At 43.8% G+C, this 65,662-nt stretch overlaps 4 protein-coding genes across 4 annotated transcripts in view; 1 reads left to right on the top strand and 3 right to left on the bottom strand.

Annotated features, from left to right (window-relative positions):
• Positions 1 to 1,793, top strand: part of lrrc40 (leucine rich repeat containing 40) — a 23,976-nt gene extending 22,183 nt beyond the window's left edge. Inside the window, exons 13-15 of the mRNA XM_061737412.1 lie at positions 1,131 to 1,208; positions 1,280 to 1,465; positions 1,547 to 1,793. Coding sequence (XP_061593396.1) covers positions 1,131 to 1,208; positions 1,280 to 1,465; positions 1,547 to 1,652 — 370 coding nt within the window. The 3' untranslated portion in view covers positions 1,653 to 1,793. The remainder of the gene's footprint in view (positions 1 to 1,130; positions 1,209 to 1,279; positions 1,466 to 1,546) is intronic.
• A 7,329-nt stretch (positions 1,794 to 9,122) lies between these two features.
• LOC133457671 (prohibitin-2-like) lies at positions 9,123 to 27,894 on the bottom strand. Its single transcript, XM_061736972.1, has 10 exons — positions 27,827 to 27,894; positions 25,460 to 25,592; positions 23,758 to 23,842; positions 23,406 to 23,485; positions 21,533 to 21,717; positions 21,329 to 21,458; positions 19,132 to 19,235; positions 11,208 to 11,285; positions 11,006 to 11,085; positions 9,123 to 9,511 (listed from the first exon to the last, which is right to left on the bottom strand). The coding sequence occupies exons 1-10, from the start codon at positions 27,845 to 27,847 to the stop codon at positions 9,487 to 9,489; spliced, it is 921 nt and encodes a 306-aa protein (XP_061592956.1). The 5' UTR covers positions 27,848 to 27,894; the 3' UTR covers positions 9,123 to 9,486.
• A 4,234-nt stretch (positions 27,895 to 32,128) lies between these two features.
• Positions 32,129 to 54,312, bottom strand: pde6d (phosphodiesterase 6D, cGMP-specific, rod, delta). The gene is made up of 5 exons (XM_061737419.1): positions 54,057 to 54,312; positions 43,607 to 43,695; positions 40,530 to 40,655; positions 40,025 to 40,130; positions 32,129 to 35,313 (listed from the first exon to the last, which is right to left on the bottom strand). The coding sequence occupies exons 1-5, from the start codon at positions 54,104 to 54,106 to the stop codon at positions 35,232 to 35,234; spliced, it is 453 nt and encodes a 150-aa protein (XP_061593403.1). The 5' UTR covers positions 54,107 to 54,312; the 3' UTR covers positions 32,129 to 35,231.
• A 4,879-nt stretch (positions 54,313 to 59,191) lies between these two features.
• Positions 59,192 to 61,822, bottom strand: rpl36 (ribosomal protein L36). The gene is made up of 4 exons (XM_061736971.1): positions 61,709 to 61,822; positions 60,351 to 60,445; positions 60,120 to 60,254; positions 59,192 to 59,316 (listed from the first exon to the last, which is right to left on the bottom strand). The coding sequence occupies exons 2-4, from the start codon at positions 60,441 to 60,443 to the stop codon at positions 59,227 to 59,229; spliced, it is 318 nt and encodes a 105-aa protein (XP_061592955.1). The 5' UTR covers positions 60,444 to 60,445; positions 61,709 to 61,822; the 3' UTR covers positions 59,192 to 59,226.
• Positions 61,823 to 65,662: the final 3,840 nt, after the last annotated feature.

Here is a 65,662-nt window from a genome sequence, read left to right as displayed (position 1 = left end):
CAGCTCTACTTCTGATTGGCTAGTGTTGGTTTGGTTAAGCGCCAGAGCTGCTTTCCTCTCATTCCATTGGTAGACGAACTCAGTTGACTCAAACTGACAATATCCCGTAGCCTATCAACACATATTTAAATGTAAATGATAAAGTTACTCATATTTTTTTCTTTTTTTTTTTAATCAGTCCAACTCTGCACGCCGAGAAAAAATAACAAAGCTCCCTACGCCGGAGATCCGGCAGGGTGGTGGAATACTTTAAAGGGGACCTATTATGGCATCTAATGTCTATTTTAAACAGGCCTTGAATGTCTTAAAAACAAGATTTTGATAGTTTTTTCTAAATAAATTAGAAATTCAGCCTCTGATCCATGTCTTTATCATCCCGTTCTCTAACCTCATTATCTATGAGGGATTCTGAGTGGGCGGGGCTATGATAATGAGGCTCTGTGCTGATTGGCTGCCTGAATGACGCGATACACCGCTACGAAAAAATGGCGGGAGCTCCGGCCGGCGGAGTTATTTACATGTGTCCTAATAACTGCATGCGATGCGAGCGTCAGCGACAAAATGAATTCCATTGCTTTATTTTCTATTGGACTGTCCTAACTGGCTGCAGCGACACGCCGTTTTGAGCTGAACATTTGTCGGACGCCCAGCTTCTATTTTCTTCCTGGAGCTCGTGTTGAAAGCCGGTTGAAAGCGCTGTAGGAAACAGTTATGATGAGGAACGGCTGATCCAGTTAGTTGAAATGAGAAGTTATCTCTATGATTCCTCCTCATTTCACTACAAAAACCTCAATAAAGTGGCAGCTGCTGGAGGGAGATGGACAGAGAGACGATGTCACGCAGTGCTACGATAGTGGGACGCTCTCATGCAGTTACACGCTTTTATAGTTGTGGGCGTGGTTTGTATTTTGCAACGACAGGAGCAGAATCTTATTGGCTCGTAGATCCACATCACACTGGACGGCTCATCCGGGCGGCTGTACAGACTCTACAGAATTTTGTCTCTTTCCTCCTTCTCTGAGTTGGCAGGCTGAGGGGAGACCACTTTATATATGTTAAAGCAAGAAAAACCTGTTTTTCATAATAGGTCTCCTTTAAGCCTGTGTTTTCTTCTCTGTTTTCTTCTCCAGAAACAACCAGCTGAGTGATTTACCTGCCGAGATGAAGAACTTGAGCAAACTGAGCTCCATCATCCTCAACTACAACAGGTAGCTGATCACTGCAGACGTGAGTGTTGTGGATGTCTGAGACGGTCACTAACGCCTCCTGCCGGTCACAGGTTCAAGTCCTTCCCCGAGGTCCTGTACGAGGTGGTCTCCCTGGAGACGGTGTTGCTGGGCAACAACCAGGTGGGCGGGGTGGATCCGGGTCGTCTGCTCAAGCTGGTCCGTCTGTACACGCTGGACCTGTCCAACAACGACCTGCTGAGCGTCCCGCCGGAGCTGGGCCTGTGCAGCAGCCTCAGGTAACTAACACCTCCCACCGGGCTCCCCCCAGAGCTCCACCCACAGCTCCAGGCCCTGACTCTGCCTCTGTCGGCCCCCAGGAGCCTCAGTCTGGAGGGGAACCCCTTCCGGGCCCCCAGGGCCGCCATCGTTGCCAAAGGAACTGACGCCGTGATGGAGTACCTGCGCAGCCGCATCCCGGCCTGACCCGCTCCATCATGTGAACGCAGGGATCTGATCGTTTTTCTAGTTGTGTCAAATGTTTTCTGGACAATCTATGATCTTTGATTGGTCGTTTCAGACCGAATGATGCCAAAAGCACTTAATAAACTTCTTAATAAAGATGTTGCACAGTGATGTGAATGTTGTCATGGCGATGTGAGCTGAAGTACTGCATTGGCCTGAATATAAGACGGTGTTTTTTGCATTGAAATAAGACTGAAAAAGTGGGGGTCGTCTTACACTCGGGGTCTAGACATCATACCCATTCACAACGCTAGATGGCGCCAGATATCTTTAAAGCCAATGCTGAACTTAAAGGTATAGTCAGTAATGTTGGAGAGCTAGCAAGATTTGAAAGTGGCACCTCCTCTAAGCCCCGCCCCCTCCTCCCCCTCCCGTCAGCGCTCCGTCCAAAGCCACGCCCCCACAAACTTTGGGGAACGCGCATTTGCAGGAGTCGAGTTTTCCAGGACATTTTGGACAGCACATTTTCAACAAAACTACCCCATGTCTCATTCACCTTTAAGCGAGGCCGGTTTTAGGGGGGGGGGCTGTGCCCACCCAAACGTGCGTCCTGCCCACCCAATCAAAGTTATGTCCTTTATTTTTTTATAATTTTATTTTTTTATAAATATAATAAAATATCACAGAATATCTGTACAGTTTCTGATTGGGTGGGCACTGCGCATCATTTTTAGACACAACAATGAACACATACCGCACAAGTTGTGTCTCGGCGGAGGGACTGACGTCCCAGCAAAATGAGACAACAGAGAAGAGTTCAGAACAGCAGACAGAGCACACACTGAAGGCTGATTTATGGTTCCGCGTTACACCAACGCAGAATGGTGCGCGTCGCCACGTACCCTACGCCGTACCCTACGGCGTAGCCGCGGCAACAGAGCCTGTACAGCACCGCAGCGCACCGCCACCTGCACCGGCGCTCTCAGCCCTCGCCGGGATGGAGACGCCTCCATCCCCACGGACCCCATGGTCCGTGTCAGACCCCCAGTAGCGGACAACCTGCGCCGCAGAATCACACTTTGGCTTTCTTTTTTTTAGCCTTTTTAGCAGGGCGAGCCGTTACATTCGACGTGACGAGTGTGCGCATGGGACAGAGGGGGGCGTGGGCGGGACTTAAAATGAAGGCATCTGATTGGTTCTATCCCCCCTGCCAATCCTCTGGTCCTCTGACCAATCCATGCCACTCGGTGCACAAAAAACTGATTGGTCAGGAGTTTTTTTCAATTCAATTCAATTCAATTTTATTTATATAGCGTCTAATACAACAGAGTTGTCTCTAGACGCTTTACAGAGACCCATACCCAGAACATGACCCCCGAGCAGTTATTACATAAACAATGGCAGGTAAAAACTCCCCTAGTGGGAGAAAAACCTTAAGCCAAACAGTGGCAAGGAAAAACTCCCCTTTAGGAGGGAAGAAACCTTGAGCAGGACCAGGCTCATAAGGGGGGACCCTCCTGCCGAGGGCCAGACTGGTGGGTCAGGGACGTCAGCAGCACAGCAGGCAGGTGGAAGCAGCAACGGGATGACCGGGGGTGGGGACCGCAGGCCAGCACGCAGCTCCCGAAGCTCCGGCCCAATCAGCAAGTCCCAGGTTGGGGTGCAGGGTCAGGAAAAGACTTGTGCTCCGTAATGCAAGCTACAAGCCACCCACGGCCACCTGCAGGACAAAAGAGAGAAAAGGGAGGAGAAGGGGGGGCCAGCAACGGGATGACTAGGGGTGGGGACCGCAGGCCAGCACGCAGCTCCCGAAGCTCCGGCCCAATCAGCAAGTCCCAGGTTGGGGTGCAGGGTCGGGGAAAGACTTGTTTTTACAGGATTAAAGCTGTCAGAGAGGTCGGATGTTTTTCTTTCCTTTTTCTGAACACATTATTCACTGGCTACTCTCAGGATGGAAGGACCATTTCACCCAGTATAACAATAAATGTTTTTGAATACGATTACAGACTATACCTTTAACTCCCCAGGCCAAAGCGAACCCCTGTCACGAAGAATGAAAAATAAAAAATAGCGGTAAGAAAGAAAAGAGATGGAGAAACGTAGCGACAATCTGGAGAAAAGTGGGTGGAAGATCGGCAGGTTAACCGGCAGCTGAGAAGTTATGATGCAAACTTCAAGATGATGATTTGAATGAGGCAAAATAACACGCTTTTTCTCTCAAATGTTATAATCATTTGTTTCAGATTTACTGTAATTATTTTCTGTCTAAAAATTGTATTTGTTGTTCAAAAAGTCTTTGTTCAAACTTGAGTCTTGAAAAAGGGGGTTGTCTTATATTCAGGCCAATGCGGTATGTGTGGAGTCATATGAACAGTCCTGCATCCTTCCATCGGTCTCCAGCTTCTCCAAATCTGTCCTCGATGGCAGGAAAAGCTTGTTTTTCTGCCTTCATTTGTTGTAAAAAGTGATGTCATCATCTTCGAGTGTTTAAGGTGTGAACAGGTCTGACAGAGCCGTGAAACCTCCCAGGCTGCTTTAGGTGCTGGTTCTGGAGCAGGTGACCTGCTCTTTGGTGGTCTGGCCTGGACCAGACTGGGACCGGGCGGAGCTCACCGGCGAGGTTCCAGCTCAGAAACGGGTCTGCAGGGGAGTCTGGGGGACCAGTTCCCCGTCCAGCTCAAATACTCCCCATAGAACTGGTCAACTTTGATAAACTAGATTTAGCTAAAGTGAAGTTCATCCTCCTTCAACTGACCGGTTTTACAGATCAGGACATAAAAAACTAAAACATCAGATTCTAACGAGGTCTGAATGTAGAAGTGGAGGGAAAAAGCAGGTCCAGTCAGGGTCCAGCAGCCACCCGGGTCATGGTACCGTTCAGACCATCACACCGTCAGAGACTGAACCGATGAATCTACAGCAGCGGTCTGCAACCCAAAATGTTGAAAGAAAAGAGCCATATTGGACCAAAAACACATGTCTGGAGCTGCAAAAAATGAAAAGTCTTATACAAGCCTTAGAATGAAGGCAACGCATGCTGCATGTTTCTATATTAGTTATAACTGGGTGAAGATTTTTTTTTCATTATGCACTTCGAGAAAAAAGTCAAAATGTCAAGGAAATAGTCAAAATTTCGTGAAAAAAGTTGAAATTTCGAGAAAAAGTCAAAATTTCGTGAAAAAAGTTGAAATTTCGAGAAAAAGTCAAAATGTTGAGATTAATGTTGAAGTACAATCTCGAGAAAAAAGTTGAAATGTCGAGAAAAAAGTCAAAAGGAAGAAAAAAAGAAAAAATGAAAAGAAAAAAAAAGTCAAACATTTTTGAAAAAGCTCCAGGGAGCAGGGCGGCGCTAAAGAGCCGCATGCGGCTCTGGAGACACTTCGGAGAAGCCAGAACCATCATCCCTCCACCACCGTGCCCAGCACTGGGTCTGATGGTCCTGCTGAGGAACTGAGAACCCGGTCCTGGGGCCTTATGTACTAAGAGTGCGGCGCACAAAAAACGTGCGTACGCCACTTTCAACGCTCACGGTCGGATGTACAAAGAATGACGTGAACGTAGAAATCTGCGGTCCGTCACTCACACATTAAGGCTTTTGTACGCACTTTTCTGAGGTTTGTCCGTTGGCGACACTCACTGGTGATGCAGTGAAGTGCAGAATATGAGGAAACGTAACGTCAACAATCAGTTCACGACCACGTGAAGGACACGACAGTCCCGACATCATCAGATAAATTACACAAGAGTGGAGCTGCAACAATCTCACAATCAACCACATGATCTGAACAAACAACTAGAGGAGCTCAACGATGGAACCTGCAAATCCTGATGGAGCTTTGGCTCCGTTAGAGGAACCTGCTGATGCAGGATCAGGAGCGAGTCCTCAGGCACCACACCGATCTGCTGGTCCAGAGACTGAACCATCAGCTGGTTTAGTCTGGACCTGCTGGTCCAGGACTAAGACTGGACCATCAGCTGGTTCAGGTACCAAGAGGATCTTCTGGATCTCTGCCCTGAACTGGACCAGCTGCTCCGGTTCAGACCAACATGATGCTTCAGCTGGAGCTGCAGGTCGGACATCTGTCTGTCGTCATGACGACCGTATGGGAGGACAACTGATAAAAGACAGATCCTAAACATCCCATAACTGTGTCTGGACAGAAATATATTAAAATTATTTTTCAAGCAAAAGCCGGTGTTGTGCCAAAAAGTGATTGCCTGCCAGAATCTGATTTCTTCTGATTTGTGGCCGCGGGAGCGCGCACAGCAGCCCGTTGAGCGAGAGCGCTAAACCGTCAGATTTTCAGATTATGAAACTCAAGAATGAGATCAAGTCATATTTAGGCAGAAACAACCTTTCATTAACTGTATTTGGCCTTCAATCACTTTTTGGCACGACACCTGTCTCTCCTCCTGCGGATGAAACACTCGAGTTACAGCAATTTTGCTCTTTATTTCTCACGTTTGCACCTCGATAATCCCGTCGGCACAAATTGTCTTTATTTCTGCAGAGGAATCAGATCGTAATGCTCCATGTTTTAAATATAAATGTATTTTGTTCACATTGTTATACTTATGAGAGGGGTGATCGCGGACATCCATAATGTGTAAGACTCAATAAACGTGTACATTGGTTTTAATCCGTTAGTATATAATATGCATGACAATAAAGCGGAACGAGGAGCCGTTTTTCATCCACCAAACATTCTGGTGTCGGTTCTTAAAATACAAACAAGAAAAGCAGAGTGTAATGATACACTAACGCTGCCCACAAACATTCACAAACCCGTACGATCATAATAAAACCACAACTCTTCACCGAACGCAACGCAAAGCAAAGAACACCATAATGTAGTTGTTAAACTGAATCCCAGAAGGGCCGGTGTCCTGCATGTTTTAGATGTTTCCCTGCTTTAACACACCTGATTCTAATTAATCATCATCCCCAACTTGTCATCAAAGTCTGGATAGTTCTGTTGATGACACAGTCACTTGTATCATGGTGCAATGAACCAGAGAAACATCTAAAACCTGCAGGGACACCGGCCCTCGAGGACTGGAGTCCGACACCCCTAAATGCCCCAAAATGAATTATTTATTCCAGCTCAGAGCATTTTCTTGTTAGGATGAGCGGTTTTTAATGGATAATTATCTTCATATCATATTCAAACATATATTTGAGGGAGGAGACAAGGCGGAGTGTTGTGCTCCCGCATGTGCGCTCAAATCCACGCTGATTGTGATGTACAGAGAAACCTGCGTGGATTTGGGCGTACGCACAGCTTTGTACATATGAAATTTTGCGGTTTTGTTAATTCCACGCACGAATTCACGTTGAAATCCACGCACTCTTAGTACATGAGGCCCCTGGACTCTGGTACCGTAGGCTCTGAGATGGGCAGGTTTACTAAGCCCATGTAGTGCACGTGCATGTGCACGTGTGAACTGTGGTTCATATTCTGAATCAGACCAGTGAGCATCAACCTCTGCTTCACCAGGATCCCTGCTGATGTCTTTCCCTCGTGGTGTTGTGTCAACACCCCCGTCCACTTCCATAGAGCTGCTGCTGATCTGCAGGACCGGGACCATGCTGGCCGTCCCAGGTCCTGCAGGACCAGGCCCGGTACCAGAGATGTCAGGTCACCTGATGAGGCGTCACCTCCAGCTCAGATGATCTTCATGTTTCTGCTAAATTAAACTCGGTTTTTCATCCTGGTGATAAAAGGTTTCAGTAATGGCGCTTTTCCACTAGAACCTACTTGGCTCGGCTCAACTCGGCCTGGTTTCTTCTCCATAACGAGGTTGGAGTGAAGCTGCTGTGACATATTTGATTGTGTATCTAAACGAAAACAACACTAAAGATGTAGAACCTGGAGGAGATGATAGATGTGCTGCTGGATCTGTAGTTTGTGTTTGATATCAAGTTAAAAAATGAGAGTGAGAGAAACTTCAAGCGGCGACGCTTTTTTTTTAGTTTGTCTCTGTGCTGCTGAAAAGTCAGCTGGAGCCGTGAGCAGCTATGAAGAGACAGAGCTCCTGGTAGATCTGGTCGTTCCTCATCTCCGTCTAGATCTTTTTAATTCTCTCCTCAGCACCAGGTTTATGAACATCTGACCCTCAGAGTTGGATCATGAAACAGACTTTTACTGCCATTGCTGGTTGAATAAAATGAACAAGAATCCGTCAGTCTCTTTCTCTGATTTCCTCCTCCTGACTCAGACGTCTGACTCCAACCCCCCGACCAATCGGTGGTCTGTAGTGTGATGATGTCAGATACAGCCGACTCAGCAGCTTAGAACCTCAGCAGAATAGATACAGAAAAGTATCTACTCGGCACGTTAGACCCCTGGTGGAAAAGAACCAAACCGAGGAGAGTCGTGCTGAGTAGGTTCTAGTGGAAAAGCACCAGAATAGAACGTTCCCCTGACAGTAAAGTTTCTTTATTTGATGAGATCCACCAGAAAGGTGAAGGAACCGGACCACACGTGTTGCTGTTAGTGACCCACGAATGATTCAATTTTCAATTCAAATTAATTTTATTTATATAGCGTCTAATACAAAAAAAGTTGTCTCTAGACGCTTTCCAGAGATCCAGAACATAAACCCCCGAGCAATTAGTACATAAACAATGGCAGGTAAAAACTCCCCTAGTGGGAGAAAAACCTTAAGCCAAACAGTGGCAAGAAAAACTCCCCTTTAGGAGGGAAGAAACCTGGACCAGGACCTGGATCATAAGGGGGGACCCTCCTGCCGAGGGCCAGACTGGTGGGTCAGGGACGTCAGCAGCACAGCAGGCAGGTGAAAGCAGCAGCGGGATGACCCGGGGTGGGGACCGCAGGCCAGCACGCAGCTCCCGAAGCTTCGGCCCAATCAGCAAGCCCCAGGTTAGGTTCAGGGTCGGGGAAAGGTTGAGCATGGCCAGGGCCAGGGAGAGGAGTCTTGACGGACAAATCTCTCCCCCCGCCTGACCGGGCCGTTACCCTGCCCTTCTCACTCCCACGCTGCAGGATCCGGTGTTTTGCATCCAGAGATGCTCTTCTCCACCGGCAGAGGATGCTGCACCATGTACAAAAGAGAAAAAGAGAAGAGAAGGGGGGGCCAGCACAAGAAACTACAGGAGCGACTCTAACACACTAGAGTTTACACTACCTAGAGATTTACCAACACCAGCTAGAGGTTTACTAAACACTAACTATAGGCTTTACTAAACAGAAAAGTTTTAAGTTTAGTTTTAAAGGTGGAGGTGGTGTCAGCCTCCTTAACCCAGATTGGAAGTTGGTTCCAAAGTAGTGGTGCCTGATAGCAGAACGCCCGCCCTCCAAATCTACATTTAGATACTCTAGGAACTACGAGTAAACCTGCACTCCGAGAACGGAGAGCTCTGCCAGGAACATAAGGCACTATCAGGTCTTGCAAATAATGCGAAGCTGAGCCGTTTTGGGCTTTATACGTATGTTATACAATTTTAAATTTTAAATGAGACGCCAGTCGCTCCTCCAGATGCTTTTATTTAATGAACAGAGAAACAAACATCCGTCACGTCGGCTGCAGCTGGACGGCCGAGTCCCGGCACACATTCAACCGCCGTCGCGACTCAGAACAGAACCAGAACAGAACCAGCAGACGGGTCAGAAGCAGTGACGTCCATCGCGGGGTTAGTTCTGTGTGGAGTCTTCCAGGCCGGCCGGGGGGGGTCAGGAGAACTGGTTTATTCTTTAACGACGGGGTCAAAGCCAAAACAATAACAAATAAAGTTAAAACGCTCTCTGGTTGACTGGACGTCTGGAAAGTTCCCTGGTGACGAGCAGTCAGTGGACCCGGTGGACCCGGTGGACGGGCAGCGGGCGTGTCTTCATCACTTCTTCTGGACCTTTGCTAAGCTGGAAAACAGAAGGGTGTCGTCAGCACGGAGGCAGAACCGCTTCTACACTCAGAACAACCTCCAGATCTAGATGTCTGTCTAGTCCAGGGGTCAGCAACCCAAAATGTTGAAAGAGCCATATTGGACCAAAAATGCTAAAACCAAATATGTCTGGAGCCGCAAAAAATGAAAAGTCTTGTATCAGAATTAGAATGAAGACAACACATGCTGCATGTTTCTATATTAGTTAGAACTGGGGGAAGATTTATTTTTTCATTATGCACTTCGAGAAAAAAGTCGAAATGTCGAGAAAAAAGTCAAAATGTCGAGTAATGTTGAAGTACAATCTCGAGAAAAAAGTCAAAATGTTGAGGAAAAAAAAACGAAATGTTGAGAAAAAAGTCAAAATGTCAAGATTAAAAAGGAAAGGAAAAAAAAGAGAGGAAAAAAAGGAAAAAAGAAGAAGAGAAAAAAGGACAAAAAAGAGAAAAAAAAGGAAAAAAAAGGTCAAACATATTTTTGAAAAAGCTCCAGGAGCCACTAGGGCGGCTCTAGAGCCGCAGGTTGCCGACCCCTGCTCTACAACGTCTCCATTTACTGGATTCTGTGGTGGAAAAGACTTTAGAAACAAACAAAAAACTCTGTAAAACTGGTTTATGTGAAGTGTAGTAAATGTAGTGTATTTTATGGACCATCAGGTTCAATATCAATGAAGTGGTCCATTTTCAAACATAAAGTGTCTGATAAAACAGATCAAAACAGTCTGGTAAGTCCAACTTTATTCAACTAAATCACAATAAGTGAAATCATTCATCTTCCATGAATCCACCAATAAAAAGTGGAGCTAAGCGTGGTACTGCGTCCTGTTCTCTGATTGGTTCATGGTTGCCAGCGTTAAGACACCTGAAGTTACTGTGAGGTTGGAACAACGTTGGATTCCAACATTTGATTATAATTGATTATGTGGGCTCCTGATTCTGGGGTCCAGAGTATTTTAATTTGTGTACTTGCCGATACCGAGTACCGATACGATACTTCTACCACAAAAATAACTAGGCTAAAAATGCAATGAAAAATGGAATGAATTGGAAAACAGGTTTTATTTGCAACAGATACATTCAATAAAAATAAAGTAGAATAACTATTTTAAACAAAAAATAATCTTTCTGTGTAAATAAAAAGTCTCCACACTGGCACTGTCTTCACATTTAAGAAAATATCAAACATATAACATATCAATGAAACATCGTATCGTGGCTCGAGTGCGTGGAGAAGACGGTGAAATCCTTCATCTTCTCCAAATGACGACTGACAATGAGGTATCGGTGCGCGGTATCGGAGAATTTTTGCGAGTACGAGTCTATGAGAGCAGTATCGGTATCGGGGCATCCCTACTTTATTTATACATGTGTCACGTAACTATCTTCTGCAGAGGTTTCAGCTGTGTAAGTGTGTGTGTGTGTGTGTGTGTGTGTGTGTGTGTGTGTGTGTGTGTGTGTGTGTGTGTACTAACTTGGCGAAGAACGTGTCCTCCTGCATGTTCAGCACCAGGCTGTCAGCGTTCAGGTACACCCTGTTCTGAGACGTAGCCACCTGGAAGAGAAGATGAGGGGGGGTTAGAGCTCAGAGTTCAACCAGCAGAGTGGGGGTGGGGGTTAGATCCTGGAGGTCACTGAGAAGGAGGTTCAACCAGCAGGGGGGGGGGGGGCACTGACCGTCTTGGCGATGTTCTGCGCCGCTCTGATCTTCCTCAGCTTCAGGTACCCGGGGTTCTTGGTGCAGGCCTGGCCCAGCTGGAACAAACAGAACAGGCTCAGTCACCAGGCTCACCCACACTCACGCTGGGCCAGAACCAGCCTTTACTTCAGAGGAGAAGCAGAGTAGCTGCCGTCTCAGTGGTATGCTGGATTCACACTGAAACCTCCACACAGGTGTCCGGCTGCCATTCATTTTCTAAGAAAGCGCTCTGAGAGGCGTCAGAGGCCACGGAGGAGTTGGAGGCAACAGAGCATCAATTTGAAGTTGAGAGAATCTCAACTTTATGCAAATGAGCAGCGGTGACGCAGAGGCAGCGTCCAATCACAGACCGGGATTCCTGAAGCAAGAACCTCAATGCAGGTTGTAATTTCATGTTCACACAAACGTTCACTCATTCACATGCACACATGAGCAGAGCTGTCACTAACACACTTATTTATCAGGAATTCATCTATTTCATCCAGTAAACTGACATTTCTGCTGATTTGACTGCCGTTTTTACCTGAACTAAATGTTTCTACCTGAACTAAACGTTTTTATATATAGATATATGTAGACTATATGCACTTTGTTCCTCCAGTTCTGCAGCTTTAGCCCCGCCCACTGTAAGCTCCGCCCACTGCAGGTGGACAGACTTTAGCAGCAGAGATGCAGGAATCCTGAGAAACAGGAGATTTCTGACACTTTCAGCCTGAGATCAAGAGCAACGCCACACTTTCTCAGCTTCCTCCCTTAGCTTTCCTCCTTTCATCCAGACCACATGTTTCGTCTGCAAAGTACAATTCCTTCCCAAGTGTCCACTGGCCGCGGTTGAGCGGAAACACCCGTCTCCACAGCTCAGTTCTGGCTTATACGTAGTTATAAAAGTTGCTGCTTGTATTTTTCTGACACAAAAGCACCGTCGTTCTAACCAGCAGCGTCTTATATGTCTGCAAACGAGCCTGGTGCTCAGCTGTGTGTGAGATAAGACTGTTCCAGCTTCGGGGTCGACCCCCCGCTTCATTTACCGGGACAGTAGGGGTGTAAGGATACACTAATCTCATGGTACGGTACGATACACCATATTATAGCAGTATTTTTTTTAACAACCTTGAATAAGGAACATGTGACTGGAAAAATTGGTCTTTTATTTGAAAGACACAAAATACAAAACAATACTGTGCGTTTGCCCTATTGTTACAGTTTGTAATTCTTTATAACTGTTTAAGTTTTTTTTTAATTCAAGATCTTTTTATTAAAATTTTCACAAAATAAAAAAGGTGAAATGCTGCATGTCAATTACAAACATTTTGATTAGGCATGGGCATGTTAATCATAGCATACACCAGTGTACAGAATATAAAAAACAATTAAACAGTATGAAAAAATATAAAATAGTAACAAAAACAAACTACAGACCAAACTAATCCCTCCCCTGTCACTGCCAGATTACTAATCACAATATGAGGTCACTCTAACATCAAAAGCCTGCACTAGGAATACAGAAGAAATATGAAGTATAGTTCACAGGGTCTGGAATGCTTCTAGAAAAGGTCCCCACACTTTCTGGAACTTATTTGATTGCTGAAGCGAGTATCTAATTTTCTCCAGTTTTAAGCAGGACATGATGTCTTCCAGCCATTGTGCACGAGTAGGAGGGAAGGGATCCTTCCACCTGAACAGAATTGCCCGACGAGCCAAAAGGGAGGCAAAAGACAAAGTGTGCCCCTGTGCAGTGGTTAACTTCCTTCCTCCCTCCATGACCCCAAACAGGGCAGTCAGTGGGTTTGGTTCTAATCTGATTTTAAGCACCAGAGAGAGAGTATGAAAGACTTCCATCCAGTATTTGTTTAGACATGGGCAGGACCAGTACATGTGGATGAGAGAGGCTTCTGCTACCTTACATCTTACACAGTATGGACTAATATCTGGGTACATGGAGGATAACTTTGCTTTTGAAATATGAGCCCTGTGTACCACTTTAAACTGAATTAAGCAGTGACGTGCGCACAGGGAGGTTGTATTAACCAGTTTGAGTATGGACTCCCAGGTATCCTCTGATAAGGGAAGCCCTAAGTCCTGCTCCCATGCTGCTTTGAGTTTATCTGTAGGGGCACTCCTAAGATCCAGCAACATGTCATAGAAAGACGAAATGAGCCCCTTTTTGAATGGGTCTGTGGCAAGAACTTTGTCAACTGTGGTCGAGCCTATCGATGCACCAGGGCTGGGTGTCTGGGAAAGAACAAAATGTCTAGCCTGAAGATACCTAAAGAAATGTGATTTTGGAAGGCTGAATTTACTACTTAACTGCTCAAAAGATGCCACGGTGCCGTCTATGAACATATCGCTAAAACGAATCATACCCCTCCTGTGCCATTCCTGGAAGGTGGGGTCCTGAAGGGATGGTTTGAAAGAGTGATTTGATGCAATGGGGCTAAGAAGAGAGAAGCTGTGAAAACCAAAAAACTTCCTAAATTGGGCCCAAATTCTAAGAGAATGTTTAACCACTGGGTTTTTGATTGATTTAAGTGAAGGAAGTGGAAGTGAGGAGCCGAGTAGGGCAGGAATTGACAGGTCATCAGTTGGATGTAACTCCATCGCCACCCAGTCAGGGCGGTCAGCGCCGTCGCAGTAGAAGGACCAGAATGCAAGGCAGCGCAGGTTAGCAGCCCAATAATAATAACGAAAGTTTGGGAGGGCCAGACCACCTGCAGACTTAATTTTTTGAAGGTGAGTTTTGTTCAAACGTGGCCGTTTACCCCGCCATAGGTATGTAGATATAACTGAGTCAAGGGACTGAAAAAAAGAACCAGGAATAAAGAGTGGTAAGGTCTGGAAAAGGTACAAAAATTTAGGTAAAATGGTCATTTTAACTGAATTGATGCGACCCACAAGAGACATTGACAGGGGTGACCATTGTGTAAGGGTTTGTTTGGTCTCATTTAACAATGAGATAAGATTCTCTTGGAGCAGGTCTTTGTGTTTCCTTGTCACAGATATGCCTAAATAGGAGAATTTGTCATTTGCGATTTTAAAGGGAAAATTGGAAAGGTCTAAAGCATGCGATTCGAGATTGGTAGGGAAGAGCTCACTTTTGCTGAGATTCAGTTTATAGCCTGAGAGTTTCCCAAACTGACTGAGAAGTGACAGCGCAGGGGGTAATGAGGCCAGAGGGTGAGAGATGAAAAGCAAGAGGTCATCGGCATAAAGCGAGACCTTATGTTCCCTGCCACCTCTCCAGATACCGGACACATCCTCACAAGATCGGAGCGCTGTGGCAAGCGGTTCGATAGCCATGTCAAAAAGCATGGGACTAAGGGGGCACCCCTGACGGGTTCCACGATGCAGATTAAATGGTTTTGACCGTTGAGAGTTAGTACGAATTGAGGCTGTTGGGTGTAAATAGAGAAGTTTAATCCACAGAGCAAAGTTCGGACCAAAACCAAACCTGTCCAGCACAGCAAAGAGATAATCCCATTGAACGCGATCAAATGCTTTCTCCGCATCCAGAGAGACAACGCATTCAGGGATAGCCTCAGAGGCAGAGTAGATAATATTGAACAGTCGCCTTGTGTTGAAGTAAGACTGCCTACCTTTAATGAAGCCAGTTTGGTCTTCAGATATAATTGTGGGGAGGGCATTCTCCAGCCTATGGGCTAGGACTTTAGCTAGGATTTTAGCATCTGTGTTTAATAGGGAGATGGGCCTGTAGGAGGCGCATTCAGTAGGATCCTTCCCTTTTTTAGCTATGAGGGTGATGCAGGCCTCTGAAAAAGAAGGAGGGAGGGAACCGTGGCTGAAGGATTCTGAAAGAACTGTAGATAGCAGTGGGGAAAGCAGAGTAGAAAATTTCTTTAGAAATTCCGCCGGGAAGCCATCAGGGCCAGGACATTTACCCGACTGCAGTGAAGAAATGGCTCGAGTAATTTCCATCAGGGATATCGGTTCTTCTAATGTCTTCCTTAGATCTGGTGAAAGACTGGGAATACTAAGACTATTTAAAAAGTCCGCAATCTCATCTCGATCAGTCTGAGATTCCGAGGTGTATAGCTGGGTATAAAAGTCCCTGAATGCTTCATTTATGAGTAAGTGGTCTGTAGTTACATGGCCATTTGGTAATCGAATCTTAGAAATATTTTGTTTAGCCTTAGAGCCTTTAAGTTGGTTGGCTAATAATTTGTCAGATTTGTCTCCATAAACATAAAACCTGGTTTTACTTTTCAGAAGTGACTGTTCAATTGGGTGAGTGGTAAGCAGGTCAAATTTAGTTTTAAGTTCTAGCCGCTTTTTGTAAAGATCTGGGGATTTAGTCCGAGAATATTCTTCATCGACCTCTTTGATTTGGCGGGCAAGGTCTGATCGCTCCCTATAAGATTTTTGCCTCACCCTAGCAGTGTAGGATATAATCTGTCCCCGGAGATAAGCCTTGAGGGAGTCCCAGACAGTTAGACTAGACATTCCTGGAGTCATATTCGTGGATAGGAAAAAGGCTATTTCCGTTTCCATAGATTTAACAAAATTTGTGTCCGACAGCAGAGTTGAATTGAATCGCCACTGTCTGTCTCTCTGAGGTAGGTCAGGAAGGGACATGGTTAGAACCACAGGAGCGTGGTCGGAAATGACAATGCTCTGATAAGCACAGGAATGAACCAGGGGAATCAGTTGATTATCAATAAAAAAATAATCAATCCTCGAGTATGTGTGGTGCACTTGTGAGAAAAAGGAGTATTCTCTGTCACATGGATGTAAAGAACGCCACACATCACAAACACCGTAGTCAGAAAGGAACGCATGAATAAGACGGGCTGACTTACTTGCTGTGCCGGGGTTGGTAGAGGATCGGTCTAGGACTGGGTCGAGCCAGCAATTAAAATCACCACCCAGTATGAGAGAATATGTATTAAGGTCAGGGAGCAGTGAAAACAGTCGTTCAAAAAAGACTGCATCATCTGAATTAGGGGCATAAACGTTCACAAGTACGACCAATGTATTGAATAATTTCCCAGAAACGATCACGTAGCGACCAAACTTGTCAGAAATCACATTGTGCTGCTCAAATGAAACATCCTGACTGATCAGAACTGAAACTCCTCGGGCCTTAGCTTGAAAGGAGGAGTGAAATCTCTGCCCTGACCACCTCGGGAACAGGCGGCTATTATCAGAACTGCGAATATGAGTTTCTTGTAGAAAGGCTATTTCTGTTTTAAGGTGTTTTAGATGTGAGAAGATCCTCTTCCTTTTAACAGGGTGATTCAGACCCTTAACATTCCAGCTCACCAACTTCAAGTATCTACTCATAATATCTAAGAAGAAAAATTAGGTGTGAACAATGACCTAGGCAGAAAAAAAGAAAACGGAAAGGAGGTTGAATGTGACCCACATTAAGTAATGAGTTGAAAAGAGTTAATGCAAAGTTTCTGGCAGTGACATATCCCCCCAACCCACCCACCCCAACTAAGACAGCTGCTATAGAAAAATAAAAAAAAAGCAGCAAGCTCTTTAAAACAAACAAAGTGCAATAACGCATCTTCCAATCCTACACACTAATAGCTTTTGCTCCCGTATCATGGGTGTATACATATTAGCACCTTAAAACGTGTAGATATAAATAAAAAAAAGAAATACCCTCTCAAATCTTGACCTGGAAGTCCCGATATGAGCCCAGAAATATTTGTACAAAAATATAAAATATAAAACGTCCGACTTAAGCAGCGTAAAAGTAAGGTTAACAGCTTACAATTATTACAAAACTTATAGGTAAATCGGAAAAGTTTTTTTTTTTTTTTCTCTCCCTCTTCACCACTTATTTTCCCCCTTCCCTCAAATAGCCAAAAAGAACTGCAAATTAATAATATTTGCAAAAGGGCAGTCAAACTAACAACAGAGAAAATACTGGTTGTCGCGGGGTTACTCACCCTCCCCTCAGGAATAATGTGGCTCACGTAAAAAAAAAAAAAAAAAAGAGAGAGAGAGAAAAAAAAAAGTCAGTCCGTGAGCGTCAGTGAGCCGCACCGGGCTGCAGGCGTAGCCGTGACAGCCTCCAACGGTCCCGTTACGGTGGGTTTGAAGTTTTGCTGCGACTCGTGATGAATTCGCGCGCCTCATCCACGGAGCCGATCCACTTCCTGGCCCCCCCGGACAGCGTGAGCCGGAGCCGGGCGGGGAAGAGCAGAGCCGGCCTCAGACCCAGCTGGTAGAGCTCCGACATGACTCCGCTGTATTCCGCTCGTTGGCTGGCAACTTCGGGGCTGTAATCCTCCACTATCCGGATGGGGTGGCCGCGATATTCCACCTTTCCTCTCCGGCGCGCCTCCCTGATGAGGATATCTTTCGTCTGGTACCGGTGAAGGCGGAGGATGACCGGACGCGGTCTCTGTCCCGGGGCCGGCTTGGCGGCGAGCGAGCGGTGCGCTCTGTCTATCTCTGGCGGTGACGGCAGCGTATCGTTCCCGAACACCTCACACAGCAGCTTGGAGAAGAAAGCCGTTGGAGACCCGCCCTCGGTCGACTCCGGTAAGCCCAGGATACGGATGTTCTGCCTTCTGCTTCGGCTCTCCAAATCCACCACCTTAGCCTTCAGCCGAGCATTATCATCCCGTAAAGTCGAGCAGATGCCTTCAAGGTCCGTAACTCGCTGGCTGAGGTCTTCTGTGGCGAGTTCAAGGGACGAAACCCGTTGGCCATGGTCCTCGACCGCGAGCCGCGTTTGGTCGAGTTTGGAGTCGAGCTGACTGAAAGTATTTTTGAACTCGGCGGCCAGGGCAGCGCGGTGTTCTTCCAGCAACGTGGTAATGGCCGCCAGGGTTAAGACAGCGCCAGCCTCGTCCTTTTTTCCCGACTTGCCGCTCTTCGAAGCCATCTCGGAGGTAAGTGGGCTCGTTCGAGACAAAAAAAAAGAAAAACAGCAACAGGGAATCCCTTTTAAAGGAAAAAGTTTGAAAGTTTGAGGGCTTGGTGGTTTAAAAAGTTTGGCATTTACGGGAGCACTCACGAAACACGTCTACTCCATCTGCTCACCAACCGGAAGCCCCCAACTGTTTAAGTTTTAAAGAGAAAGCCAGGCCAACCATTTTCCACAAACTGAACTAAAAGTAAATGTCAGGTTTGCATTATGATCTTCACTTTCATACAAGTACAAATATTTAGCCACAAACTGAATAGTTTCTCTCATGTATGATTTGACTTTTTTCTTTTCCAGAAATTTAACAACTAAAATTAAATTAATAAATAAAAGTAAATAAATACATACAATTTTACATCATGAAAAAGATTGATTCATTCTCACCTTATAAGTGTAAGAGGAGATTTATTTTTGTTAAGAAGGTTATTTTGGTAATTCAGGGTTCATTATTTTATAAATATATTCTTTATATTCTGATGTAAATCAGGGACTATAATGACACTAGTCAGTTTATCTGTAGTGATTAGTCTGTTTTAGATTGGGCGGAGTGATACGCCACAGTACGGCACTAGGTGCTGTGTTGATGTTCTAAAATCCTACACTGTTGAGGGACATTAAAGTACACTGGAGCTCAGCAGAAGTTTCCCCGTGTTTATCCTACTCACCACCCCAAAAAGGTTTAATTTAATAAGGTAAGGCTTAACTCTACACCAGACTTACAAGTAAAAGTTCAGAGCTCAAAACCCTGCAAGAGTCCCGTGATCGGGACCAAAACGGGACTAGTTTCTTCTGAGCGGAGGAAGATTTTGGTCCGCGGGTCGAGGCGCGGTCGTTACTAGTCAACACAATAGATTAATATTAATAACCCAATATCGCGATACAGTTTGTCACCTCCACAACACGTATTGTGATGTTTTTGTATCGCGACATTTCGTGGCACGATATATTGTTCCCCCCTACGGGACGGTAACAGTAAGGACGGCTCAGTCACAGCTCATTACCATCTTAGCAGCCTCCGCCTCTCCCTCAGCCTGGATGATCTTCTGCCTCTGGTCCTGCTTGGCCTTCTCCACGTAGAACTGAGCCCTCTGGGCCTCCTGCTGAGCTGCAACACACACACACACATCTGTTCAGGGGACACGCCGCGCACAGAGGAACATCTAACACTCTTCCCACACTGTTCATCTTGTCTACAAGCTTTAGTTCTTAATCATCTGAGCCGTTTGTGTCATGAACCCAGAAATATCAAACTCTACACGTCGTGGGTCTACACTGGCCACGGTTACATGATGATTTTTAATTCGGAATTAAGTATTCCGAATTAAATAATTCAGAATTAAACTATTTTCCTTCGAGTTTACATGGAAATAGTAATTCTGAATTGAGGTTTACATGGAAAACACATTTGATGGTCTTTCTCCAATTCCTCTCCAGGTCTGGGGGTTGGGAAGGTTCTGATTGGATAGGGGGGGGCCGGAAGTTAAACTACCGGAAGAAAAACTAACTTAGCCGCTACAACTTTGAAAACCTACAATTTTGATGTTTCCTGTTTCCATGTGTTCTTTTAATGATTTCTATTTATTAAATAAATGGTCTCTGCTCTTGACCAGCGTTTACTGCTGCTGCATCTTGAAACTTTGTTAGGAAAACCAGCCCAGCAGGAATATAAGATCATGGAGACAGACGGGCGAGGGAACGAGCAGAAAGAAAGACCAGAATTAATTTAAAGAGGAATGAGTGTATACATGATCATGGAATTATTCTATTCAGATTTAAAATCGGAATAAACCAGGAATTAAGTTTAATTCGGAATGGCAATTTTCATTGGGAATTAGATGTTTACATGGTCATTTTTACTCATTTTAAATGGGATTTAATTTTAATTCTGAATTAAAGAAGAATTAAACGCATGTAAACGCACTGAGTGCCTGCAGAGGCTGATGGTCCAACGTGGCCGTTGCCACGGCGACTGTCAAACGTGGTGGATGCACGTAAACAAACGTCTCACCTGGCTGAGTAACTGGGTTATTTGCTATAATCAACGGGGTTAGAAGTATAAACACTCATTTTGGGGGTAAATATGAGACAGATGAAGCAGATCTGGTCCTGGAACAGGTGTGTGAGGACACGTTCATGTACGTTTCCGGAGAGTTCCTGGGTTTCCTGCTGCACGCTGCTGCTGGAACAGAAACCTCTGAAGAACTCGTTCGTCTCAGAGACTCAGGACTAGGTCTGTGTTGAAAACAAATCCATTTTCCGATTCTAAATCGATTCTCATTAATTCCTAAAAATCGATTTGTATGTTTAAAGATCTTCTTTTTTTTTTCATCATTACAACTTTTGGCTTTTTGTTTATGCCCAAAAAAGGAATGTTTTGTTGGACACGAGAATAACTGGTTTTTGCCTTTGAATATGTTTAAAGGTATGAAAACATTAAAGTTTTCAGTTATAATTGCATAAATTGTCTATATTTCATTACTTTATAAACTGTATTGGGGTTACATTTGCATAAAATGCTAAAAAACTAATTCTCAAAAATTAAAAACCGAAATAGTACGAAAATGGAAGAAATTAAAACGGAATGTGGGAAAAAATAAAACTGATTTCATCCGTCTCTGTTTCCTCCCTGGATCTGTTTGGTAATTCTGACCCACGATGTTTCTGTTTCAGTTCTATCAGCATTCTGGGAGCTGATTGGTCCTTACAGCATCATTAGCTGCAATACTTGCTGTTGAATCTCAATATAATACTAGTATTAATATGTTGCAGAACTCCAGTCATATCATTCATGCAACAGCTCAAAAACTGTTTTAATAACACCTTACCTAAATCAAAATCAGAATTGAATCACATCGTGATAATCGATTCTGAATCTTAAGAATCGTAATGGAATCTTGACATCTGAATGGATCCCCAGCTACTTGGGACCACATGGATATGGGGATCTTTTTCCCCTGAATCTGATTCCTGGCGGTGAAACATCGTCTCGTTGTTACCAGCTATGTAGTTTGAGCTCTAAACCAATAGCAGGCCGGTGTTGCTGGTATTTGCTGGTATTTTGTCGTGCGGCTGCTCGTGCTGTTGGACCTGGGGTTCGTTTCAGGGGAGACGCTCTTTACATATCTATGTGTAGTGCTGTACGTGCACGTACGTGCACACCGTCTCATGTTTAGTGTGGTGTGGGGCCGGCAGCCTTACCGACTTGCTTGGCCTCCACGGCGGCGGTGTACTGGCTGCTGAAGCTCAGCTCCGTGATGGACACGTCGTCCAGGATGATGTTGAAGTCTTTGGCTCTGTCGTAGAGTTCCCTCCGCACCAGCAGGGACACCTGGACACGGCAGAGACACGTCAGCCGGAGCTGCAGCTGCACGCTGAGGGCGGTACCGGGGGGCGGGCCCTGACCTGGGCTCTCTGCGTGATCAGCTGCGAGGCGTTGAACTTGGCCACCACGGACTTCAGCACCTCGTTGACGATGGACGGCAGCACCCGCTCGTCGTAGTCCTTCCCCAGCTGCTGGTACATGACCGGCAGGTTGGACGCCATGGGCCGGGACAGCACCCGCACCGCGATGTTCACCATCTGCAGATCTGCACACAGTAGGAATGGGAGATATTTTACCGTTCACGATAAACCGTCAAAAAAAATCCCCACGGTAAGAATTTGTCATCTTGCAGTAAAAATGATAAATTCCTGTTGATGACGTTTTTGTGTAAAGATGATTTATGGAAGGAAGGAAGGAAGGAAGGAAGGAAGGAAGGAAGGAAGGAAGGAAGATATGAGCCAGAAAGAAAGAAAGAAAGAAAGAAAGAAAGAAAGAAAGAAAGAAAGAAAGAAAGAAAGAAAGAAAGAAAGAAAGAAAGAAAGAAAGAAAGAAAGAAAGAAAGAAAGAAAGAAAGAAAGAAAGAAAGAAAGAAAGGTGTTTGTGTAACAAACATGGAGGATCTGAGTCATTCCAGTTTTCCAGTACAGGTGTAACTCATTTAATTGGTTTTTATTAATTCAATTTCATTGGTGTAGTTTAGTAACATTTAGTATCTTTTAGAGCAGGGTTTTGGGGGCTCCAAAGACTGAATGTGGTGATAGATTTATAGTTACAAAGGTGGAGTTGAATTTGTATTTTTTTTTTTTTTTTTTAAATCGTCATTTTTATCGTTATCCGGATAAATGCCAGAAATTATCGTGATACATTTTTTAGTCCATACCGCCCAGCCCTAGCACACACACATTCATACTGGGGAATCCAGCTGGTGGAGAAGGCCGGCTCTGTGGTGGGGGAAGAACTGACGGCCATGTTGGCCAATCCCTCCCCTCCACCGCACATGGAGCTGACGGGGATGAGGAGCAGATTCAGACACAGATTTGTCCTCCCCGTCAGAGCACAGAGAGATTTGGACAGTGTTTTATTCCAGCTGCACTCCGACTCTCCAACCAGGCCCTGCAGGCCGGGGAGACCTGGAGCTGGAGCTGGACCTGGACCTGGTCGGTAACTGACTTGGACTTTTATCTGCACATGTTGCACTTTGGAAAACAACTAGCAGCACTCTCAGGTCCAGACTTATGCAACCCGTCCAGCGTTAGATCTGCATCCTCCAATGTGTAACAACCAGGGGTAAATATGCAATACGGTACAGGGGGGTCAAACTATGGAATACATATTCCCATTTAGCAAAAAAATGCTTCTCTGTACAAGGTTTTAAAGGATGTCTGAAACCCCACTTCATTTTTGTTTTGTAAATGGAACTGCTCTGGCAGAAGTAATGGATGTTCTGACACAAATTGAAATTATTTTTTGTTTGTGTTTATTTGGTTTTTTATTTAGTTGTTTATTTTTTGTTTGTTTCTTAATTATTAAATTGTACTCTTTATCGTTATTCATATCCGATCATTTTTCTTTTGTGTAAATTCTTTGTCATTTTCATTTATTTCTATCATCTATAGATTTCTAACTGCTCATTTGTATATTTTGATCTTATAAGTATGATATTAAATTTTATGTTAACTATAGGTGGAGGCACCTGATAAGCTCTTTGAGTTTTCGCCTATTCCTGCACTTTAATTTGTAAAGTTGTTAATTTTTAACTGTGCAAATAAATAAATCTAAAAATCACTGTGTTTGTTGGACCAGCAGGGTGTTTATAGGTATTGTTGCATTGTCCACTCTGTTTCTGTTTGTCTTCCTCTTTTGAATATCATGAGCTGTTCGTTGGAGCAGGTGTGTGTGTGTGTGTGTGTGTGTGTGTGTGTGTGTGTGTGTGTGTGTGTGTGTGTGTGTTACCTTTGCTGCCAGTCAGAGAGGAGATCTTCCTGGGCCTGGCTCTGATGTCGTAGATGATGGGGTACTGGAACCAGGGGATCCTGCAACACACCCACGTCAGCACATCTTTAACTAAAACCTCACAAAAACCAGAAAGTGAAACCAGAAAGGCGTCTCAGTCGGCCGTCCGTGATCTCGGCTGCCCAGCAGGAGATCCCTCTACTCTTCTACTCCTTTCATCTGCGCTTAAACTCACTTCAACTTAGATTTCCAGAAACATTCCTGTGGTGGACGTCGGATCACAGATGACAAGACAACAATCTGCTGCTGTCAAACTTAGGAAAGGAGCAGGATGAAGGAAAAGGGGCCGTACCTGAAGTGAAGCCCCTCGGCCAGGATGGTGTCCATCTGCATCCCTCCCACCCTGTTGAAGATGATGGCTCGGTGCCCCCCCTCCACTGCACACACACAAAAACACATTCTTATTTCTGTAAAAGATGACTGTTGTATCCAGGGGGGGGGGCTGTCTGGTCTGTTGGTTTCATCAGGCCAACACCGTCACCTCTCGCTGGTTCGTAGCCGAGTGTGAAGTGGGCAGGATGAGAATCAGCGCCTCTAAATCAGAGACCCTGGTCCCCGGTTGGAACATATATACAGTATATATAATATATATATATATATATATATATATATATATATATATATATATATATCCAGGGCTGCACATAAGTGGGCCGCCAGAGCGCATGCGCCGTCAAAATCCACAGTGCGCTGTCAATCTTGTGCTGCGAAGCGCTTTTGCGTACCAACAGCTGGGGCTCATATTATTGGTTGTGGCCAGACCAGAATACTAATATTAAAAAATCTATTGGGAGAGCTTTTCCCCAGAACTGCCACTCAAAGTTTGTACTGGCCAATCACAGCGCGTCCTTACTCCCCCTCCATGCTCGTTGCGGCGGTGGGTTGGGTACAAAGAGAGGTAAGGATCAGCTTTACTGAACAAACCCCGACACGTCTCGTCAAAATGTCCAAGAAGCAAGCGCCATTAAGTAATTATTTTGGCGTTCCACCACCACCAACTACAAAGAGACGCCAAACTGAACCACTACCCGAATCGAACAGAAAACGTGTGTTCGCCGAGAAGTGGCTGCATGATGTTATGCGGCGACGCGTACCGTACGTTCGCATTCCCGCGTATCCTACCCCGTAAGCTCTGCGTTGGTGCAACGCGGAACCATAAATCAGCCAGTGTCCGTCACTGCATGCAGCAGTTTCTGCACCAGCAAGCCGCTGCTCTCTGATTATGGCTCACAGTTTATGAAAACCCCAAATAAAAAATAAATTAGAGAATATTTTATGAAATCAATAAACAATTCCATCATCAAAATTATAACAAATAAAGGTTCAACATATCTTGCTTTGCATGTAATAAGACTAGGTAATATATTAGTTTCACCTTTTAAGTTGAATTATTGAAATAGATTAACTTTTACACCATATTATAGTTGAATTATTGAAATAAATTAACTTTTACACCATATTCTAGTTGAATTATTGAAATAAATTAACTTTGTAAAGGACCATATTGAGCCATTCATCTTTATAAGTGAATAAATATCGTTTTGCCTATAACTTATTCCTGCATCCCTCTTTTATCGATCCGGCGAGACGGGTCACCGCGTTTTTGGAGCCCCAAGTCACATATCCAGGGGCTCCTCTGAGCACCAGACCAAAATGATTATGTGCAGCCCTGTATATATATATATATATATATATATTTTTTATTTTTTTTTCAACGTTTTACAAAACAACCCCAACTTTTTTGAGGTTTTAGTTGTAAATCAAAGGTTTCTCTAAAGTTAAAGGCCGTGCAGCAGCAGAGCTGCGGTCTAGTCCAGAGGGAAGAGCGGGAGCACTGAGCATGCTCAGTGGAGACGTTTCTGAGCTGTTTTCTCGTCATTCAGAAATGACGTTGCTCTAAATGCAGCCGGGACGTCCTGCAGGATTGTGCTACAGCTTCTGTAAGGCCAGATGTTAAAGCGCTGTGATGCGTGGCGTCACTGAAGTGCGTTTACCTGTGTAAGCAGCTTCTTTGACGCCATAGGCCAGAGCTCCAGCTCCCAGCAGCAGCTTCAGACCGATCCCTGCTCCTCTTCCTCCTCCGGAGGACAGACGACCGCTCAGGTCCCGCAGGTGCTGGATAAAGCGCTGGAGGAACACGTGGAGATATGACAACTAAAATAACCTTATATAATAACCTTCTGCTCTTATAGAAAACAGTTTCAAAATTGATCTTTTATCAAATTAATGCATCAATTCTGATTATAAAATAAAACGGTTCCCTATTCTCTGAAGACTGAAATTAAATGTTCTGCTTCCCCAACTTCGATATGAATTTTGCTTTTAAATGATGAAACCAAGATATGCAGAGAATGTATTTAACATGATAACAAATATGAATGTAACCTAAAACTAGAGTTGTGGATGTTTTAATGCACCTCCTGTTCTTTAAATACAGACATGTAACAGTTTCTTTTGCTGCCAGTAATACACGCTATCACATTGCACCTGCTGCACACACACTGTGATTTTTGTACCTTAAATTAGAGCTACTATATGACTCACAGTGCACAACAGTGTGTGATATGACCTACGACTCAGTGCAGTATTTTTACCTTTTTATATTCAACATTGCTTTTATCCTATCCTAGTAATTGTTCTATAAAGGAATTTAGAACTGAATTCTGTCAAAGTTCTGTATTACTGTATATCATTGCACCTAAATGTTTCTATATGATCATTTTTATCTTTTATTTTTATTTGCTATTATTGTTTATTTCTCATTGTTCTTAACATGTTCCTACTGTGAAGCACTTTGAGCTGCAATTCTTGTATGAAAGGTGCTATAGAAATAAAGTTTATTAGTATTATTTTGCACATTAAATTGTGTTTTAGTTCAACATACATTAAAAACAAAACAAATACAAACACAGGAAACGCTCCGCGTGCATCAACAACACAGGTCCGTGTTGCAACATCGTCTCATCGCGAAGCTCACGACAACGAGCCGAAACAGCTGCTTTAACGGGACTTATCGCTCAGAAATATGTGCTAATATGTGTTAAGATTAACCAGAAAAAACAATCCTAATATTTCAGGGTGATAACTGGGGAGTAAGACGCTTTAATAGCTTCACAATTTTCAAAACATTAAAATATAATCGTAACCAGGTCCGTTGCTGTTTATGGTCCCCTGGAATCATTTCCGGATCATCTTTCTCTTTTACATGTTTCTGCTCTGGCCCTGATACCGGATCAGAGCCCTGGCACCAGGACCCGGGTCTTCAGGGCCGGTACCAGGTACCAGGGTCCCGGTTCCGACCCAGCACCACACCTGTTGTCCTGTTTCCAGCTCGCCACGGACACAGTGTGTTAAGGCTGATTTATGGTTCCGCGTTACACCAACGCAGAGCTTACGGCGTAGGGTACGCGAGGACGCACACCGCCGCGTACCTTACGCCGATGGCTACGCCGTCGATTTAACGCAGAACCATAAATCCGGCTTTAGACTTCCCTGTTGTCTACACGTGATCCACAGTCAGACCTTCAACCCCAATATTATGAAAAAAGGGGAGTGTTCTAGTGGTTGCAGAGGTGGGCTGCGATCTGGAGGACCCGGGTTCCAGCCCCAGAATAAACCACCTTGGACCCCTGAGCAAGGCCCTTCAGAATAAAGGCAGCCCCCCCACTGCTAGTGATGGTTAAAAGCAGAGGACACATTTCAGTGTGTTTCCATGTAAACTGACGAATAAACTGGTTATTATTATTATTATTAATCCAAGTCAGAGCTGGAGATTTGAGGTGGATGAGGTGTAGGTGACAGAGACCTCTGGTCCCTACTTTCAGATTCAGATTGCTTTTATTTGCCATTTGTGTAAAACACATAGGAAATTGTCACGTTGGTAACAGTATGCGCACTCGGAATATTATTTTCACGTATAAATAAATAAATCACAGACACAACACCACAGTAAAAGGAATAAACAAAATAAAGTGCAGGCATATACAATAAATTGTAGTCCAGTTTTTGATTATTTTTGTCACTTGATCCGCTAGTCCTCACCGCAGTACGGTGAACAGGATTGATTCTTCAATGCCTTAAGGCTGATTTATGGTTCCGCGTTGCACCAACGCAGAGCCTACGAGGTATGGCACGCGGCCACGGGTACCGTACGCCGAAGGCTCTGCGTCGATATAACGCAGACCATAAATCAGGCGCCACCGGCAGCGGTCTGGGCAGCGCGAACAGAACCACGTTAGGACCTAAACGCGACCAGCACCGGGTCCGGGTCCAGCACCGGGTCGGTCTCAGACTCGTCCACAACCCTCCTCCAACACGAACACCTCCTGCTAAACGAAACACATGAGACTGAAGGCACTTACGTTCGGCTCCTTGCCCGCCATGCTGCTGCTCAGCCAAACCCAAGGTCGAAACGTGGCCGCAAGGTCAGCTGGGAGATGTAGTTCCGCTGTGGGCCGGGGTTAGCTCACTGCTGCCCCCTGCTGGGGCACAGCCGCCATGGCTGCTCCTCACTTCTCAAGCCTTTATTCATTTATTTATTTATTTTATTTATTATTGAAATATACAAAACAACAGGTATACAGTAACAAACAGCACATTGTTGACAGTACATAAAAGTATATCAATTACATCAGGGCTAGTTATATATATATTAAATAACATGTAATAGTGATAGTCACAACTATGGCACTAGACAAGCCTTGAGACGTGTTTTCACCTCCTAAAACTAAAACTGATGCCTTCAAAAACACTGTGATGTACAGGGCAATCACATACTGGAACAGACTTCCACAACATTTGGTTTTAATTTCCAATACAGTCGATTTTCAGAAAATACTTAGAAGAGCTGTAATGCAGAAATAGGTTGTTGTAGAACGTGACTAATGTTTTTATCAGTTAATTGTAATCTGTTAGGAGTTATGAATGTTTGATTTTCTTTATACTTTTTTGGTTTAATTTAAAATTAGTGTGCTGAGTGAGGTTATCATTACTATATTGATATATGTTTTTTTTTTAACGTTTTTTTACGTATGTATTTTATGTCTGTTATATTTTTAATTTATCATTCTTTGTCATGTAGGATAATAGTTCTGGTTTTCTTTTTCCTTTGGTAGATGTGTGAATGTATTATATTTGTTCTTTAATTGTTTTTTTGTGTATATTTTTTAATTGCATTGTAATTTTTAATTGACCCCAGGAAGAATAGTCACGGCTGAGGCAGTGACTAATGGGGATCTACAATAAATAAAATAAATAAATGTAAGTCATTACAAGAGATGGTTTAAGAAAAAAAAACAACAACTAAATAATACATAAATCGAGAGTACAAAACATAAATAAATAAATCAAACAGGGGTTTCAGGAAAAAAACTTTTCATAATGGCTAAACCAGGTTTAACAAAATTAGAGATTTTGCAAATTTTTCTTTTGTGAATAAAACATTTTGCATATTGGATAACAAAGTTTATCAGGTATTCAAGAGCATAATCTTCTGAGTTAACACAATAGCAAATAACATCTTTAAGGCTAAGAGAGTATGTAGATTTAGCAGCATAAAAAAAAAATCAGATTCAACATCATTCCAAAACTTTTTAGAGATATCACAATAAAAAAACAGATGTGAAATTGTTTCAGTATTATGATTACAAAAAGTACAGGAATCATCAACATCAGTACATTTAGAAATAATACTACTAACTGGGTATATATTATGCAGTATTTTAAAATGTACTTCTTTAGCCTTATTAAATATGCAATATTTATGGGCTCTTCTCTGATTTATGTCCTCGATTTGGGACCTCCAGTAAAACACAACTCTATTCATTCTCTGAAAACACTGGTGAATACTTGTGAAGCCTTTAGTTCTAGGCCGAGGTGTGTTGAGACGTCTGTGTCTCTAGGTGTCCGTCCGCCAGCAGCGTCTGAATAGACAATGTCCTCTTTGACTCCGTGATCCTGGGCGTGGGAATACACGGCCGTCAGGGAAAGAGGATTACCGGCTTTGTGAGGTAACTTCAGGTTCAGGCCTGGTTTCCGGTGTCAGACCAATGTTTTACTTCTGACCAGGATGAATGCTGGACGACAGGACCCAACAGGACCAGACAGGACCCAACAGGACCCAGCAGAACCCTGCTGAACCCTAACGAAGGAAGAAGACCCTTCATCTGGGTTCACTGAACTTTACTTTGCACTCTGTAAAATGATTGAAATGCCAAGTTTTTCAAATGACTAAAGATCTTCTTTCATCAAAAGAAAGTTTCCTTTCAAGGATGAAGTTTTGCTCACGGATCATAAACCTTTGTTTCTCCGTAAAGGTGCTTCTTCTCAGGGTCTTTGACGGTTCTGAACACTCACAAACTCCCAGAAGAGACGGTTCCATTGCAATCTCAGAGTTACACGTCCGTTTCAACTTCAAGTCAGAATTCACCTCAGAAAGTTAGAGAAACCTCACTCCCCTCCACTCCTTTCTCTGTTCTTCATTCTCTCTGTCTGTTCTCTCTTTTCCTGCTCTGTCCAGCAGGAGGGTCCCCCTTATGATCCAGGTCCTGGTCCAGGTTTCTACCCCCTTATGATCCAGGTCCTGGTCCAGGTTTCTACCCCCCTTATGATCCAGGTCCTGGTCCAGGTTTCTACCCCCTTATGATCCAGGTCCTGGTCCAGGTTTCTACCCCCTTATGATCCAGGTCCTGGTCCAGGTTTCTACCCCCTTATGATCCAGGTCCTGGTCCAGGTTTCTCCTTATGATCCAGGTCCTGGTCCAGGTTTCTACCCCCTTATGATCCAGGTCCTGGTCCAGGTTTCTACCCCCCTTATGATCCAGGTCCTGGTCCAGGTTTCTACCCCCTTATGATCCAGGTCCTGGTCCAGGTTTCTACCCCCCTTATGATCCAGGTCCTGGTCCAGGTTTCTCCTTATGATCCAGGTCCTGGTCCAGGTTTCCCCCTTATGATCCAGGTCCTGGTCCAGGTTTCTACCCCCCTTACGATCCAGGTCCTGGTCCAGGTTTCTACCCCCTTATGATCCAGGTCCTGGTCCAGGTTTCTCCTTATGATCCAGGTCCTGGTCCAGGTTTCCCCCTTATGATCCAGGTCCTGGTCCAGGTTTCTACCCCCCTTATGATCCAGGTCCTGGTCCAGGTTTCTACCCCCTTATGATCCAGGTCCTGGTCCAGGTTTCTACCCCCCTTATGATCCAGGTCCTGGTCCAGGTTTCTCCTTATGATCCAGGTCCTGGTCCAGGTTTCCCCCTTATGATCCAGGTCCTGGTCCAGGTTTCTACCCCCCTTATGATCAGGTCCTGGTCCAGGTTTCTACCCCCTTATGATCCAGGTCCTGGTCCAGGTTTCTACCCTCTTAAACAGGAGTTTCTACCTGCCAGTGTTTATGTTTATGTACTAATTGCTCGGGGGTTCATATTCTGGGTCTCTGGAAAGATCCTAGAGACAACTTCTGTTGTAATAGACGCTATAGAAATAAAATTGAATTGAATTGAATTAAACATCACAAACGGTACAGTGTGACCAGTACTCGAGTTGTAAAAAAACATCAGGGGGGTGGTGGATTTTATCATATGGGGACAGATAATTTGTGCTAATTACAAATAATATAATATATTACAAATAATAGCAGTGACCAAAACAGCTGCAGAAATACTGCAGGAATGACATAGCAGCAGTTAAATGCAGCCTTCTGTAAGCTTTAAATATCCACTGGGCTTACATCAAATACATCAAAACACAACAATAAAAAACACTTTTCTGAACTTATCAATATGACTCTGTCCTTCACAGGATAAGTAAAATGGATCACTGCAAAAACTCACAATCTTAACAAGAATATTTGTCTTATTTCTAGTTAAAATGTCTCATTTTAGTAAAAAAAAACTCATTACACTTAAAACAAGACTCATCACTGGAAAAAACAACAATTTTCACCTGTTTCAAGTAGATTTTTACTTGAGTAGAAAAAGTAGAAAAATCTGCCAGTGGAACAAGATTTTTTTGCTTGTAATGAGAAGATAAATCTTGTCCCACTGGCAGATTTTCCTACTTATTTCAAGTGAAAATTTACTTGAAACAGGTGAAAATTGTCAAATAAGTTATTTTTCTGGTGATGACTCTAAATGTTGAAATAGCAGTAAAACCACATTCATTGATGAAATGACATAAGGGATGGAAAGGAGGGATGGGAGTTTTACAGGGGGGATGATTTGGACCGTTTTTATTTCAGGGGGGGATGCCGTCCCCCCTCATCCCCCTCAACTCCAGTTCTGAGTTTGAACTACTTTTCCCAACACCGGCTAGCGGCAGCAACAACCTTTCTTTCATTTGGTTCATTTTCTGACTCTGCAAGGGGAAAGCAGAGAAATCAGGCGGGATGTCATCCCGAGTTCCTGCTTGGAAACACCAAACTTCCCTGGATGGGAATGCTGAAGTGATGCAACAGCCAGCTGGCGGGTGACACACTTGAGAAAATCCTGCAGCATCGCTCATCAAATCTGCAGCATCACACTCACCAGGTTCCTCTGTTCACTTCAGGGTTAAAGGCCAACATTAGGAACTTTTCATGCATCTTATATGGATGTAAAGATTTCATTTGTTCCTGTGTGCCTGCAAGTAATTCCCCTCCTTTGGAAGGAACCAAATAAAGAGCACACACAGCATGTTATTACAACATTGTATGACTTTAATTCACAACTCCTGTCATATTAAAACACATCTCTATTTTACACAGTTCAGTTAGCGGCTAAGAAAAACAAATGACATGAACAGAGTGAAGTGGATGAGAAGTCAAAATCTAGCGAGGATGTTCAGAGCAAAGCTGCAGTACGGAGCTCAAACAGCCGTCCACTGAGATGAACCAGAACCAGGTGCAAAACAACGCACGGTTCTACCTGCACACCGACACTCCAAAGGTGAGAGTTTCCAGGAAAACCCATCTCTGATGTACGGAAGAGCATTAGGGCCATGCAGGGGAAACATATTTGAGAGGGGAAGATTTGTTTTTATTGTACACTTCGAGAAAAAAGTCAAAATGTTGAGAAAAAAGTCGAAATGTCGAGATTAATGTTGAAATACAATTTCAAGAAAAATGTTGAAATTTCGAGATTAATGTTCACTGCAAAAACTCAGAATCTTAATAAGAATATTTGTCTTATTTGTAGTTAAAATGTCTCATTTTTGGTAAAAAAAAATCTCATTACACTTAAAACAATCACTGGAAAACAATTTTCACCTGTTTCAAGTAGATTTTCACTTAAAATAACTAGATTTTTTTGCTTGTAATGAGAAGATAAATCTAGTCCCACTGGCAGATTTTTCTACTAATTTCAACTGAAAATGTACCTGAAACAGGTGAAAATTGTCAAATAACAAGTTATTTTTCTGGTAATGACTCGTTTTAAGTGTAATGCGATTTTTTTGACTAAAAATGAGACATTTTAACTAGAAAAAAACAAATATTCGTGGTAAGATTTTGAGTTTTTGCAGTGTTGAAATACAATTTCAAGAATAAAGTCAAAATTTGGTGAATAAAGTCAAAATTTCGAGAATAAAGTTGAAATACAATTTGGTGAATAAAGTGTAAATGTCTCCTCTGGTCCATCTAATCCAGTTAGGAGAGCGACTGACAGCTCTGCAGCAGCAGCCGTAACTAACTAACTAACTAATTTACTAACATTATGACTTTTTTCCCAAAGTGCATAATGAAAAAAAAAAATTCTTCCTCTAAAATATTATTTGTATTTTTCTCCTGCCTGGCCCTAATACTCTTCCGTACTGATGAACACGTAAAGGAGCATAAATAAGTGAGATTACAACTGGTTTTATTTGCTGGTGATCTAATGTGATTATGCTTCTGCGTGTTTTGTTACTCTACAGTTCAGTACAGGAAGTGTGCAGAGAAGTGTCTGCGGTGCGCGGCGTTCCCGAGGCTGCTGGGAAACAAGATGCTCCAGTGGTTCCAGTATCGGCCTCACAGAGACCACCGTCAACAGTGCGTCCAGATCCGTCTTCCTCAACTCACAGGTACAAATTCAAGGGTGATGCTCGTCTGCACACATCTGGTTAACCTATGTTTCTCTCGCGACTGCCTGAATATTCTTATTTTACAAAAACAATAACAGCGGTGGGGAAACTAGGAAGCGTTGCACCGGTTGATTCTGCTGCTCAGCGGAGTAAAAAAAGGCCCTTTTGGAACATGACAGTGATATTTCTCCAGGACGACATGATCTGTGACCTCACCAGGTAAGCCCCGCCTCTCACCTGAGGAGGGCTGGGATTGGCTGGGAGAGGCTCCGCCCCCAGCAGGACAGATGGATGATGTATTTCTGGAAACATCCGACAGCAAAGTGGGACAGAGTTCCAGGGCCAGCGTGACGGGAGCAAAACACTACGATGTCAGAATAGTATCCATGGAAACAAAGTAGTCATTTTACGAGAAAAAATAGAAGTTATAATATGAAATGTGCAGTAGATCTTTTTTTTTTTAGAAACTAGTTTGTGAAGAGGTCCAGAATATTAGAAAAGGTTGGAATTTAACCAGAAAAAGCTGTGATTTTATGAAAGAAGCTCCAACATTTTGAGAATGAGGTTGTATTTTTTTTACAAGAAAACACAATCTTATTACGTGGAATGTGAGAAAAAGTTTGTAATTTTACAGGAAAATAATTCATAATGTTATGAGGAATATGTTTCTGTCATATCAGAAGAAAGTTGTAATTTCATGACAAATAATTATTCAACCAAAGCCTTAATTACAAGAATAAAGATAATTTGATAAGAAAAAGCTAGTTTTACAAAAAAAAGATCCTACATTTTACAAGAATAAAGCTACTATTTCCCAAGAGTTGAAATATTTTGAGCAATATACTTTTATGGAGAAAACTTTGAAACATTCTATATATTCCAGGAATAAAGTCAACTTTCTCAGAACAGCGTAGACCGTGAGGGATTGGCAGATGAAGACAGTTTTCATCTTTTGTTGCATTAACGTCACATTTTTCATATGAATTTAATATAAAGCACTTGTTCAGATGTTTGGCTCTGAAAGTGTTTGATTTGTGTTACATATGTTCTTATATGTGGGAATTTATTCTCATAAAATGACTGCGTTCCGGTCCTCTCAGCTGTGTTTCTCCCTCCAGATGGCCCTGGTACTCCGTCGCCGCTGCACAACCTGGAACGTCTGGACGTATTTGGAAAGTCGTTCTGCCTTCTGAACCTTTTCCACATCTGGACTCACCTGCCGATTCAAACATCTGAAGGGGGAACTGCACAGTTTGCAGCTCCGACGCCGACCTTTTCTGACCTCAACACTACCAACACTTTATTAAACATGTGACATGTGCAGAAACCAGGTCTCAGACAAAGAAAATCCAATATGAGCCTACAAGTCGGGCGTTTTTGTTCCTGAGTGACCGTAGGTCGAATTCAACGATGGGAAGAATTAAAAAAAGAAAAAGAAAAAGAAAAAGCACAGATCGTGCTGCTTCAGTGGGTCCGGTGGTCGTGTGGTTACAGGGGACAGTCTCAATTCTCTCCTCCTCATCCTCGTCTCCCAAAGTTCAGAAGAAGTTTCCAGGTCGACACAAAACAAGGGAACAACCGCAACACAAAGCTCAGGTGACTCACTGTGGCAGCAGACGTGCTGATCCCACCCCAGGTACAAGCTGTGGACTGCTGCAAACATTAGCTAACTGGTAGTTTGGAGACCTTGGCAGGATGTCAGCATCTTTTGGAAGGTGGAGTCGGAGGTCAGGGGTCCGAGGTCAGACGTAGAAAAGCCGTACTCTGGAAGTACTTACGTGGAGCTCTTCGTCGTAGAACTTAGTTTCAATGATCACGTTACCGCTGAAACACAGAGACACACAAACGTCAACTGGAGTCTCCTTGACGACTTCTGCAGGCACAGAGCTAGTTTCAGTCTGTTACAAGCTCTGATCACATGACCCGGCGTGACGGCATCCTCAAACGCACAAGAGGAGGCAACTTCAGCTTATGAGGATGAACCATAGACATATCTACGTAGACGCCTCATGGAGCTGCTGTGATACGTCAACGTCGCCGCCATATTGGATGTTCAAGACTGCGCTGTAAACTAATACAAGTAAATGGACTTATTTTCATTAAGCACCTTTCTACAAATAAATTTACGTTTTACGTCTCATTTATTCATTCACACACACACTAATATACTTGGGAAACAGTTAGGCACCAAATATAATATATTTAATTTTCTCAGATGGCAAAAATAAGAACTTTATTGATCCCACATAGGAGTAATTCATGTTATATCAGCTATAGAGAACAAGGCAGTGCCGAAAAACAATATACTGTATATCCCCCTCACAAAAATAATTGTTACTTGTTGTCTGAAAAATGGTTCAAATATTAATTTATTGTCTGAAAAATGGTTCAAATATGTTATTTTGTTACTTGAAAATTTTTAAATATTATTTGTTGATGAGAAAATATGTTTCTCTATTTTTCTTATTTTTGTGAGGGGGGATATATATTGTTTTTCGGCACTACCTTGTTCTCTATAGCTGATATAACATGAATTACTCCTATGTGGGATCAATAAAGTTCTTATTTTTGCCATCTGAGAAAATTAAATATATTATATTTGGTGCCTAACTGTTTCCCAAGTATATTAGTGCGTGTGTGAATGAATAAATGAGATGTAAAACGTACATTTCTTTGTAGAAAGGCGCTTTATGAAAATAAGTCCATTTACTTGTATTAGTTTACAGCGCAGTCTTGAACATCCAATATAATATGGCGGCGACGTTGACGTATCGCAGCAGCTCCATGGGAGGATACGTTTATATGTCTATGGGATAAACCACAACACAAACTGAAAGCACAGCGTCACAGAGGGTTGGTCAAGGTGCTGATCCCTGCTGCCAACCCGTCTCCATCCAGCGCTCTGAAGGACCACCGGGGGTCAGGGTGGCGTTACATATCGAGGGCCGAACAACATAACCTCCTATCTGCATAATTGTCTGACTGGTGTTTTTCACTTTAGATGACATCACAAGGTGGGCTGCACCAATTAAGCCTGTCCGTACGTTATTCCCACCCATATGTATAGAGGTATCCTTAAAAAAAAAAATAGCATTCTACAACAAAACAACACAGTTTTTGGTGTTAAAAAGTGACATTTTCAGATAGGAGGTGATGTTCTTCGGCCCTCGATATGGCACTTTTCCACTTCCAGCCCGACTCCACTCGCCTCGGTTTGGTTCTTTTCCACTAGGGGTCTAACCGAGTAGATACTTTTCTGTATCTATTCTGCCGAGGTTCTAAGCGGCTGAGTGGGCTGTATCTGACATCATCACACTACGGGCCACTGATTGGTCGGGGGGTTGGAGTCAGACGTCTGAGTCAGGAGGAGGAAATCAGAGAAAGAGACTCTGACGGTTCTTGTTCATTTTATTCAACCAGCAACGGCAGCAGAAGTCTGTTTCATGATCCAACTCTGAGGGTCAGATGTTCATAAACCTGGTGCTGAGGAGAGAATTAAAAAGGGATCTAGACGGAGATAAGGAACGACCAGATCTACCAGGAGCTCTGTCTCTTCATAGCTGCTCACGGCTCCAGCTGACTTTTCAGCAGCGCAAAGACAAACTAACAAAAATTAAAAAGTGTCACCATTTGAAGTTTCTCTCACTCTCATTTTTTAACTTTGTATCAAACACAAGCCACAGACCCAGCAGCACATCTATCATCTCCTCCAGGTTCTACATCTTTAGTGTTGTTGTCTTCTTAGTTTAGATCACACAATCAAATACGTCACAGCAGCTTCTCCAACCTCCTACTTCTGATCTGGGTGTTGAAAAGAAACGAGGGCAAGTGGAGTCGGGCTGAATAAGTACTAGTGGAAAAGTGCCAATAGAAGATAAACCGGACTGAGCCAAGAACACGTGTCCAGAAGTTGCTGTTTCAGCAAAGACAATGTGTATATGAAGTGAGAGGAAGCTGTATGTTCCAAAAACAAAGAACAGAACGGATTTCAAACATAGATCAGGGTTCGTACGTTTTGAAAAAACCTGGAAAAGTCATGGAATTTGAAAATGTCATTTTCAAGGCCTGGAAAAGTTTTGGAAAAATAAGTTCACCCCAAAAGTTTTGGAAAAGTCATGGAATTTATTTTTCTCATTTAATGATAACATTTAGTAATAATAGCCTATAAGGTAGATTTAAAATTGATCAATAAATATTTCGTATCGAAAAGTCTCACGCGCTTTCATGCGTGACGTGCCAGTTATATTAGATTACTATACAACATATACTACAACATTTTGCTGGTATATCAGTGTTAGTTTAAACAAATGTTTATTTTGTATAAAACCATATTTGTCATTAGATCTCCACTGTAGTGACTTTTTACATAGTTTTATTCCTATATTTCATTCATACGTTGCTGTTTGAGAGGTCGTGTATACTCATGGAAACTTGGTCATGGGAAAGTGTTGGTTAAAATGTATAAAGAGTTTCAGTTTATGGGGTTAATCTGTGGAATGTTTTGGAAATGGAAATTAAAGAGTGCAGTACATACCAAATATTTAAAAAATATGTATAAAAAGAAGAACAAGATGCTCCTCAAGTATGATGGTATTGTATGAGTGTTTATGTAAGTGTCAAAACTTAAATAGATAATAGGTTTATACAGTATACTGAATGTTTCAATATACAAAAAGTATTTGAAATGTTTTTCTTTTAATTGATTTACTGCTCTGTATTGGTATGGAGCTGACAGAAATGGATTATAAAAGGGTAGGCGTAACAAACACACATGTCCTCCGGGTCCTGTGACATCAGGACTTGGCTCAGGCCGTCCTGACGCAGCAAGGTGGAGCTGCTGTTCCTGTTAACCACCGCTGGCAGCAAAGCTCAGCTTTTCACAAAACTGATGGTCAAAACTCTAAACAAGACCCCGTAGTAACGGAGCAGAGCGGGATGAGAGTCTCCTGGCTGGAAGCACACGGTTGCTCCCCACTTCAGTAAATCATGAACATGCAGGCTCCAGTCTGCATGTGCATTGGGTTGTCAGATGCTCCTGGTTAAATGGAATGAATTGGTTTTTTGCATGAATGCGCGTTAAGATGTGATTCAATCTTTATACTGGTCCTGATAAGGGAGTCTGTTTAAGATGATAACACCATTGAACACGCCCCTTAAACATCCACCAGTCCACAATTTGACAAAGCGCCTAGAAACGGAGACAGTTTGGTTCTGTGGACGTGAGACACGACCCTGATCCTCAGTGAGGGCAAACAGCAGCAATAGAAATAATAATAAATGTAATAATAATAATAATAATTAAAGCTGCAAGCAGCGATGAACGGGCCTTCGCACGTGCAATTTTCACCAGTAAAGGTCAAGAACTCAAAACTAAGTCAGATGACACCACCCACGAGTCTTTATGTCAAACTATTCAAAAGTTGGGCCGCTCGGTGGCGCAGTGGGTTAAGCAGCGGCTCATATACTGAGGCTACAGTCCTCCTGCAGCGGTCGCAGGTTCAAATCCCGGCCTGCACACCTTTGCTGCATGTCGCCCCCATTCTGTCTCTCTACCCCTTTCTAGTCTGCATCTTCAATAAAGGGCCACTAGAGCCCAAAAAAATCTTAAAAAAAAAAAAAACTATTCAAAAGTTATGGCAGAAAATAGGAGCTATCACATATCGACCAATCAGAAGAAGGGGCGGGGCTAATTTGCACCAATTATGGTCAAGGACTCAAAACCGAGTAAGATGTCACCACCCACGACTCTCTATGTGAAACCATTCAAAAGTTATGGCAGAAAGTAGGAACGATCAAATATGGACCAATCAGATGAAGGGGCGGCGCGCTTTTTGGCGTCTAGCGTCGCCACGGTAACGCTTTTGAAAGAGAAAAGTAATGCCCATCGTCACAGGATGGAGACGTACATTTTGATGTATAACACACCTGAATGAGAGAAGCTTCAAGCAGCGATGCTTTTTTTTGTTAGTTTGTCTCTGTGCTGCTGAAAAGTCAGCTGGAGCCGTGAGCAGCTATGAAGAGACAGAGCTCCTGGTAGATCTGGTCGTTCCTTATCACCGTCTAGATCTTTTTAATTCTCTCCTCAGCACCAGGTTTATGAACATCTGACCCTCAGACTTGGATCAGAAACAGACTTTTGCTGCCGTTGCTGGTTGAATAAAATGAACAAGAATCCGTCAGAGTCTCTTTCTCTGATTTCCTCCTCCTGACTCAGACGTCTGACTCCAACCCCCCGACCAATCGGTGTCCTGTAGTGTGATGATGTCAGATACAGCCGACTCAGCAGCTTAGAACCTCAGTAGAATAGTTACAGAAAAGTATCTACTCTGCACGTTAGACCCCTGGTGGAAAAGAACCAAACTGAGGAGAGTTTGGCTGAGTAGGTGCTAGTGGAAAAGCTCCATATGTGTGTGTGTTAACAGCTCAAGCTCGTGGTGTTTGATGGTTGGGTCACGACTCAGCACATGAATGCAGGAGCCGGTGAAGGGCGAGGGCCTGCCCCGGGGGAACAGACAGCACCTGTGAGGGGACTCACGTCAGAACGTTGGCCGGCATCATCTGGGACTCCGGAGCTGCTTCTATCAGGGACTGCCACGTGTTGGTGGAGTTGGGGATGACGAAGCCGAACTCGAAGAACCACTCTGCAGACGGACAGAGAGACAGGAGGACAGACGTGAGGGGGGTCCCTGGGCTGGTGCAGCAGTCTGCTCCGGACCTGGACCCGGGTGGAACCAGCGAGGTAAACATGTTGTGATGCTGGTCCTCAGAGAGCTGCAGCTCAGCCGGAGAGGAGAGTCCTCAGGGACGCCCCGGGGCACGGAGACAGGGGGAGGGAGCCCGGGGCACGGATGTGTATGTACAGTATATATACACACACACATATATATACACATATATTAAGTTTGAGAATAGGTTGAGATCTTTTCGGCCCCAAGACCTCTAATCATTCACTTTACCAGATAAAACAGAGACTCTGAGCGCCAGCCATATATATATATATATATACACTACGTATTTATTTGGCTTTCTCTTCTCGTTACCTTCTAGACACTGTCCTTTGAAGAAAACTTTCTGCTCCAGCCTGAACTTCTCCAGTTTCTCGGAGGACGAGAAGTTCAGCTCTCTGGACACAGCTTTACACTTCAGGATCTTCTTTGGGACACGAGCTGCAGAAACAGAGAGAAACAACCAGGGACACTTTATGCTGCTGCACGTGGCACGAGTCCTTTCCAGCAGTCTCCACAACACTTTCCAATCACTCCACCCGATGCCACAGATAATCACACTTCTACATGTAAATACATGTGTATATTCTGAACTTAATTCAATCGTATTCTAAATGTCCTTTTTCTATAAATTGTCATATTGCGGGATAAGTAAATCCCCGTCTGTGAAGCCTACAGGGGTCTACGTACGGGCCTAAAGGGCCTGCAGCGTTGTTGCTGTCGCTCTGTAATTACAGATTTCAGGTTAAAGAAATGTTATCCTCTACAAACTTATGGAATCTACGGAAGAGTATTAGGGCCATGCAAGAGAAAAAATATTTGAGAGGGGAAGATTTTTTTTTATTGTGCACTTTGAGAAAAAAGTTGAAATGTCGAGATTAATGTTGAAATACAATTTCAAGAAAATGTCGAAATTTCGTGAATAAAGTCAAAATTTCGCCTTTTTTCTTAACATTTCAACTTTATTCACGAAATTTTGACTTTTTTCTCGACATTTCGACTTTTTTCTCGACATTTCAACTTTTTTCTCAAAGTGCATAATGAAAAAGAAATCTTCCTCCTCTAAAATATTATTTTTCTCCTGCCTGGCCCTGATACTCTTCCGTAAGAATCAGTACTGGTTGACAAAACATGACAGAAAACGTGTCTTATTCAACAGGTAAAGAGTTTGTGAAACATCACTTTAAATAAAAAAAAAATATATTACTAAACATAGGAACCATAACAGAATAAGGGAGCTGAGACCCGAGCAGGGAGCCAGGGCTGGACTTTAGGAGCCAAGGGCAACACAGCGTCTGCTAGAGTTCAGAAAGTCTCTGACTGAGTCATGAACTGGGAGGCTGTTCCTCCAGAAGCAGGTACAGTCCTGGGAGGGGCCCGTCGTCCAGGCAGGAGCAGAACCGGGCAGGCCACAAGGTCCGGGCGGAGACAAGAAGACGTGATCGGGGTAATCCAGAGTCCAGACCAAGCCGTCAAGCCAATAACAAGTGCTGCACAGTAGTGCATGCTGCAAAGATCACCTGACCCTGAGCTGCCATGCTCGTGATGGGGAGGAGCAGCTGCAGCTGGGACTACACAGCTGTGGTGGGGGGAGCTGATCATAGCTTTCAATGTTTATTTAGACGGGACAATGCATATTAATGCACACTACATTAAGCAGTGTAAATACACCGGGTTTTAGCAGAAATGCTAGTTTCCACCCACAGTCCCCACAAACAACCAGACACACTCACACCTACGGGCAATTTAGAATCATCAATTAACCTAGCATGCATGTTTTTGGACTGTGGGAGGAAACCGGAGTACCCGGAAGAAACCCACGCAAGCACGGGGAGAACATGCAAACTCCACACAGAAAGATCCTGCTGGGCCTGGGAACCTTCCTGCTGTGAGGCAACAGTGCTAACCACTAAGCCACTGTGCTGCCAAACAGGACATAGACATATACGTAGACGCCTCATGACACGCTGGAACGTAATCCAGCGTGGCCACCATATTGGATGGGTCTCCTCACTCCAGGCTAAATTAACTACACTGGAGTTACAGCGTTACAGTTACAGAGTTACAGTTACAGCCAGCACACGCAAGAAGCTGCAAAACAGTTCTTTTTCAAGGGTTTTAGCTCCCCAGCCCCAGTTCTAGCCTAACAGGGTAGTAGAAGACCCTGGAATGACCTGGATTTATAACGCTTACTTTTCCAGGCCTTTAAAAAATGTACTGAGCTGGTACAGTATATATGGGAGTTTGTATGTATATGTGTTACAGAATGAAATGATATGTATAAAAACTTTCACATAATGGCCTAAAGACAGCTCATGACTGCAGGTGACACAGAGCAGCACTGGCATGCAGACTAAACAATGCAGCTAAAAGCACATGTAAATATCACATAAAGCTGTGACAGTAGCACAGCCGGTTCATTTACTGTTTGACATTACACTCTCTCTCCTCCTTGTAAACATGAAACTACCATATGTCTTTGTTAAAGAGCATAATACAAAGTCTTTCAGCATAAAAGTACGTATTTTTAATGTGTGACAGCGTGCTGTATCATAACTAAATCTCTGCCGTTTGTAACAAACCAAACCGTGTGAAAATCGGGTCAAAATTCGGGGAGTTATGGATGATTGTAGTCGGGGATAAAACCTTCCTCAGTAGAAATAAATGCACTGGGGCCGCATTGGAGACCCATCCAAGATGGAGCTGAACGTCAGCTCCAATAGGCAGCGTCAGTCTATGAGGCGTCTACGTATATATGTCTATGGAGCTGATGAGCAGCTGCAGCTGGGACCACACAGCTGTGCTGGGTGGAGCTGATGGGGAACATGGCAGGGAGCAGCCTGAACTCACCACATCAGGGCCGAGTGGGACACAAGGAGCCGCGACCTGTACGAGAAAACTTTCATCCCAGATAAAGGAAAGGGTTGCTAAACTCCTCCAACAAGTATAGTGAAATGTGTTTTTCCACTTGTCTGGTCAGCTTTGACTAAAACTCTGTCTTATTTAATGGCGCCAGTGCGATCCCCATTCCACTGGTGAAGAACATTCAGCATCCCTGCTGCCGACTCCGGCCGGCCGCATGGCAATCAATCAAAAACATAGCAAAGTACAATACATAAAACAACAGTAAAGTGCAATAGTGAGGTCATTCCAGTCTCAAGATCATTGTGAGTCTGCATGTCTGAAGAGGTGAGTTTTAAGGCGGGATGTGAAGGTGATGACAGAGTCTGACAGTTGAATGTGGCAGTGAGTTCCAGAGGCGGGACAGGTTTTAATGCGATAGCCATTTCAGAAAGCAAAGTAAATGCCCTCAAGTCCAATAAAAGGTTGTTTTTTGTGCTTCTAAAGCTCTGGAACTGCCTAGTGTCTGATTTGAAGCGGCGTGGACGTACCTTCATGCTCTACTCCGGGTACAGAGAGGTCCTCCGTCCCCTGCCACAGAACTTTACCCGTCTCAGCATCCCGGAGGTTCATCCAGTTTCTGCCCCAGACGTTAAGGAACAACCGGCCCAATGGAAACAGTTCAAATGAAGTGACAGATGTAAACAGTCTTTTACAGGCCCACTGTGTCCTGTGCAAACAATCATTTACTGACCTGTTCATGTAAAATAAGTCAAGGAAATGTGCTTGTTTCCCCCTGTGTTATGGATGTCTCAGTGTCTGCTGTCTACATCTGTTTATATAGCTTTTCCACGTTTCTTCCTCCTAAAGGGAGGTTTTCTTGCCACTGTTTGGATTAAGGTTTTTCTCCCACTAGGGGAGTTTTTACCTGCCATTGTTTATGTTATATTTATGTAATATGTATGTAAACTTCTGTTGTAATAGACACTATAGAAATACAATTGAATTGAAACATTGAAATGTCAGATACACAACACTAATTTAACCCTTGTACTGTCTTTGGGTCAAAATGACCCAATTCTTCTCTCCTTCTTTCCTCCTGCTCTCTCCTTCCTTCTTCCCTTCCTCTTTTCCTCCTTTTTTACCCTCCTTTACTCCTTTTTCTTCCCACCTCCCTTCCGTCATTCGTTCCTTTGCTTTTCCTTCATTCTTTCCTTATTTTCTCCATTCCTTCCTTCTTCCCTCCCTTCTTTCTTTCCTTTTCTCCATTCCTTCATCCCTCCCTTCTTTCCTTTTCTCCCTTCTTTCCTTCCTTTCTCCCTTCCTTCAATCTTTTCTCCCTTCTTTCCTTCCTTCCATCTTTTCTCCCTTCCTTACTCCCTTTCCTACTTCCTTCCTACTTTTCTCCTTTCACCCTCCCTTCCATCTTTTCTCCCTTCCTTACTCCCTTTCCTACTTCCTTCCTTCTTTCCTTCCTTCCATCTTTTCTCCCTTCCTTACTCCCTTTCCTACTTCCTTCCTACTTTTCTCCTTTCACCCTCCCTTCCATCTTTTCTCCCTTCCTTACTCCCTTTCCTACTTCCTTCCTTCTTTCCTTCCTTCCATCTTTTCTCCCTTCCTTACTCCCTTTCCTACTTCCTTCCTTCTTTCCTTCCTTCCATCTTTTCTCCCTTCCTTACTCCCTTTCCTACTTCCTTCCTTCTTTCCTCCCTTCCATCTTTTCTCCCTTCCTTATTACCTTTCCTACTTCCTTCCTTCCTTGCTTCTTTTCTCCTTTCTTCCTTCCTTCCTTCTTTTCTCCCTTCACCCTCCCTTCCATCTTTTCTCCTTTCCTTAAGCCCTTTCCTACTTCCTTCCTTCTTTTCTCCTGTCTTCCTTATTTCCTTCTTTCCTTCCTTCCATCTTTTCTCCCTTCCTTACTCCCTTTCCTACTTCCTTCCTTCTTTTCTCCTGTCTTCCTTACTTCCTTCTTTCCTCCCTTCCATCTTTTCTCCCTTCCTTATTCCCTTTCCTACTTCCTTCCTTCCTTCCTTCTTTTCTCCCTTCACCCTCCCTTCCATCTTTTCTCCCTTCCTTACTCCCTTTCCTACTTCCTTCTTTATTTCCTCCTTTCTTCCTTCTTTACTTCGTTCCATCTTTTCTTCCTTCCTTCCTTCCTTCTTTTCTTCTTTCTTCCTTCCTTCCTTCCTTCTTTTCTCCCTCCCCCTCCCTTGACCCACAGCCATCACAAGGGTTAACACTATAAAGAAGAATGGGTATGAAGCTACAGGTTCCTATAAGAAGCTGGAGGAGGCGATGCCAGACGTTGACCGTAAACAACAGGGCGTGTTCTCGTCGCTCTAACAACCAATCAGATTCCTCCCTGGTTGCTACGCAGGTCAATAATGCTGGGATGTGTATCTAGACAAACCCAGTGGGTCTCTCTCTGACAGGTATTGATAAGCTGGATATATGATTAGTATAACTTTGGAAAGAAATGCACTACAGCAGCTTAATACCGCCACCATCCCCCACCTCCTCCTTCTAGTAAAGTGTGCTGAGTTGAAAGGTCTCTTTAATCCCCTCAAGTGTCACTAAATCTAATCTCCTCCATTAAATTCATTATCCTTCAACCCGTGCACGGCTGCAGGCCCCACTAAAACATTTCCATCAGCAGTTTTTGGTCCGTACGTTCTCTCCAAACGAGAAGAGAGGCCGGCTCTCACGGCTGTTATTACGAGAGAAGCAACTGTACCGACCTGCAGCAGAGAGAAGTCTTACAGGGTCTATTAAGTGTAAGCAGCGTGGCAGAGATCCCCCCGGGCCGGGTCAGGTTGGAGCGCCAGCCCCCCCCGGGGGTTAACACAAATCTGTCTGAACACACACGCCAGCTTTAATGAGCTCCCGCTTCCTCGCCGCTGCCACCACACTAACACGTCACTTACTCACATTATTCAGGAATATAACTGTGTCTAAACCATAAAATAACCTTTTCCCAAGACAGACATGAGCACAGGACAAGACACGTTAGCAGGGCTCATGTTTCCAGTCCTTTACCAAGATCAGATGCAATGAGAAGAACAGGTCTATGTCCAGGTTCATCTCACAGTGGAACAGGTTTATGCCGTTACTGAAGCAACGAAGAGACAGTTAAAAAGCAACTAACCAGGTTCCTTTTGGGTACGGACATACACAATAGCTGCGTCCGAAATCCCATCCTTCCACCCTAATGAGTAGCAAAAACAGTATGTGAGATTTTCTAGTGCATCTGAAACATTAGTACGTACTCAATAGTATGTTCTATCCATACTCATTCTGGAGAAATGTATTAGTGTGGATTGATGGACACTAGCTGAGCAGAAACTTCCCACAATGCAATGCAGCGGTGTTTGGTTGCTAAGTGATACGTATATGTCATAAGTATAATATTAAGTATAATAATATTATTATATAATATTAATATTATAATATTCATATATAATAATATTATATAATGTCATCTTGTTTCGGCCAAAAACAAAAACAAAAAAAAACGTCCCAATTAATGCACACTACAGATATTTACTCAAAAGTGGGCCGAACTTAAGTATACTTTTTGAGTATATACTGTTTAGTATGGCATTTTGGACACAGCTAATGTTTAATATACATTTTGTGATGTACGGTATAGTGTATGAAATATACAGCTCAATGTAGTTAGAAATTGAGATAATTACCACTATAGTGACGTTGCTAATGTAATGATGTGGGTGGGTTAATGGAGGGATGTAATTGTATTTATTTATGTATTCATATATTTAAAGTGTAAAGTATTATATGACGTATATATGTAAATGTACTTTTATGTGAATGTACTTTTAATCTTCATGGACCTCAGGAAGACTAGCTGGCGTTTTCATCCGCTAATGGGGATCCAAAATAAAACAAGAACAAAAAACCTCTTCACACATTTCCATGGATTACAGTTGGGACTCCTGAACAGAACCATCTACAACGCCTGGGTCGGGCCTGAGCCTGGGTCACCTGGGTCGGGCCTCAGCCTGGGTCACCTGGGTCGGGCCTCAGCACCGCCAGCGCCGGGGTGGATCCTCGCAGCCCACTCATCTCAGACTATCTTTGTGCTTTCACATTTCTGAAGTGTGCAATAATTTATCACATATTGCTTTGTAAAGTTAGTAAAGTAATGTTTAAATGAAGACTGATGCCTCTAATCTCCCCCAGAAATAAAAGAGGAGCAGACATGTGTGACCAAAACAAATATCTGAGCAGATTTTCCAGAAATAAAACCGGCTCAGCAGCAGCGTTATCACCATTATTTACCGGGTTACTGGGTTAATGACCCACCAAACACAACACCGGAGCCCGAATGTCACAGGTTTGAGGAAACTTATGGAACAAACTGGTTTTCTGCATTAATTTACCATAAAATGTGATCTAATATTCACCTGACTCCCAAGAGACAAATGTTTGTCCACTTAACCACTTAAATGTGCTTAAAGGGGACCTATTATGAAAAACAGGTTTTCTCTGTCTTTAACATATATAAAGTGGTCTCCCCTCAGCCTGCCAACTCAGAGAAGGAGGAAAGTAACCAAACCAGTGTCTGTACAGCCGCCCGGATGATCCGTCCAGTGTGATGTGGATCTACGAGCCAATAAGATTCTGCACATTTTCGTTACGTAACCAAAATACAAACCACGGCCACAACTATAAAACCGTGTAACTGCATGAGCGTCCGACTATCGTAGCACTGCGTGACATCGTCTCTCTGTCCATCTCCCTCCAGCAGCTGCCACTTTATTGAGGTTTTTGTAGTGAAATGAGGAGGAATCATAGAGATAACTTCTCATTTCAACTAACTGGATCAGCCGTTCCTCATCATGACTGTTTCCTACAGCGCTTTCAACCGGCTTTCAACGCAAGTGACAGGAAGAGAATAGAAGCAGGGCGTCCGAATAATGTTCAGCTCAAAACGGCGCGTCACGCTGCAGCCAGTTAGGACAGTCCAATAGAAAATAAAGCAATGGAATTGATTTTGTCGCTGACGCTCGATCGCATCACATGCAGTTATGACACGGTGTAAATAACTCCGCCGCCCGGAGCTTCAACCATTTTTTCGTAGCAGTATATCGCGTCATTCAGGCTGCCAATCAGCACAGAGCCTCATTATCATAGCCCCGCCCACTCAGAATCCTGCATAGATAATGAGGTTAGTGAATGGGAAGATAAAGATATGGATCAGAGGCTGAATTTCTAATTTATTTAGAAAAAACAATCAAAAGCTTGTTTTTAAGACATTCAAGGTCTGTTTAAAATAGGTATTAGATGCCCCTTTAAGTTGACAAAAGCCAACTATAAGTCCTGCGTCTTTACACTTTAAATATTGACAGAGTTAACAGCTGGATAGAGCCCCATCGTTGCTCTTTCCACAGATGCTTCATCTCAGACTGGTCTGGTGTGAACGTCTCTGGAGCTCGTTCAGCATCTCTGTGGGCTCTGGATCCCCCAAGCTCCGCTCAACAGAGCGTGGTGGGAAGACCACCTGGGAACCCCGTCCCCCTGACGGGGGTCCAAGCCTCGAGTCAGTGGAGAACACATCCAGCTGCTCCTTCCAGCCTGCTTCACCACCAGGCTCTGGCTCAACACATGAGCTCTTCAAGCTTTAGGAGTTCCTTTTATTTGTCTACGTCCTGCAGGATGCGGCCTCGTGTCTTTGGAGTCATCTTGTCTGGATCCAGTCCAAGCAGCAGCCCCGGTAAAGTGGGAGCAGGTGAATGCAGAAATACTCTGAGAGACCTGGGGCCTTATGTACTAAGAGTGCGTGGATTTCAACGTGAATCCGTGCGTGGAATTAACAAGAACGCAAAAATTCATATGTACAAAACTGTGCGTACGCCCAAATCCACGCAGGTTTCTCTGTACATCCCAATCAGCGTGGATTTGAGCGCACATGCGGGAGCACAACACTCCGCCCCGTTTCCTCCCTCAAATATATGTTTGAATATGATAATGAAGATAATTATCCATTAAAAACCGCTCATCCTAACTGAGCTGGAATAAATAATTCATTTTGGGGCATTTCTTCCGATTTCAGCTGGTGTCGGACTCCAGTCCTCGAGGGCCGGTGTCCCTGCAGGTTTTAGATGTTTCTCTGCTTCATTGCACCATGATACAAGTGACTGTGTCATCAACAGAACTATCCAGACTTTGATGACAAGTTGGTGACGATAATTAATTAGAATCAGGTGTGTTAAAGCAGTGAAACATCTAAAACATGCAGGACACCGGCCCTTCTGGGATTCAGTTTGACACCTACAGTGTTCTTTGCTTTGCGTTGCGTTCCGTGAAGAGTTGTGGTTTTATTATGATCGTACGGGTTTTTGAAAGTTTATGGGCAGCATTAGTGCATCATTACACTCTGCTTTTCTTGTTTGTATTTTAAGAACCGACACCAGAATTTTTGGTGGATGAAAAACGGCTCTTCGTTCTGCTTTATTGTCACGCATATTATATAACGGATTAAGACCAATGTACACGTTTATTTAGTCTTACACATTATGGATGTCCGCGATCACCACTCTCATAAGTATAACAATGTGAACAACATTAATTTATATTTAAAACATGAAGCATCATGATCTGATTCCTCTGCTGCAGAAATAAGGACAATTTGTGCCGACGGGATTATGGAGGTGCAAACGTGGGAAATAAAGAGCAAAGTTGCTGTAACTCGGAGTGTTGCATCCGCAGGAGGAGAGACCGGTCTAGTTGTTTCTGCCTAAATCTGACTTGATCTCATTCTTGAGTTTCATAATCTGAAACTCTGACGTTTTAGCGCTCTCGCTCAGCGGGCTGCTGTGCGCGCTCCCGCGGCCAGAAATCAGAAGAAATCAGATTCTGGCAGGCAATCACTTTTTGGCACAACGGTCCATCACGGGAGAAACACTTTCTGGATCCTGCAGAACATGCAGCTGACTCCATATCAGACTCTGAAAGTTGCCTAAACATTCAATAAAAACTATTTCATGCTGAATCACACCAACCTTTCCGTGACACCTTTTTTTTATTTAAGACATCTTTACAGAACCGGTTTTTGCTGCAAAATGTATTTTAATGTTTTTCTGTCCAGAAACAGTTATGGGATGTTTTAGGATCTGGCTTTTATCTCGAGTATTCGTCCCATACGGTCGTCATGGTGACAGAGATGTCCGACCTGTCAGCAGGTCCAGCTGAAGCATCACGTTGGTCTGAACCGGAGCAGCTGGTCCAGTTCAGGGCAGAGATCCAGGAGGATCCTCTTGGTACCTGAACCAGCTGATGGTCCAGTCTTAGTCCTGGACCAGTAGATCAGTCTGGTCCCTGAGGACTCGCTCCTGATCCTGCATCAGCAGGTTCCTCTAACGGAGCCAAAGCTCCATCAGGATTTGCGGGTCCCATCGTTGAGCTCCTTTAGTTGTTTGTTCAGATCATGTGGTTGATTGTGAGATTGTTGCAGCTCCACTCTTGTGTAATTTATCTGATGATGTCGGGATTGTCGTGTCCTTCATGTGGTCGTGAACTTAATGTTGACGTTACGTTTCCCTCATATTCTGCACTTCACTGCATCACCAGTGAGTGTCGCCAACGGACAGAACCTCAGAAAAGTGCGTACAACAGCCTTAATGTGTGAGTGAAGGACCGCAGCTTTCTACGTTCACGTCATTCTTTGTACATCCGACCGTGAGCGTTGAAAGTGGCGTACGCACGTTTTTTGTGCGCCGCACTCTTAGTACATAAGGCCCCTGGTGTCCCAGTCCCCCTTCATGCAGCTCAACGACTCCTGATCACGGCTCTCCACATCGGGATTTTCCGAGGCGTGTAGCTCTAAAGTCTCGTCACCATGCGCCCTCTTTGAATCTCTATGAGATACACAACATTCTCCTTGCGTTCAGTGAAAGGAAGTACAGTTCTTTTCAGGTGGCTGGGGGGTCAAACAGCAACTTGTTGCTGAGGAATCATAAGAAACGGAAAGTGAAACTAATGTGTTGATGAAATATTGACGTTCGGGAGGTCGATTAACTGATGGTTCTCTGAGCAATGCACAGCACATGAGCTCTTCAACATCCACCACAAACTTTTCAAAGTAACACCATGTCAGAGCCGGAGGGTTCCCATCACATGAAGAGTACTCCAAGCATATCACACACATGCAACCAAATAAGAGACGTTTCTCATCACTTACTCAGTATACCGATGCTCAGAGCACCTGGAGCCACTAGGAGGAACCGCTAAGAGCCACTAGGAACCACTAAAGCCTGAATTATGGTTCTGCGTCAAATCGACGCCGTGCCTACACCGTCACCGTGACGCCGTCGTGAACCTTCAGACTTCTCCGTCACTCCATTTCTCTGCGGTGCAGTAACCCCCGTGACCGCTATTTCGCAAGGTTTTCCTGAAAGGTTTATCCGACTTTTTCCAGTCACAGTGAATCAAAGAGATAAGGACAACTATTGTGCAAAAAAAATAAAAATAAAAATCACACATACATGAAGAAAAGAGCGCTGAAAGTTCACGACTGCTTCAAACCGGAAACCGGAAAATGCGTTGCTTCCAAGAGAACCAATCACATTCCTCTCGTCTGCGTTTGGTCTGCGTCGCCTCCACGCGTAGTTACAATTTTTGGGAGTTGACGTCAGTGACGGCGTCAGTGACGGCGTGTGGTACGAGCCACTAGGAACCGCTAAGAGCAACCAGGAACCGCTAAGAGTCACTAGGAACCGCTAAGAGCAACCAGGAACCGCTAAGAGCAACTAGTGCAACTGTGTGTAGGAGCGGCTAGGAGTGGCTAGGAGTGGCTAGGAGCGGCTAGGAGCGGCTAGGAGTGGCTAGGAGCGGCTAGGAGCCCCTAGGAGCGGCTAGGAGCGGCTAGGAGCGGCTAGGAGCGGCTAGGAGCGGCTAGGAGCCCCTAGGAGCGGCTAGGAGCGGCTAGGAGCGGCTAGGAGCTGCTAGGAGCGGCTAGGAGCTGCTAGGAGTGGCTAGGAGCTGCTAGGAGCTGCTAGGAGCTCTGAGCTACCCTCCTGTTGGTGCCTCTTATCCAGATCCTGTTTGTAAAGGAGATTTTGTTCTCAAACTTCTACCTGGTGAAATAAAGGTCTAATAATAACAACAATAAAAAAGCAACAATATCAGCCTCAGCAATCAGTATTTGTGAAGAAATCAAACACGTTCATTACTGTATGTTGTGCCTTTCCGTCTCACCTCTCACCTCACCTCCATTTCTTTTTCAACACTTCCAATCAGGACCAGAGGATCTGAACCTGGACTGGCTGCTCGAGGGCGACATGACGCGTCTGCTCAACACCTGAGCTACCGGCTGACAAGCTCACTAAAGCTTCAAAAGGAAAAGTCCAAGCCTGAAAAGTGCCGGTTTCTGAGTTTTTTTTCCAAATTTGTGATTTCAGAATCAGAATCAGATCAGCTTCTCCTGCCCAACTATCAGAACCAGAACCAGCGGAGGAGACTTTAGACTCCAGTCCTGATGGTGTTTCAGGACAACTGTGTACGACTATGATGGCCCATAATAGTGCAGCATGACGGAGGGAGGGATGGAGGGAGGGATGGATGGATGGATGGATGGATGGACGGACGGACGGACGGATGGATGGATGATAGATGGATGGATGGATGGATGGATGGATGGATGGATGGATGGATGGATGATAGATGGATGGATGGATGGATGGATGGATGGACGGATGGATGGATGGACGGACGGACGGATGGATGATAGATGGATGGATGGATGGATGGATGGATGGATGGATGATGGATGCAGGGATGGACGGACGGACAGATGGATGGATGGATGGAGGGATGGATGGATGGATGATAGATGGATGCAGGGATGGATGGATGGATGGATGGATGGATGGATGGATGGATGGATGGATGCAGGGATGGATGGATGGATGGATGGATGCAGGGATGGATGGATGGATGGGTGGATGGATGGATGGATGGATGGATGGATGGATGGATGGATGGATGGATGGATGGACGGATGGATGGATTGATGGACGGATGGATGGATGATAGATGGATGCAGGGATGGACGGACGGACAGATGGATGGATGGATGGATGGATGGAGGGATGGATGGATGGATGGATGGATGGACGGACGGACAGACGGACGGACGGACGGACGGACGGACAGACGGATGGATGGATGGACGGAGGGATGGATGGATGGATGGATGGATGGATGGATGGATGGATGGATGGATGGACGGACGGACAGATGGATGGACGGACAGACGGATGGATGGATGGATGGACGGACGGACAGATGGATGGATGTGAAAACTGGGCACACACTGCACTTCCAGACTCATTTAAGTAATTGGACTGTAAATTATTAATGTTTTACGACATAAGGCAGATCCTAACAGTTCCTGTGTTTTATACACGTTGTTTTTGTCTGCTTTTGGAACTTGGATGAAGAACAGATTAGATTTGATTAAAAAAAAGCAGAAAAACAGTCATTTCAAGAGTTTCACTCTGTCTGAACATAAATAAAAGTAAGTGTTCTTACCCCCCCCCCCCCCCCCCCCCAAACAAGGAAAATAAAAAAAGAAGAGAAAAGAAGGTCAACTTCCAGCTTTCTCCATCACAACAACATCATGACAAATGTGGGCATGAAAACCAACATGCTGTTTACAACCATCTTATTCTGCATCCCTCATCTCCCCAGCCTCACACTCACATCATGAGACATTAGCAGAGCTGTTGGGAGTGATTTATGACAGATCTATAGATGTGAGAGTGATTTATAGTTGTTGAGAGTGACTGACAGATTTGTAGATGTTTATCTTTGCTGCACATCTTGCTGCAGTGACGTCATGATGGGTGATTAGCCGGAGCCGCTATGTAGCCGCAGCTAATCATCACATCTTACTAACTAGTAATAAACACGGTTCATGCTCTCGGACATACCACAGCTCCACGGGACACCAACAAAGCAGCAAAGAGCAGGAAAGGATACAGTTTAAAGCCCTTCAGAATCGCCTTGGCCCTGCCTTCGCCTGAAGACATTTCAGGAATCGTCTGTTTTTGTTTCTCACCGATGATCCAGAACTTTCTGCAACAACGAAACTGCGCTCGGCTTCAGCTTCGCTGAGCGGCGGACAAACACTCAGTTAGAAAAATCAGCTGGAAAGGCGCAATCGTGGAGAAACTGAGCCCGTTCACTTGGACTACAAAGATAAATCCGATTCCAATAATGCAATCAGCTAAATATACCCGACCGACGGACAGGCAGCTCCGGCAGCCAATCAGCGGCAAGGGTGACTCCCAGCCAGCCAATCACAGGGGGAGTAGGAAGAATGGGCAGGAATAAAGAGGATAGAGACGCGTCACCATTGGCAACGCCACGATGTATTAATGCTACGTTACATGGAAGTCGGAATTTACCACAAATATGCCTTCAAGTAACTGATCCGTTCAGCCCTATTTTTTCTTTTTAGTTTAATAACTGTCACACACATCTGTTCTTAATAACAAATTATATAAGCGAAGTTTCAAGCAATCTGGGTTAATTTCTTGACTGTTTTTCAGAAGAAGAGAACAAAACGACGTGAAGCCTCGTCTTCCGAGTTACCGTGAAAGCAGCATTGATGTTGCCTTCAATGTACATCTGAAGTTTGGTTTTTTGATCATCTTTTAACAGATTTAATAATTTTGAGACTATTTTCTCATTCGTTTATCCATTTTCCACGCACAAGCACACTCCCAGAAGTAGTAAAGTATTTAAAATTCGGAGTAGCCTACATTTATTTTCAATTAAATATTTACATGGTATAGTTTGTTAGTTAATACATATGAAATAAATAATAAAATAACCATAAACATAGGCCTATAAATAGAACAGATCATTTCTCGAAGACATCATTTATGGAATATTATATATTCCGTATTTCTTTCCTAATCTTCTGATGTCAGTGTACTTAATAGATCATCTACAGATCTGTGCCAATAGGAAAGTTTCCATTGTGGCTTCGATTTCAAGAACTTTATTTGCATTTTCCCTTTTAAATAAACTAAGACATAAAAATAGGCTAGAAAACATACTCTTTTATTCCTTTGTCCCTTGGAAAGTTGCGAACGAAGCAAATCTAATCCTATCACTCTGTCTGCTGTTTACATTTTTTTATTCAGAAACGAGTGAAATTGAAGCAGATTAATTGGTTTGATTTGTGTCATCTACTCACTATCCTGATGAAAAGGGACCTGATGACAACCCTTTTGGAAGGACCTTCACAAGACACTGAAATGTATATTTTAATGCTGCTCACGAGACATTGGTTGCTCCCTGAGGTCACAATACAGGAGTGGATAAACTTAGTTAATGATATATATGTGATGGAAAAGATTACATTTTGCCTCCGTCTCCAGAAAGATTTGATTGTTAAATTGTGGACGAAATGGGTTGTACATGTGAAGCCTTTACGCCCAGAAATTGTGGAGGTATTGAATAGATAAAACTTTTGTTTTGTTTTTCTCCTCCTTCTCCCCCATATTCTTGAATGATCTGAAGACAGAGACTAATACTGTCATATCATTATCCTTATTATTATCTCATTCTCCATCCTGTCCACCCAACTGAGAATCGTGTTATTTTTCTTCTGCATGGAGGTTTTATGTTTATATTCTGTCTCTCCCAGATTGTGTAGAGTTCTTTGTAGTTTTTGTTTTTTCTTTCTTTTTTCCTTTTCTTATTTCTTAATATGTTTACTTAAAATGAAAAAACTGGATGGCGGATAAGAATATTACTGCTTTTACTACGGTATGTGATATGTACTACCATACCTACATAAAGAATTAAAAAAAAAGCGGTGTCCATCACCTCCTTCTCTTTCCTCTCTCAGTTATTAATTAGAAGTATCTCATAGCCATCATTGTTCTCCATTGTTCTTGTAGTTCATTGTGCTGGTCTGCTACTTTGCGATGCACTAATCTAAAGCTTAAAAAACCTGTGCCTACCACACATTGGATGGCTCTATTTTTATCAGGCTGACTCGTGACACAGTCTGCTCACATCTTACATCTAAAGCAGAGTTTAAGCTGCAGACACCTCATCATGGCACCTCACAATTTGCATGTGACAAATGTAAAGATTTTGAGACGTGTTTTTGACATGTTAGATTTTGCTCTGACACCAGGATGCTGTTAAATCTTCCTTCGATTTGCTCCTCTTGCCACATCACGCCTGCCAGCTCCACCAAGGCTCCAGGATTTGGTTCTGACTGGAAAAAATGTAAAGTCAAAGTAACACTGACTTGAGCTGCATCAGCTCGTCAACTTCAGACCTCATTTAGACCAGCCGCTCGATTGTTTTTAACTCATTTAATTAGTTTTTGATCTATCGGGCGTGGGTGTGACATCAAGTGTAGAGTTTGAGACTAGTGACATTTAAGTTTGCCTGATGATTATATTGTAATTGTAACTTCCATCTGGGTGCCACCACTCATAGACATGCTGTTTATATTAAATAGGATGAAATCAAATCTAAGAAATTGAAAGGTCATCTGGGGCCTCAGGCTCAACATAATGTTGGTATCCGAGTCGTGAGGGTTTATCTTGCACGTAGTTTGGATTTTAGATGACATTCTTGTCTGACACTGCTCCTCCGGATGTAAACTGTCGTTGATCGTTCACAAATGACAACGCAGTCACTAAGATTTTAAGCGACCATATTGTTCTCACTGGATCTGGGAACCTTGTATGTGGCTGCACGTACGAGCTGCAGTAGGACGGGCCGGGAAAGACTTCAGGAGTTCTGGACTGGAGTTTCTCATCACTTACGAAAGGTCGTGGCCAAAAGGAACTTTGTTCTTGTTCTTGCAACCTCGAGAAAAAGAACAAAAACATATCTGTTCTTGTGGAAGATGTAACAGCCTTGAACATTGTAATGCATAACCCCAAAAATAATATAGGCACTGAAAGAGACCATTATGCTTTTAGAAATAACTGACAGCATTATGGGATAAACAGAAATAAGAACAAGTTGTTAGTTAGTGCAAAGTATTTATTTATTTTTTATGAAGCTGTCATCCTCTGTGCTGAGAATTGTGAGGGGAAAATCTGAATGCAGATGTCCAGACAGTAGGACTTGCAAACAAACAATGAGTTTATTATTGAGAAATATTAATAACAAAATGGGGCCAGTGGGGCCTAGAAAGTTGAATAAATTTGATAATTGAAAAATAATAAATAAATAAATGGACAGTTAAGGCATTAACCCCAGGTTCTCCTCAGTGGGAGAGGAACCTTACAATAGGTAGCATTTCCTCACAAAAACATCAGACCTTAACTGTAAAGGAGCAGTTAAGGCCTGGAGAGCTCCATCAGCGACCGGCTTCGTCACCCACGATGCACCACCGAGAGGCATCGCAGGTCCTTCCTCCCCGCTGCCATCAGACTGTATAACCAGGCCTGCTCTCAGTAGCCAGTGGACAATAATATGTGCAATAACATAAGATGTGCAATATCTGCCAATCTACCTCACAACACTCCACCTGCTTTTCTGCACTGTTTAACTGTATATACTGTTCATATCCTGTGTTTATACATATTTTATACGTATCTTTTTGTATTTTTTATATATTTTTTATTCCTGACTCTTCAGTCTTTTTACCCCTCCCCTACATGTGTGTACTGCTGACAACAATATAAGTTTCCCCACTGAGGGAGAAAGTAAAGGATATCTTATCTTAAAGCCTCCATTCCACACACCTCCCTTAGCTTCTGTTTCTACTGTGGCAACCACTTTATTGTCACCATTTTCCCAGCAGTCATCAAGAATATATTGGGTACATGCCTTCAGGAGTCAGATCCAAAAGAAACTGGCTGGGGGTGAATAGTTTAATAATTCCTATAACTTTATCCATCTCACTCTTTAACCCCTTCCAAAAAGGCAATATCATTGATTATCCCAAAATATATGAGTGGTCTCCAATCCCTCCACATCGTCTCCAGCAGTTTATTAACCGCTGGGTTACGTGCACATTAGAGACCAGAGGGTCTTGAAGAACCTAGTCTTCATCTTCCACTCAAACTCCTTCCACATGTTACTATAGATGACTTTATGACTCTCATTTTGGTTTTAATATAAAACGTGTTGTCTGATGTATCCTGTAGCAGATTATATATATGGGAAACTTGCTTTTTACTGGGTAATTTATGTTTAGTTATATTAATAAAGTACATTACCATGTTCATTGGAGCATTTTGGATTATTTTCCAATCTGTATGGTTTGTAATGTAATTTCTTATCTGAAAATACTGGCATATATCACTTTGAGGTAAAAGGAATTTGTGTTGTAGGTATGAGAATGGCTGTACACCTGTCACAAAGCAACTGGTTAATAACCCTCAGGTTTCTGCCTGCACCTCTTCAGTGATATCTGTTGAGGGGGGAAATCTGGATTTCATTCATCTGCATAAACCTCGTGAGGGAAACTGATCCTCTAATTTACTTTTGGACTGCCGACCTTACTTTCAAGGTGTTTTACCCATATACTTTTTATCTCAAGATGTATTTTACCATTATACTTCTTATTTCAAGGTGTGTTTTACCCATATACTTATTTAAAATTTCTCTCCGGGGCTGCTTGTTTAGAAACACTAACAAGGATTAAGGTATTGCTGGCACTGAGCTCTACTGTTTACAGCTCAAACATTCTTACAAGCTAAATTAAATCAAAAATGAGGGACACCACACATGCTGCACCTGACCTTTGACCCTCTTCCATCAACTGCTGCATTCTGGATGTTGTCGCACTGATTTACCACATTTAAATGTTAAGATGCATTACTGCCAATGTTGCTTTTCCAAGGACTAGAACTAACGAAACACTAGTAAACTTGTGTACTGGTACAACAAACCAGGAGTTGGGATTACTAGTGCAGCTTGGATTCCTCTGAAACACACAGCTCCAGCAAAGCAGTCATGCAGCTTCAATTTAAATATCTAATTATCATCATCACATCTCTTATCCATCGTTTTCATTTCATCGGTTTCAGCTCAACAAGCCGGAGTTGCTGTATTTCATCTGTGTTAACATGAAATCGGCAAAAAACAGAATGTGGAGAACTTTAAACAACACAGAAGACGGAGGGTTTTATAGTAGAACAAAGTTTTATTGAGCGACACTTCAGTCCTTCTTGGCGGCGGCCTTCCTCATGGCGGCCAGGACGTTGCTGAGCTCCTCTCTCTTTCTCTTGGCCCGGATGTGAGTTCCAATCTGAGGAGAAACAAGGACGAGGTCAGTCTGACTGGCTGCTTTCAGCTGGATGACGTTTCCAAACACATCAGGGCTCTTAAGGTGGGTATCGGTCTACTGTCCACATTTAAATTCATTCTCCTCTGGAATAATAAAAGCGTTTTTTGATTTCTGATCATCTCATTTCATTTATGTACCATGCAGGTATGACGACATGTAACTAACAGGCACAACTTTACATCACCATGTCACCGGGACACAATGAGCCCATACAAGCGTTGAGTAGACGCAGAGAACAAATCAGTGAGTGGATGTGACATAATGTTCTTCAGTCAAACACAAACTAAACTGAAGTAGTGGTTTTTGCACCAAAGGAAGAGTTTAAGGGTCTATTCCATCTGTACGGCCTGAACTCTGGGTGCAGTCCTGGACTCAGACCTGAACCTTCAGAGACACTAAGGCAGGGGTAACAAATCTGGTCCTCGAGGGCCGTCGTCCTGCATGTTTTAGAGTTTTCTCTGCTTTAACACACCTGATTCTAATTAATCATCATCAGCTTGTCATTGAGGGCTGCACAATTCAGTCACTTTTATCACGGTGCAATGAAGCAGCGAAACATGTAAGACATGCAGGACACCGGCCCTCAAGGACCAGGATTGGTGACCCCTGCTTTAAATCAATGTGTTTACAGCTGCCTCCGACTGAATTATTTTAACTATTCTGAATTTAAATCTGAACCTTTAAGTGTCTGGTCCTTTTTGTGGCTCCTGGCCAGTCAGTAAAATGTGTGTGAGTTTAATGAAAGGCGTGGAGTGTGAGCTCACCCTCTTCTTGATGAACTTCAGGGCTCTCTTGTCCTTGGACACCTTCAGCAGCTCCATGGCTCTCCTCTCGTACGGGGCGAAGCCGCACACCTCGCGGATCATGTCCCGGACAAACTTGCTGTGTTTGGTCAGACGCTGCACAGAGAGATTCAACACGGGTCAGGACTGAGCGGCTGAACACGAGTGGACGCACCGGGGCGACGCCTCGCGAGCCGGTCGGCAGATACTCACCCCGCGCCGGCGGCTGTGTTTGGGAGCCGTCACGTTTTTGGTGACTGGGTGGCCTTTGTTGAGGCCGACGGCCATGGGGTAGCGGATAGCCATGCCTGCAACACAGTACACTCAGATCAGAACCTGCAACCCACCGTCACAATCAACGACGGCTGAAGCCTCTGGACCACAATCTTCAACGACAGCGTCGGTGGAAAACAAAAGGTCGTTTCTCAAACTTTCTAAGCCCACGTTTACACACAGCCGGGTATTTACCAAAACTGATATTTCCCGGCAGCACGGTGTCTTAGTGGTTAGCACTGTTGCCTCACAGAAAGAAGGTTCCTGGTTCCACTCCCAGGCCCAGTAGGGTCTTTCTGTGTGGAGTTTGCATGTTCTCCCCGTGCTTACGTGTGTTTCCTCCGGTTACCTCCCACAGTCCAAAAACATGCTAGTAGGTTAACTGATGATTGTAAATTGCCCGTAGGTGTGAGTGTGAGTTTGTCTGGTTGTCTGTCTCTATTTGTGGCCCTGTGATGGACTGGTGACCTGTCCAGGGTGAACCTGAAAATTAAGTTTAAGATTCCCAGAATATTCTAATTTTTTGAGATAGGATATTTGAGTTTTATTTGAGCTGTAAACCATGATCAGCAATATTAAAACAATAAAAGGCTTGCAATATTTCAGTTGATTTGCAATGAATCCAGAATGTATGACATTGTTTTTGTAATTGCATTACAGAAAATCACAATAGTCTAATTTTCTGAGACAGTCCTGTAAACATGTGCAGACTTTACATGCATGACACTGTAAGATGGATAAATGTATCTTATGGTCCATTACACTGGATAATTGGATTTTCCTCCTTTACATTACTATTAATTACCATGCGGGTGTGTAGCTCCAAATAGCCCAAGTCAAGGCTGTTATTGCAGTTTGATAAAGGCATGTACGCGTTAAACCTAAATAAACAGGAAATACTCCGATCACGTGTCTTTAACAGACATCATGTACTCAGTTCACGGTGGTGACGAAACCATTTATTTACACCATATTCAGAGTGCTTTTTACGCCAAAATCTTGCTCTGCCGGGACAACAGCAGCTCTGCACATCTGTTCCACATCTGTAATTCGTGTTAAGAATGTTAAATCTTTTCAATCGTAGGTGGTGTCTCGCGGCGGAGTTTTAGCAGTTCCGCTGTTGTAAACCCGATCAACAATTCCCACATTTCCCCGTCTCGTTTCCCGCCCATGTCGGCCTGGGGAGTCGGGGGGAGACGGAGCTGGTGATTAACGTGCCTGTTCAGCTCAGAGACGGACGGATGGTGGAGATTTCAGGACGATTTTAGTCCCAAATCAGCGAAGGGAAGAAGTCCTACCTGCTGTCTGTGATGGCGGTCAAGCCGGAAGGACTGTCTGGTTACCAGGGCGGCGTTAAGACCGTGCGACGGGCCAGCGCGGCCGGCAGCGCCACCAGCGGCCTGGGAGGGTTACTGCACCCCCATGGCGATAGTGGCAACTGCACAAAGAAACACACTTGAACTATTCCAGTCACAGCCTTCTAGCCCTGGGGATTCATTTCTGTCCTCTGGGGGGCATGAAACTCACACTGATATTTCAACAAAGTATTGATGACAAGGGGTTTGAGGCTACAGGACTGTCTCAGAAAATTAGAATATTGTGATGAAGTTCTTTATTTTCTGTAATGCAATTAAAAAAAAAAAATGTCATACATTCTGGATTCATTACAAATCAACTGAAATATTGCAAGCCATTTATTATTTTAATATTGCTGATTATGGCTTACAGTTTAAGATTAAGATTCCCAGAATATTCTAATTTTCTGAGACAGTCCTGTATATCTGTACTTTTGTACTTTTTCTTTTTGCTGGGACTTAGGAGGACATTGGGTTGAGTTTAGATGTTGCACCATTTATTTATTTATTTATTTATTCTTTATTTCATTCATTAAAAGAAAAACAAAACAGTTTAATATAATTACAACAAATCTCTTTCCTTGAATGAAAGGGAACAGAAAGGAGACTAAACTTATTTTATCTGTCCCTTTTTCCTAAGAAATCAAATTTCAATTAATGTAATAATAAAAAAAACAAATGACAAATTACTCAATTAAAGAAAAAACACTTTCCAATAAACGTAATTTACAAAAACAAACAAACAAATGAGCACCATGAACAGAGGAGGACTGAATTGGAAGATACTGGATTAACTGATTTGAAAAAACACTAAAAATGATACGTCTTGAACATGTATTCTTTGCCTTGAGATGACTTTTAAAGTTGAGGTGAATCTGGAACCGAGACAATTTTGTAGTAAAATAAATCACAAGCATATCTGAGCAACACCAGTCGCAGTGGAGTTAGTTTGGATGTTACGTCAGCGTCAGAGGGAACAGCATGAACGTCCCTTCAGTGGGACGGGATTCCCCGTATAGAAGAACTGGACAAACCCTGTGTCCTCATCAACAGGTTTCTGAGGAGCGCTTTCTCCCTCATCCTCTATGGTGCCATGCTACCAGGGGGATGAACGAAGAGTTTCTGAAGTACTGGATTATCTTATGCTAATGTATTTTTTTTTTTTTTTTTAATTTGTTTGCACTTACAAACATACAAGCATCGAAAAAAAGCAGTAATAAAACAAAGTTAAAATGTGCAGGAAAGATCATGAAGCCCAACGGGCTTATAAGCGACCCTCCCCTCTTAAACCTACAATAATTATAATTAACACTTTAATTAACTTTTTGTTGTTTTTTTGTTAGTTTGTCTCTGCTGCTGAAAAGTCAGCTGGAGCCGTGAGCAGCTATGAAGAGACAGAGCTCCTGGTAGATCTGGTCGTTCCTTATCTCCGTCTAGATCTTTTTAATTCTCTCCTCAGCACCAGGTTTATGAACATCTGACCCTCAGAGTTGGATCATCAAACAGACTTTTACTGCCATTGCCTGTTGAATAAAATGAACAAGAATCCGTCAGAGTCTCTTTCTCTGATTTCCTCCTCCTGACTCAGACGTCTGACTCCAACCCCCCGACCAATCAGTGGCCTGTAGTGTGATGATGTCAGATACAGCCGACTCAGCAGCTTATGGCCCTTTTCCACTAGTATCTCCTCAGCGCGCTTCTACCCGCCACGCCCCCGTCTTGTACTTTTCCACTACGGGCCAAGGCGGGCCGAGCCGTGCCAAGCAGATACTTTTTCTGTAACCATTCTGCCGAGGTTCTAACCGGGCTGAGCGGGGACTATTTCTAACGTCACCACCCTCCACGCCGCTGATTGGTCGGGGGGCGGGGGCCGTCAGACGTTTGAATCAGGATGCGGGAGTCAGTGCGAGAACGACTCGCGGCTCGCTGCGATTTTATTATACAGCACAAACGTCTGTTTGGTGATCCAACTCTAGCCACTTTTGCACTAGTATCGGATCAGCCCGGCTCTGCTCGGCGCGGTACGGCACGGTTCCACACGTGTGTTTTCGCACTGCCAGGGGAGAAGTGGGGGGGTTTGGGTGAAGCTGCTGTGACGTACTCGATTGCGCAACCGCTTTGTTCATGTCGGCGCTGATGACAAATCAGCTGGAGCCGGCTGAGAGGAAAACAGCCCGTCTACATCTCTTTTTTAATTCTCTCGACAGCCACCAGGTTTATGAACATCTGCACCTCAGAGTTGGATCACCAAACAGAGGTTTTGCGCTTTATAATAAAATCGCTGCGAGCCGCGAGTCGCCTCGCTCTGACTCCCGCTTCCTGATTCAAACGTTTTCCGGCCCCGCCCCCCGACCAATCAGAGGCGCGGAGGGTGATGACGGCCCCGCCCCCCGACCAATCGGTGGCGAGGAGGTGGTGACGTCAGAAATAGTCCTTGCTCAGCCCGCAAAGAACCTGGCTGAAATGGTTACAGAAAAAAGTATCGACTTGGAGCGGCTTTACCTGTCTCAGCCCTAGTGCAAAAGCGCAAAACGGGTAGAACCGAGCTAAGGCGGTACTAATGCAAAAGCGCCATCTGAGGTGCAGATGTTCATAAACCTGGTGCTGACGAGAGAATTAATAAAGTGATGTAGACGGAGATAAGGAACGACCAGATCCACCAGGAGCTCTGTTTTCTTCTCAGCCGCTCGCGGCTCCAGCTGATTTTGTCATCAGCGCCGACACGAACAAAGGTGTTGCGCAATCGAGTACGTCACAGCAGCTTCACCCCAACATGCCCACTTCTCACCTGGCTGTGGAAAAACAAACGGGGACAAAACGGGTAGAGGCGTGACGAGCCGAGTCGGGCTGAGTAAGTACTAGTGGAAAAGCTCCATTACAGTACACCGGGCCGCTGACCAGTAGCCGTGGGCCGGTGGGTTCCAGTACACTTCCACTGGGAATAATCGTGAAAGGATCCGGTGGCTCCTGGCTCTCTCAGCTGATCCACGCCAGAACAGCTGCCGGGGAACATTAGAAGCAGGAGGGAATGCAACCGTTTACAAAGTTAATGGAATTCAATTCATTCCCTTACACAATTAGTCCTGGACAAAAAATTCGATTTAAGCAGTAGTTTAAATTTATTAAATAGGGTAGGCGGGAGTAAGCATGGGTGCACAAAAGAAAATTGTAAGACCTACCATCATTAAGGATGTATCTGATTGCCTTTCTTTTGTGAAATAAAAAAATATAAAAAAATTAAAAAAAAAGAAGCAGGAGCTCCTCTTTTAAATATTTTAGGTATCAAAACATTGATTTTTAGGTAACACTCGGTAAGCTAAGGCTGCCTGCTCGGAGACTAGCTTTGCCCGCAGATCTTTCCAGGCCAACCCACATTTGTATGATTAACAGTTCAACTAAATGTATTCCTAGAAGCTAACCATTGGCTGTGCTGGCCGCCAATCGAAAGAACAAATCTCAATTTTAAGAAACTTAAAAAATCCAACAAAAATCCTATGGCTGGGCCGCTCAGTGGCGCAGTGGGTTAAGCAGCGGCTCATATACTGAGGCTACAGTCCTCCTGCAGCACCAGTCGCAGGTTCGAATCCCAGCCTGCGCACCTTTGCTGCATGTCATCCCCATTCTCTCTCTCTCTACCCCCTTCATATCTGCGACTTGAATAAAGGGCCACTAGTGCCCAAAAAAATCTTTAAAAAAAAAAAAAAAAAAAAAATCCTATGGCTAAAAATATGATTAGTGTGTGGCAACAAGCTAAGAAATATTTCAAAATAGTTGACTCACTCTCACTATTTAGTCCGATATGGGGAAATGATCTCTTCCCCCCAGGAAGAGATGGGGGGTGGGGGGGTTAAAATTTGGGCTGAACATGGGTTACAAAAAATAGGAGATCTTTATAGT

Source organism: Cololabis saira, chromosome 13 (genome assembly GCF_033807715.1).
Source record: "Cololabis saira isolate AMF1-May2022 chromosome 13, fColSai1.1, whole genome shotgun sequence".
Classification (NCBI taxonomy): Eukaryota; Metazoa; Chordata; class Actinopteri; order Beloniformes; family Belonidae; genus Cololabis; species Cololabis saira.
This window is presented reverse-complemented; position numbering and strand designations above follow the sequence as displayed.

Coding starts and splice junctions, on each gene's coding strand:
- LOC133457671 (XM_061736972.1), bottom strand. CDS start 27,847: ATGGCGGGCAAGGAGCCGAAC. Junction 25,593..27,826: donor TGGCGGGCAAGGAGCCGAAC/GTAAGTGCCTTC, acceptor GTGTTCCTCCAG/CGCTTTATCCAGCACCTGCG. Junction 23,486..23,757: donor GCCGAGGGGCTTCACTTCAG/GTACGGCCCCTT, acceptor GGTGTGTTGCAG/GATCCCCTGGTTCCAGTACC.
- pde6d (XM_061737419.1), bottom strand. CDS start 54,106: ATGTCTTCAGGCGAAGGCAGGGCCAAGGCGATTCTGAAGGGCTTTAAA. Junction 40,656..43,606: donor ACCCGGAGTAGAGCATGAAG/GTACGTCCACGC, acceptor CTGTTTCTGCAG/CTCGTGTCCCAAAGAAGATC. Junction 40,131..40,529: donor CAAAGGACAGTGTCTAGAAG/GTAACGAGAAGA, acceptor GTCCGTCTGCAG/AGTGGTTCTTCGAGTTCGGC.
- rpl36 (XM_061736971.1), bottom strand. CDS start 60,443: ATGGCTATCCGCTACCCCATGGCCGTCGGCCTCAACAAAGGCCACCCA. Junction 60,255..60,350: donor AACACAGCCGCCGGCGCGGG/GTGAGTATCTGC, acceptor CTCTCTGTGCAG/CGTCTGACCAAACACAGCAA. Junction 59,317..60,119: donor TGAAGTTCATCAAGAAGAGG/GTGAGCTCACAC, acceptor GTTTCTCCTCAG/ATTGGAACTCACATCCGGGC.